Source organism: Eupeodes corollae, chromosome 3 (assembly GCF_945859685.1).
Source record: "Eupeodes corollae chromosome 3, idEupCoro1.1, whole genome shotgun sequence".
NCBI lineage: Eukaryota > Metazoa > Arthropoda > Insecta > Diptera > Syrphidae > Eupeodes > Eupeodes corollae.
In genome coordinates, this window is record NC_079149.1 from 9,641,230 (window position 1) to 9,713,318 (window position 72,089).

Genomic DNA, 72,089 nt, shown 5'->3' on the forward strand with positions numbered 1-72,089 from the left:
ATTCAAGTTTTGGACGAATGAAGGCTGTGTAAATTACAGCCAGATCAGAAGGGGGGTAAAAAGCAGCATTTTTGGCAACATCGAATATGTGATCATTCCATAAGAAATGATCTGTGATACACTGAAAGTACTGAAAGTTGATTTATTTCCTGAATGCAAGTGCCGTTTATGGATAGCGGCATCGGAAGTAGGTTTTGCTTTAACGACAGCATTGAGCTTTTGAAGCCTTAAATTCTACACGGTTCTTAATTCCCCATTGTACAATGCTGTCGAGATCAAAATGTACCACACGCTGCCGTTTGACAAGGATGTGAATCTAGAAACGAATATGAAAAGCAGAGGGTACTATCGTCAGCGAAACAGTTTAATGGATTAGAAGTGGCAGACGGGAGATCGTTTATGAATATGAGGAAACGAGTCGGAGACAAAACGGAGCCCTGGGGAACACCAGCATTTTTTTATGAATTTTAGACTTGAAACCATCGAATACCACTTGTATGGAACGGTAAGGAAGGTAATTTCTAATCCAACGAAGAAGGGATCCATCAATACCAAAAGCACACATTTTCGATAAAAGAGCTTGTCCAAACTCTATCAAATGCCTTTGTAAATATCAAGTGCACGATTTGTTCCACTGTTCGGTGAAATAAACTATGAGATCACCAGTGGACCTATTGCTACGAAAGCCATATTGCCGGTCACTAAGAAGCTTTCGTTCTTCGAGATATTTCTTAAGCTGATAATTGATGAGCGTTTCCATAAACTTGGCAAGAAGGGACGTGAGTGCTATTGGACGATAGTTAGAGGGGGAGGAGGATTCCTTTTTTAGAGACGAACTGTACAAATGCTGTTTTCCATCCGCTCGGAAAGAAACCTGTAGAATAAGAAAAGCTTACGCAGTGGTTTTGTCAGCGTTGAAGAACACCTCTTCAGAAAAATAGAGGGAATACTATCAGACCCAGCGGATTTGTGTATATCAAGGTCTTTCAGTACTCATTTGCAACTGTACGAGTACGAATTACGGAAGAAGATATTTCCAATAAAATCGTTTACGCTCTCAAGAACAGGAGGACTTAGGACACTCTCTGGTAGCGTCAAATTACAAGCAAAACTGTGCTGCAAGTGAATTGGCTTTATCAATCGAGCTTACATTAAGAATGTCATTGTGGACGAGCGTTGAAACCGAGGATGACGTGGTGTTTCGTACATTTGTTTACAGTACCAGAAATTTGTACTACCTTTAGGACATTGTAGTATTTTTGCCTTAATTTCTGGTCATGCAACAATTTGGTTCGTCGAATATGGCCGTTACAGGTTCTTCCAGCTTGTTTGAACTTATTCCGGTTTTCCTCAGCGCGGTTGACTTTATACATCTGGATATATACATCTCTGATCCTAATTACGTCTTTACAGCTCGAATCAAACTCTGAGTTTTCTTTAGGTTATATAAAGTTAACTTTATTCGGGATAGAATTTCTCATTCCACAAAGAATTTAATTTGTAACCATTTCTGCACTGGAATCCACGACACTATCAAGGAAGCATAGTAACCAGTTAAATTTCCTGAAGAATTTATTGAGATCGTCCCAGTTGGCTTTCTCATATTGCCAAACGGTTCTCATATGCGTTTTTTCTTTAACTACGTTTTTAACACATGAGAAATTTGCAGATGGTTTTGATGTGCCTAGAAGCGGTAATACACTGATTGTGTAGGGTCAGATAATAAAAAAGTTCTAGAAATATTCTTATATGTAAAACTCGCGTTCCTGCAACCTATTGATTTTATTGTCAATACGGCCTATCAGGAGAAGGTATTACCTCAGATTGCTGAATAAATAAATAGTAACTTGTTGCATAACTTTATAACTTTTCTAATTATTGCACTTATTCCTGGTGGTATCGAAGAAACAAGTTTTTGGGTAACATCTGGGCGTATTTTAGCTGCCCATTCTTCTATTCTTACAGAAATAGAATCAACAGGAATTTCATCGGTCCTATTCAATCCTGTTAGATAACTAAGAGTCTAAGAGCTTTCAAGGCATAGATGAGGTAGCTTACTATCTTCCCAGGAAAATTGTTCATACGATTATATACCTACCTAAGTTTCCATGTCTTACATACCTACTTCATGTTATCACATATGCAAAAATATTTTTTTTTTTCTAACTGTTACCCAAACATAACATTTATTTCATATGGCAGTTTCTGCGAAAAACACAGCGTTTATTGGTGGACAACTAATTAGAAACAAAGAGAAAAATCATATCTTATTATAAAATTTATAACTTTATAATATCGTTTACCTTATATTTATCTTTAAAACCTTCTTGCGAAACCTTTTTGCTTCAAAACTTCCCGACATATTCGTGCCATTAATGAAATAAGCCGCCTGCACTGTTCTACGAGTACAGCCTTCCAAGCAGCTTATTATTATCTTTAATACCTTCGAAAGAACATCATTGTTGGAGTTATTTTTGAAAGCAACAGCTCTTTTAACATCTGCCCTAAGATGCTCTATCGGATTTAGGTCTGCACTTTAAGATGCCCATTCCAGAACTGTTATCGATTGGTCCCTAAAGAACCAGCGGCTTTATTGGGGACGTTGTCTTGCTGAAACTTCCATATCACTGTCAAGTTTTTATCGGCCCAATCCACTAATCGTTCCTTAAGAATGTCAATGTATTTAACGGCTGTCAGCTTTCCATCGATTCGATGGATTGGGTCAACTCTACATGCTTAATTATTGGCAAAACGTATTTAGGGTGCAACGCTGTTCCTTTTGGCCTTCGGACACAACGTGCACCATCTTGGAAGATCCTATTTATTTTAGTTTCGTCACTCTACACCATGTACTTGGATTCGTTTGTTGTCCAGTTGTCGTGTGATCTTGCGAACTCCATTCTAAGATAACGTTGCCTTGAGGTTACTAATGGTTTCTGCCCAGAAACACGACCATGCAACCCAACTTCTACCAATCTTCTTCTGATTGTGTGTGGCCCTATCGGGACATCGAATGCCACCGACAGTTGGCGTTATATCTCTGTGGAGCTTATTTTTAGGTCTTTTTTGGACAGCCTACTAATTGCACGATCTATTTGGGAGCTTGTCTTACGGGCCCGTTTTTTACGAGGAAAAGCTCAAGAATCGCTACTCTTGTAGAAGGATCACAGCTCTTTAATTTTCCCATTGCAATTACCTTCAAAATTTAAAAATTATTGTTTAAAAACGTTTGCTGTAATTCAGAATTTTCTACTTACCAATGCAAAATAAAAAGATTATTTTTATTTCACCCAAATCAAATGTAATTTAACTGTTTCTAATTAGTTGACCAGTTGAAACGAACATTTTTTACACTCTACCTTGATTTTACTGTGTACTTTGCAAAGACTTATGCACAAATGATGCTTTTTCAAACAATTATCTAATAACGCTTGCATTACACCGTTTTGGACACCGCTATTCTAGTCACACTTGATAAAGTGAATGTGGAAATGAGAAGCAAGTAATGTTTCTAATTAGTCGTCCCCAGTTGTATGTTTGTATATACCTACTTCAATATATAGGAAGGTTGTACCTACATATATATGCGTTATTATAATTTGTTGAATTTTTAAAAATACGAAAAATATGATACCTACGTTCCTATGTCATATTTTTTACCTTCCAGCCTATATACCTACCTAAACATGTATGTATTTATAGCTACAGCATCGTATCCATTCAAATGGAAGTACATAAGTAGAATGGGTAGGAAGTTATGTATTAGAAAAACAAGAATTGAAAAATAAAAATTTCCCAACGGAACCAGATTAAAAATTGGTAGGTAAGGTAGTTACATTCATACCTTGTTACATACATACATAAATGTATCTATCTCATTTCTTACACACCCAATACCATAAAAATTCTATTTACTTTTCTGGTTCTTGCATTTTCTATATCTTCATCTCTAGGCCTGTTTGTTTCTCACCATATTCTCCCAGATCAAACTTAGATAATTAATATACAAAGAAAAATCTAATTTCCAAATTTTTGTGGTAGCAAATGAGTAAACAGATAAAATGAAGAAAAATAAAACAAACATACGGTTACGATAGAGCAAGAGGATAGAAATGAAGAGAACGAAGAAGAAAAATACATAAGTGGCATTAATTCATTGGCAGCGGCAGGCAAATAAAGAAGAATACAAAATAAAAAAAAACACACACGCACACAAAAAATTAAAACATGCTTGACACACCACCAATCCACCCTCCCCTTCCATTCCACCACACTCCTCTTAGTCAATCACAAAACCGTCACTTCACTTCGCAAGCAAAAGCAAAGTAGAAAAACGAGAACAACACGATGATGAAAATGATGATGATGAAAAAAAAAGAAGAGTGTTGAATTGCAGCTTGTTGAGATTTTCAGATGTGAGAAACTGAGAAGTGAGATGTGATGTGAATACGAAGATGAAGAGCACTTCAATGAATTCTCTCACCATGTTCCATTATTTCTATTTGTTCCTTATATAAAAACACATGCGTAGTATATACAAATTTCTTATATATAGTTTTTGGTCCCTATTTATCTCTATGTACTTCATTCTTTTGGTCTCTCTTTTCCTACTTTTGATTTTCTTCTTTAGCTCTGTGTCTGTAGCCAGTTTCCCTTTTGATTTCATTCGCAGATTCAGTTAGTTTTTGACGTTCGCAGAGATAAGTCGATACATAAGCTTTAACCAGTTATCTGACAGTTTCTGTTTCGTTTTTGACATTCTTCTTTATTTTGACATTTAACCGGACTTATTTACAAATTAAAGAAAAAACAACTGAACAATTCTGTTAAAAAAAGAAAATAAATACAAAATTATTTTTAATCTCTTTTTCAAAACCTCACTTCTGAACATCCGTATCCGTATTCGTGTGTAAAAGAACAAAAACGCGGTGATATCTCTCAAAAAAATAGAGTGAGAGCGAAATAGTGTTTCTCTTCTTTTATTTATTTTGTTGTTGTTGCATCGTATGAATCGTGTTAAGTTGATGAGTGTGAAAGAGAACAAAACCCTCCCCTTCACTTCTCATTTAAACGAAGTATATAAAAGATCAATGAACGATTATGAATGGAAACGGTAGAGTGAGAGGGAAAAACGCAACATAAAACCGACAGCTGGTAAATAAGTTGTTCTGTGCTGCCGCACCGTGTCGCTCTTATATACTCTTTGTTATATACTTTTCAAGTGAAGTTTTTTGTTTTTGATTGATTTGAAGCTAAACCAAACGACCTTTACCGCCGGGCCAGACATTATTCGACCAACAGTCGTGCTGTAAGGTAGTTTTACGGTATTTTTACTACTGCTGTCTTGTCGATAAGGCCCGTTACAACGTCGGATTTTTAAATATACACAATAAAGAGAGTGAGAGAGAGATATATAAAACAAAAGAGAACCATAGAAGAAGCCATCTAATCTAAAGCACCGGTTTTTTCTTCTATTGTGAATTCGAAGAGAATAATTAATTTTTGTTTTATACATTTTACCTTCGCGTTGTTATTCGCTGGATAAATTACCGTCGCGTCGCGTCGTCTTTTAAGGCCAACGCGCAGTTAAAAAGATAAAAGAATAAGAAAAATAATTTAAGTAAATTTTGAAAAAAAATAATTCAAATTTATTTTGTGATTAGAAAGAGAATTTAAATTTTACACCACCACCACAGTGAAAGTGAAATTTTTAAGTGAAATAAAATTGTTTTTAAGGAAACTTAAATGGATTATGGAGTTTTCTTTAAATTTAAATAAAATTCAAATTCCAAAAATCGCTTTAGCATAAGCGTCGTCGTCTGCCCCCTTCTGACAAATGTGGATTATTAGGTACCCCCCATCGAGAATTCAACTCCGAATGGACCAAATGCTTCGATAAATTCAGAGTGGATTAAATGATTTATCAAGCAGACCAAAGGTATTTTCCTGAATATTCTTTTCAGCGTTTTTCTTCTTTTTTTTGTTGGTTATCTTCTCTTGTAGATTCCTTTTTGGTCTTGGTTTTCTCCCTTCCTTTTTCAAAATAAAATAATATAATTGCCTTGGTTTTTTTTTTTTGAAAATCCCTTTTCTATACCTCCTATTTCCCTTTCACTGATTCGGGTTTGGTTTTTGGATTTTTATTTTTTTCTTCTGTATGTTTAATGTTGCCCTCCTGTCACGGGTCGTACTGTGTCGGTCGTACAGATGTTTATTGTCACACAGAGAAGTTTTTGTTGTTGTTTTTTTTTTTGATAGTTGGTTTGGTATGGTTTATTTTTCCAACGTTTCTTGTTTTCTTTTTTGCTTTTTTCATATTTTTCTACTCTGGCGCACATGCACATTATGCGTTTTTCTTTTATTCTTCGTCATTCGTATGTGTACAATAAAATAGCGCCCGAATCGAATTGAGTTTCAAAATTTGTTGTTGTAGAAACGACCTAAAGTGATTAAGTTAGCATGCGTGCCACACTGTTTTTTTTTGGGACAGTCTACACTCTGCCTTTGAGCTGTCTGACAATGCTAATGTCATTTTTACAGAAATTCCCATATGCACTTACCATAAAAGAGACACAGCCATGTTGGATTTGTTGTCAATTGTGACAGGTGTGATAAATTGAAAGTAAAGTAGAACTGATTGATGTGATTATTACAATTATTGTGAATGGATAAATATTGAAAGCAACGCACATAACTTTCTTATGTGCATATTTAACTAGGAACTCTTAAGTGTAAAGAGGTACAATCCTGGAATGGGACCCTTCATTTATTTTAAATGTTTTCTTATAGAAAAATTTGGTGGTGGATTTATTGCAATTTTTGTTTTGTACATATCTGGATCGGAATTACTTATGTATAAATAATTATGTGCACAAAAGTGCGTAGTATATGGTATATAAGTACTTATTTAGTTCATTGGGTACGCACTTATTTACTTTCATACAACATGGGAAAATCGCAAATACCTATTACATATATAAAGAACACAATGATGACAGCTGTAACTTATGTGGTACATTTAAAGCTATGTACCTACTTGGATAGATTACTTGTCTAGGCTATCAATTGCTTTAAAACATAGATAATTGGGATCTAATTGTTGGAGGTTAACAATAGGGGTTACCTACCTACATTTAGTGCGAAACCGAGAAATGCAATTCTCCCTACGGATTATGGATTGATAATTATTTATCAATTTTCTTTTATTTTCACTTTCGTTGGGTATTAGGAATGTGCAGTTATTAATAGAAGAAATATGGCAATAATGGAAAATACAGTAAAAATAATTATCATAGGCAATAATAAATCAATTAATTTTGGAGTATTATATTCTGCCTTCCCTCTTTGTCATCCATTTGCAGGCTTGGCATTTTATTTGCGATTTTTGTCGTTTGACAGATTTCCGTCGGCAAAACAGTTCTTCATTGATATCAAATTATGTATGTTTACAAAAACTGCAATATTCCGTTGAACCTGGAGAATTAAAATAATAATGTAAATTTATTCTAACGAACAAAGAATTGAAACAAAATTTGCAGTTAAGCGTTGAATTTACTTCAAAGAAAGATCCAACGTTCCCATTAAAAAAAATTGACATTACCAATTTAATTAATTTTTTATTGGCAAAATGAAAATTTAATGTCTCATATTTTGTTGTCATAAGATTGCCAACACACAAGATTTTATTGTTGTCCATGTGGCGGTACAGAATAAAATATTGATAATTTTCCGCGATGACAGGATGTGTCAAAGAAGTGTCATTGTCTTGTAGAATTAAGCCTGGCAGCAGATGTTGATTACTGATTCGAGTCGAATTGATTGTAATAAAACGTGGACAAAAATGTTTTCTGTTTCTTTTGCTTTGTCATTTTTTAAAAATTGAGTTGAGTTTGAAAAAGTTCGTCATTTAATCAAAAGAAAATCAATCAAAAAAATATGACATATGACTGTCAACTTTCAAAAAATAACAGACTTAAGAGCCTTGCACATGAGAGCGAACAACGAATGGACGAATGGGCGAACAAACGTGATTTTACACATTTTAAAAAGTCAATTTCAAACAAACACAATTAAATTATAAGAAACCAATTGACACTGATGTTAGGATAATAAAATTTGCATTTTGTTCTCTAAAACAAGACAATTTTGTAAAAAAAATTTGTTAGTAACGAATTGCAATGTGGTTGCTTCGAACTGTCAAACTCTATTCGTGTTCCACATACAATCCACACTGGAACGAATAAATTGTTCATGCTCAACTTAACCTCAAAATTATATCTCTCTTATTTTGTTTGTTGAAAAGGGTAATTATAAATTGACAGTTCGTCGCTGTCTGCGAATAGAAACAAAGCTCATGTGAAAGAAAAGTCAAAATATGCGAATATCCACGGTTCGCAGTTCGTAGCTCATGTGCAAGATACTTGAAGTAGTATTCACATGAACGCGACCAACGAATGAATTACAAAATGTTAGTTTATATACGTTTGAAGACATATTTCCACACAAATTCCTAACAAAACGAAAGCAATATAATAGTTTTTATTGTATTTATGATACTTTTACTTTTCAATATAAAATATTAATAAATTTAAGAAAACAAATTTATTCGTCGAGAAAAAAATTGTAGTTGATACGAACTGTCAAACTTTATTCACGAATAAAATAATCGCACGTACTTAACCTAAAAAATCATTCTTTTTTTGGTTTCGGTGGTGAATGGTGTTCGGCTGTGGCTCCTTGAAAAAATATTCGCGACGAATTAAAAGCTCTCATGTGAAAGAAACGTCAAAATCGACGAATATTCGTTCATTCGTTGGTCGTTGGTCGTGATCATGTGAATAGTGCTTTAGAGAGAGTTCACATTAACAGTTTTGAGACTTTTTTTCGTTGACATGTATTCAATCTTTTTTCTCGCTCCCACTCTCGCTGCACTTTCCTCTCATTTTTTAATTCATTAGGGAAGGAAATACATTTATTAAACGTCAAAATATGTCTTTAATCTCCTCAAGTGTTAAAACCGTCTTAAGAAACAAAGACCAAGTAAAAACTTTGTCTGTCTTTATGTTTGTAATTTCTTTTAAAGAACTGGACATTTTCGACGAAATGTCATCAGGGCTTAATAAATAAGTTCATAACAATAGAAAAATTCAAACAGAACTTATCAATTCTGAAGTTTATGTACGTTTGTATAAACTGTGATTATAAACTGTGTTCACACTTGACTAGTTTGAGGCTACTACTCCCACTGTCATTCTGTCAAAAAAGTGAGATAGAATTTTGTCTAAAGATTATTAGCATCAAAAGACACCAATGTAAACACTGCTTTTGGGTCGGTTCGTTTATGTACTTTCAATTTCCTTAGTTTTATGTGTTCATTAAAGTTCTGTCAAAATCATATACAAAAATGAAATTGACAAACTTGACACTTGCACAGTAAATCGCTGTGATATAGGAATAGATACAAAAAGAGCTTTCATTTTATGCGGGTTTTAAATCTTCCTATCAATAGAAAATGTCATGACTGATATTGTTATTATTGATTAAACTTACTTCACGCACCTAATTTTGACGTCTCAACAGATAATTCGCTTTGGCTTGAAAGTGGAATTAGTGTAAGAATTTTTAAAGCAAAAGTATTGAGACGTCAAAATGGGGGACCTGGATTAAGGTCAATGACAGTGTTCTATTGGTCTCCATTTTGACGTTTCATATTTTTCTCTCTCACTCCGGTGTTTTTTTTTTCCATGAATTGATAAAATGTCAAAATAAGTTCCCTCTAAAGCTCTAAAGTCCACTGAGAATATCTTTAACGTTAAAGTTATGTGTGTTTGTTTAGGGATTTGCAGGTGAGGTCAAATTGTTTCCTTTAGAGTTTGATTTCTAAAAAAGTCGGGACTTAAGAGTGTTATGTCTACGTCAATGTAGCTTTATGTTGTTGTTGACACAAACAAAAAATCGACCCATTCGAATGTTTCATGATTTTTTTACCCCTTTAAATCACATACCTTCCTAAAAAAAATACGCATTCTCATCGTAAACTATTGTTGATTGACGCCAATTTACCCTCATCAAATTGTTAATTAACAAAATGGATACCTACCTAATTTGTCCCAAAAAACCAATCAGTTAAGTGGTTGGTCATTAACTAGCCTTCCATATATACACTTCTACGTCTACATGTTATGTTTACTACATACCTCAAAGTATTGAAATGTAATTTATTCGGATAGAAATCGGTGGTGGAAAATGTATCTAGATAGTTTTAATAGTGGCAAAAGCATGGTAAATAAATAGTTAATTGTTTTTCTATAGCAGGTTCATGGTTCGTTGTTGTAAGTTAAATTGATAGTTGTTACTATTCTTGTTTTTCTTATAGGGAAATACCTCCTAACTTCTACGTATCTTCATGCAACATGTTTAGGAGGAACTTTTATTGACTTGTTTGAAAGTTTTATCCATCCATCTAACCTTAATTAAATTTTGCAAATAGTTTTACAAAGAGGTCTTTAGTCTTTTTAATAGAAAAACAACAAAAGAAAAGGCTAAAGAACCATTAACTATTTTGGGGGTTGTTAATTGTATGTTTTCTTAAAAGAATTTAAAGGGAATGAGGAACATATGCCATCTTTTCCATAGACAGTCAAAATGTTAAGACACCAAATTTAAATGACTGCCGATAGCAATTTTATAACAAGATTTACTTACGTTATTTTGATAAAAGACAGTGTTTTTAGTAAACTCCTTTAAGGCGATTCATTTTGACGTTTCATCATATTATTTTGCTGTCAATTTTCTTAGTTCAATACTTTTCTCTCGATCTTCTCTCTCTTTTTTACCATCAATATTAGGGAGCGAAACATATTATTCACCTCAAAGTTAACAGTATTCACTTTGAAGTAATTTTGACGTCTTATCATTTTACCTCACTCACACTTGATCATAAGAAAGAGTAAGAACGAGATGAAATTTTAAATATGCCAAAATGAGGCGAAATGTGAACACCGTCAAAAGGGTAGTTTAATAATCTGTCAAAGTAAAAAATTACAACTATTATTTGAATTGAAATAGGCACAAAAGTTGCAAATTTTATAAAAATAATCTTGCTTATAAAATACAAGACATGTTCATTTGTTCTTCTCAACTTCATTTAAATGTGGTCTACTTGTCAATGTCAAATATTGGAGAGAACATTTTTGACGGAACCAAAAATAAGATATATGTACCTACAGTATTTTCCTGAACATTCGTATGTTGAATATCAAGCATAGAGTTGTATTAACTTTCTAAAATACACCCAAATGTCACTTCCACAGAGTGAATATTTTGACGTTTCTTTATAAAATATAAGAGAGCGAGAGAGAAATAATTTTTTTTTGTAAATAACTAGTATATTCTTTTGACAGTGGAAAGAGTTTTTCTCATTAGGAATAGCACTCAAGTGGTACTTAAGTGACAATTACAAATGTAGCCATTAGTGTGCTACTTTCTTGAATCCAAAATGTTGCCTTAAAATCAAAGTCATGTAAAGCATTGCAATTAAGTTAAACGTCATTTTCCCCTTGTTTTTAGACGTTTTATGCAGACGAGTGAAGAACATTATTGGTATTAATCCAGGGGAATCGATTGCTGCATAATGTAATTGCAACTTTAATCGCACGTGCATCTAATGTGTTGACAATATGACATTCCCCCAATCTGTCATTTCCATATACCTAATTTATTATTGAGAGAAAAGGACAGAAAATTTCTTGAAGTTGTTACCTATTTGGTTGTCACTTTTCAGTACATTATTTATTTTAATGTTCGGGTGAAAAGCTGCATTTTTGTATCGAAAATTGGGAAAACTGATATCATAAATGTAACATAAATCACATGGGCAATAACTGCTTACTACGTCACGTGTAAATGTCATTCTTTAAATTGGCGACTTTGACATTTTGATTCTATACCAATGACTTTGGGCTTGTTATGAGAATCACGGGCGTTAAAGTTCTTATATGAAAAAAAGGAATGTTTAGTTAGCTGCCCAAGTCCTACAAGATTTGTCCCTACTTATTACCCTTCTCCGTTCCTCAATTTATAAATCAATAAATTTCACCTCTAATTGCTAATTCAAAATCCAAAAAAAGCAAACCAGCTTTCGGTGCATCCTGAAAAAATATTTTCTTTTTTTTTTTGAAAAAATCCTTGAGCATATAAACTCTAAAGGTATCAAACCCTCTTAAAGCCTATTTATTAGGCGGTAAAAATAACAAACTCATCCTTCGTCGTCGGTATGATATATTTTCTCTAAATTGCTTGATCTTATTTAGGATGGGATGGCCTACCTTTTACACGATACCCTAACCTCCTTATTTTTTCCCAGGTACCTAAAGGTAGAAGAATAACAAAAAATTAATTGTTCGAAATTGCACAGCTTATTGAACATACCTATTTTGTTAGAAGAACGACGACCGACAACGAACGTTGCACCCTAAACTAATTAAATGGCGACATGCCATACAACATATTTCCTTAAATTTTCACCATGAAATGTGCGTGCATAGAATTCTATCATTGCATTGGGACAAAAAAGAATTAAAATTGACAACAAATAACTGTGAATGGGTCTTCTGTCAGATGCCATATACCTACTTTCTATGTACATTGGAAAGTGTGGTTCAAGGACTATCAAGCCAACCAAAACCATCCATCCAAACCAACCCCAGTTGATGTGTCAACCGATTGTGTTCAATGATAGAAAGAGAAAAAAAGTTAAGAGTGAGAGTGAAAACATAAAGACATTAAGAAGGGTCGCCGCTAAGACAACTGACACTGACGCACACAAGACTTCTACGTTAAATTTGCTATTTTCCCAATTTCCTTTTCGTTCTTCTTATGGTTGGTTGTGTTCTTTTGTTCGTTGCATTGCATTCATCACTTAAAGATGATGCCTAGGATTTGACACGGTTGAGTGCATCTCATCTTGCGCCCTTCTTACTTTTTGTTTTGTCTTGTCCTATTGTCAATGGCATTAAATTCTGTTTGTCGTCCTTTACCAAGAAACATTATTAATTTCCTTATTGTTACGTCGTTGTCGTTTGAATCATCATTTTTTTTTGTTTGTTTTTTTTTTCCAGGTTGCATGAAGCGAAGATGTCGCCAATGCCACTGCCAGGAGCTACAAACATAATGGCGCCAACTGAAACTCCATCACATTCCATGCCAACAACAACAGTTGCGGCATCTGTCACATATAATAAACAAATAAATACAAATAAAATGACAGATAACAAGACACAAGAAAAAGACAAAAAACAAAAACAACAACAAAATCCAAAACAACCGGTTGACATCAGTAATGACATCACCAAAAGTAATAAAATAAAACAAGATGACTTTCCAGCAATCAAAGACAATAAAGAACCATCTTCTACTGATTGGCCTCCACAATTATGTTCATCCTCATCATCATCATCTTCCTCGTCATCATCATCTTCATCGTCCTCATCATCATCATCATCATCGTCTTCCTCGTCATCATCCTCCTCCTCGTCATCTTCATCGTCGTCGTCGTCATCTTCTGCATCGTCAGTATCTTCATCGGCAACAACAGCTAAATGTGATAGTAGCAATTTACAAATCAAAACCGAGTGTAGTGAAGAAGAAGCTGTTCAAGTTGGCAGTTCAAGTTCTTCTTCAGAAAAAAACCCACAAACGACGTCAACGACATCTACTACATCACCAACGACGATAACGGTGACGGTTGACAGCAGCACTAATGGAATCTCTTCTTCTACTTCATCTTGTGGACCTGATGTCCCTTCTGATTCTGCTGCTTCTGATGACGTCGCTGCCGAATCGAACAACCAAGACGATGAGACTGAAAAGGATGATGACGAAGAATTCTCAGAGAATTTTGGCAAACCCCGACGGCTATTACTAACAGATCTCAATTCACATATCGTATGCAATTTATGTCATGGATATCTGATAGATGCCACAACTATTGTCGAATGTTTACACTCATGTAAGTATACCAAATTTAAACTTATCTCTTTTAGCTTTAAACTAAAAAATAGTCGAATATAGAATAAATCCGACGTTTATCGATCCAAGCATCAGAGAGAAAAAAAAAGGAAAATTCCTAAACAAACAAACCTTCACCCAAAAACCAAATGTCATAAAATTAATGGCGGATTTATTCTCGTCTCCCTCTCTCTAGCTATCTGGCTGGTTGCTTGTGTACCACATACCAACCATCTATATAGATGAGATCGAAATGTTCTTGCATGTGACACATTTAATGCGAAAAGGGACCACCCTGCTTTTCTCATATATGTATCGTTAAGTTTTATACGAGCCTCAACCCAAATGAATACATAGTAGGTACGGTCGATAATTTAGGCAAGAAGCGAGGGGATAAAAGATTAAAATGTAATAAAACTTTTAGCGACTTCTTGGGTGTTATTGATTTGAATTACATCAGTTTGAAGAAGAAAAACAATAAAATGAATATAAAAACAAACGAAGAAAAGAAAACAAAAACAGTTACCTAAAATGAAAGACATAATTATTATAATGACGAAAATGTCAGTTGGTAGAAAGATAGGGTACAATATGTGTGTACATATTTTGCACATTTATACACGCTCTTTTGGAATATTTGCATATTTTATAATTCAAGACTCTTTTTATTTTGTATGGGAAGTTTTTGTATGACTTTTCATTTTAATTCAATTATATGACTTTTTGAAACTTTGTTGGTTCATACTTCTTGAAGGTACGAGAATAATGTATTTGTCTTTGATGATGATATTTTTACCCTTTAACAAATCAGTTTCTGGATTTCGTAGACTGAATTGAACATTTTTGTATGTCAATAGAGTTGTACATTAGAAATAACGAACCTTCGTTGAGTTAGTTGAATTATTTAATTAACTTAACGAACTTTTAACGACTTCAAAAATATGAACAATACATCTTTTTAAGATTATGTATTCGATTAAATTCTTTTTTTAAGAACTGGATATATTTATTGTTTATAGATTGAAAACATTGGTTTTCGATGACAGTTGACTTGACAGTCCTTGGGTGTTTTTTTATTAACAGGCAAATTAAAGAATTTGTTAATTCACCGAACTATTAAATAACATTAAATATATGAAAACTACACATGTTTGAAAGAACTAGCGAAATTTAGACCGACAGCTCTGGTTTTCGATGACAGGTAATTTGACAGTTCCAGCTGTTTTATTCATTAACTTATTTCTGAGGCCAAACAAAAAACTCGTTAATGTAACGAACTATTTAGTAACTTCCAAAATATGAAAATTACATCTGTTTAAGAGAACTAGAGAAGTTTACATTGACAACTTCGATTTTCGATGACTGTTGATTTGACAGTTCTCGGTTCTTTTAGTTGTTAACTTATTCGTAATTTCATACAACGAATTCGTTGATATAACAAACTATTAAAAAACTTCCAAAATATAAAAACTACATCTGTGAGAACTAGACGAATTTACATTGACAACTTCGGTTTTCGATGACTGGTAATTTGACAGTTCTCGGTTCTTTTATTTATTGACTTATTAAGGTCAAACAACGAATTCGTTGATAAAACAAACTATTTAATAACTTCCAAAATATGAAAATTACATCTGTTTAAAGAGAACTAGATAATTTTAAATTAATAACTTCGGTTTTCGATGACTGGTGATTTGACAGTTCTCGGTTCTTTTATTAATTAACTTATTCGTAAGGTAAAACAGTGAATTGGTTGATATAACGAACTAATTAGTAACTTTCAAACTATGAAAATTACACCTGTTTAAGAGAATTAGAGAAATTTACATTGACAAATTCGATTTTCGATGACTGCTGATTTGACAGTTCTCGGTTCTTTTATTTATTAACTTATTAAGGTCAAACAACGAATTCGTTGATATAACAAACTATTTAATAACTTCGAAAATATGAATATTACATCTGTTTAAGAGAACTAGAGAAATTTATATTGTAAACTTCGATTTTCGATGACCTGTGATTTGACAGCTCTCGATTTTTTATTTATTAACTTATACGTAATGTTAAACATCGAATTGGTTGATATACCGAACTAATTAGTAACTTTCAAACTATGAAAATTACTTCTGTTTAAGAGAACTAGAGAAATTTACATTGACAACTTCGGTTTTTGATGACAGGTGGTTTGACAGCATTCGGAGTAATGACATTTAAGAAGCCATTTTTCGTATGGCAAAGGAAAGTAAGACCTGCTTAGCAGAAAAAGCAAAATGTCATTATCTGTCAGAAATCTTGATTTTGGACATGATTGACTTTTGTTATTAGGATTGTTTTAAAGAATTGGCGAATACACGAAGATTAAAAAAAAATGTAATGTAGTTGATAAAGTAGTTGATAAGGTAGTTAGTAAAGAAGCTAGCCAATAGAAACACGTCAATAGTAAAGCAGGCTATTGCAACATACGGAATTAAGATGTTGTTAACAATATTTATACTTTAAAGAGATAATTATGGTATGAATTTTATCCTAAGAAACTACTTTGTTGTCCTTTCCTTCATTGAAACAATGTCATCCCTCTTTATGATGGAATCCTACATTAAGTTACTGACAAAAACGAACCAACTAATAGCTTTTTAAAACCAACTTTTTCTATTCTATCATCTATTTTCATCTAACCTTCTTTTTTTGTTTGACAAGTTCCTTGATTTTCTTTTTTGTTATTTGAAAAAAGTTTTTTGAACATTAATCTAACCTGACCAATTCTCTGCATTGAACTCCTTTGGCCACACAAAACTCATTTTGATATAGGTACTTCGTCTAGGTTTCATGGGTGTTTGGAAAACAAGTAGAAAAACCGGAAGAAACTTAAACTTTCCGGAGTTACATTAAAACACACAAAAAAACACCCACCCAAAAACCCTTGACTTTTTGAAAAGGCACCAACTAAAAAGCCCCCCACATCACATTTATACAAATTTTATAACACAATACTCTCGTTCATATATTTGCATATCTCTTCAGAAAAAAAACTCTACTTTGAATATTTCACATTATAAATGTTTCGTTTGCTCTTAAAAAACTTACATACTACTCTACCTACACTTTCGGTTGAAATTTTGAAATTCAAATATGAACGCAAAAAAAGAGAGACAAAAAGAGTGAAAGAGTATGAGAAAGAAAGAGTAATAGTGAGGGATACTTGAATATCTTTTCAAACTTGGATGCTGTTTTTTTTTTTCTTTTCTATTGAAAGTTCCTGTTTTGTCAGAGAGAAGAAGGATAGTCCCCGGATCTGTGCTCATATATGAAGGTACCTCCTGATTTATTATTCCAGTAGAATCCCCCAAAACATGTTCCAATATCTATACCTCTTATATAAGTTATAGATTCTATACTACCTGATACAGGTTCATATATCAAATTAAGCCCCCCCAAACACACAGAATAGGAAATTCATTGCCAATTCCATTTGGTTCGCTGCACTTGAATTGAAAATTTCCAAATTGTGCAGTTCTGTACGAACATACATATATATGAGCTACTATGGTTCACAAAATAATGATTACTATACTATCCAACACAAAGAAGCATATACATACACAGTCACAGCAGGTAGTAGGTCCTTAGAGTTGCCAACGTGTCCTGAACTAGTTCCATAGTTCAATTTAAAAAATTATTGTAGCTCAAAAAGTTGCTCAATTTCAATATCAAAATCTGACAGCACCAGAAACTTCAGAAGCTTAAACATGCATTTTTTGTTTATTAAAATAGATGAGGCTTAAAATTCACACAGTTTAGTTTATAAGGAAATAAATGATTCGAAAAAAAGTTAAGATTTGGGCTATTTTTTAGCCCAATCAGGATTAAACTGTCAAACCAAATCTCTTGCCTGCAATTTGTTTGGAAATATATGAAAATAGCTCAATTTAGCCCAATCTGGCAAGCCTGTAGATACTCTGTATAGGATATACGTATGATGCAAAAAAGAGCTCAATTGCTCTCCGACTGATGCGGGTATATGTTGTGTCCATTGTTCAAACCCGGACGTTTATCAGACAGCTAAAATTTCTTAAGGTAAGACTACACTCTCAGTGTTTTTTTTTTGTTTGATTTAAGGGTAAACTTTTGGGTTTCTTATACCAAATTATTTCTTTTCGTCAATCTTTTTGTCCTCTTAAAAGGATGATTATAAAAAAATAAAAGTTCCTAATGGATACAACATCCCAACAAAAAATATATACATACATACGGATGATGGAACAAGCACTGTCCTTGAAAATCATCCCGTCGTCATCATCAACATCATAGGAAAATAGAGGAAAAAGTCTACCCATCTTAGCTACACGAAAAAAAAGAAAGTTAAACTTCAGCCTTAATTTTGCTCCCTCTGGTATATGAGAAGCCTGTCGTAAATGACACAGCGGGCAAAAGCAACGAACAAAAAAGGAAGCACCAGCAGCGCTGAACAAAAAAAGAAAAATAACAGCCCCAATATCATCCAGGCACAGCGACAGTAGTAGCAACGAAGCGGCAGAGGCGCAGCGGCTGCGGCGGTGGGCATCAGCAACGGCATGGTACCATCACAAAATACAACATCCCTTTTCAAACTATACACAATCCAGTACCCAGGGGTGTTGGATAGCATTATGGTTGGCATGGGGTTGTTGTTCTCTTTTCATCACCCCAACTCCCCTTTTACGTCCTTTCATACAAGCCTGCCCTCCCCCTCTTCCGTGATATCGCCATTCCATTATTCACTAACACTACCTCCAACACTGCCACCGCCAACGCCAGTGCCACCTACACCGCCAACGAACAACAAGCGACAACGCCCGACCCCAACAACAACGTTCTCCTGTCATTCTGTTGCTGGCATTGACATTAAAGCAGAACTGCTACGACAAGGCCTATACTACTGGTTTTCCAATTTTAGGGGATGAACCTGACTGAAGCCCCATTAAAGTTATATTCATGCGATATGGGCTGTGTAGCCGATGTTATTTGCGGGGCTTGCTCCTCTCATAGAGCTTATCATCCAGACAGCCAGCACAGTGCAGTCGAGAGGGAGAGGGAGTAAGAGGTGGAGGTAAAAACGGTTGGCAGATGGATAATGGTGAATTTCGGTTAACATTGGTGAATTTGAACTTCATTGGGCCACTAGACTTTTTTGATGTTTTATTTTTTTAAACTTATTTGTTTCATATGTAATGGCGGCTTTATTACAGGAATATCTCTGTTATTGTCTTCTTGTTGTTTCTTTTAGCGCAAATTTCCTTTGTAGAGAATTTACTTACAGTTACAATACACAAAAAAAAAGAAAGAAGAAACAAAAAGTCTCTTTTTAAAAACGGCAGCGAAAAAAAGGGGCTAACAAAGGATTGCGGAAGTTAAAGGAAAACGACGGTTTAGCTTTATCGCGGTTTTTCCTTTTAATCCCTTTGTGGTTTTTGACGGTTAAAATGTTCCCCCAACGCACATCATCAACATATAAAATACAGATTGTTTTTAATATTTCTCCTTGGGGCAACCCTGCCATGCCTAAAGCGCCAAAGTCTTCTTGATTTTCTGTTCTGTTGCGCGTTTTGGAACGAAATTTTTCGTTTGGTACCTAACTTAAGGATTTGTATTATTTCTATACATAGTAAACTTTATGCCATGCCCGTTTCTACCCGTTATATTGTATATAAATCAAGTGACGTGTTTTTTGTCTTTTGGCCTTACTTACAAATATGCTTATATAGGACTAATTTTTCAAGCTATTTGGGTTTTCTTCTCTTCTTTTTAAACCACCCCTTCTGTGGCTCTTCTATACGTCGCTCTGTATACCCTTTCACGATTGCCGTCGTTTTAAATTTTGGAAAGTTATTTTTATGTGCGAATTTGGGCATTATTTATTTACCTCTATTCCATGAAGAGGAGGTGAAACGATGCGATGGGGGAGGCGAGACAAGTACGAATTTTCAATGCGTGTCTAGCTTTTGAGAGGGGGGTTAACTCAAACTGTTCGCCTGGAGGAGTTCTCTTTTTTTGTTTCAAAAAGGATAAATAAAGTGAACAACTTTACCGACAATGAGTGTACTTAGGTACTATAAAACAGCGACACAACGAATGCCAAGGATGGCGACGTTGTTGACGCCAGATCGGAGAACAGAGCAAGAGTTATAAAATCTGAAAAACGAGTACGCTAAAAAAGAAGTTTTTGTACCAGGTCGGTCGAGTGGGACGTGGGGAGGTGCGTTTAAGGTTCTTTATATTTATATAGAAAAGTGAAGCTATAAAGTGCCAAAGCGTCTAAAACTTTTCTACTACCACTTGTCTTCTTTTACAAATTTCTCTTTTTGCTCTTTTGTCCACACCATCTTACCATACCATAGGTACCTGTCTTTTATAGTTTTTTTTGTATTTGTTTTTCACTTTGTTTTTTAGAAAACTCTATTCGGTGTCAGGAATAGTCCTTAACAAGACGTAACCTTCTTTGAGCTTGTGTTCGACATTACGAAAGCAGAAGTTTAAAAAACTTTGGATGCTGGGGGAAAGTATAGATGTCAGTGTGACCATTTTTGAAAGTAGCAAGATTGCTTAACTAGAATATTTAAGAAACTTGTGTCAAAATTAAACGTCAACAAATTAAGATTTCACCACGTTGTGGTGAATAAATATAGTTTTACTTTTTCATCAGTTAGCAAAGGCCAAAATGGTACGAAGAAGAAGATAATCAATAATGAATTTGAAATTAGTTCTGTTTGTATTGTTTATTGATTCTAGTAACGAATGGGACAGAAGTCAATTAGAGTGTGTACAGAATTTTGGTAGAAGCATTTTTCCAGCATTTAAAGTAAACGTCAAACTTAATCTTTAATCGAAAATGCTATGTTAATTATAGTTATTCCAACACTATACAATAAAGTGACAATACTATACAATAAAGTGACAACACTCTACAGTAAAGTGACAACTTAAATTTGTTCATTTGATTTCCATTTTTCCACCACGCATTTCACAATATGACAGTTCTGTTATTTTGACATCTCACTATTAATTTACTCATGAAAAACAAAAAGTGTTGAAAGCTTATGTAAATAATCTTTTAAATCTGTTTTATGTTAATATTTACATTGAAAATTCTGATTGGTTGGGGTTATTCACCTCAGCCGAAAAAAAGTTATAAGGAAACAATTTAATATCAATGTTTTGATATTTCAAATTAACGTCACCATAAACTAACGTCTCATAAGTTGTGGTATATTTTTACCACGAATGTAAATGAGTGATTTTTGACGTTTTCGACAGTGTTTATTTCTCAATGACAATGATTGTTTGCAGTTCTTTTAGTAAGAAATTTCTGTCATTTTCACATTTTGCTGTTAATTCAACACTTTAAGAGCTCCTGATCATTGTCCTTTTATATTTCTTTGTTGAAAATTCAATCTGCCATAAATGTCAAATCAATTCGAAATGCATTGATGTTTTAAGTTAATTTTACCTTAAATGAACATAACCCGTGTCCCGTGGTGACTATTACTATTTTCACCACTAATCGAAAGAAGTGACGGGTGCAAACTAGTTCTTGAATCGAAATTTACATAATTTATTCATTTGACAGTTAAATAGCACCTTAAATGAACATAAGCTGTGGTAACTATAACTATATTCACCACGAATCTGATGAAGTGACGGGTGCAAACTGGTTTTTGACGTATAAAACAAAATTGACATATTTTATTAATTTGACAGTTGAAATCTCTTTATTTTTGCAGTTTATGACTGTGATCTTAAGCAATTCATTCAGCTTGACAGTTCTGTCAAAATGACAATAAGTTATTTTTAAGTTGAATTTAAACTTGTAGAAGGGTAACACTTCTGTCACATCAAGTGCAAAAGCGATGAAAATGTCTTTCATGTCTATCGCCTAGAATCGAGCCTCTTCCCTTTCCAATGCACCTTTCCACATCCCCCCCCCACCTCTCCCCTGTTACTACTCTTGTTATCTTCTGGGCTCTTACACAGCTTTTTTTTTTGTTGTTGAAAAGTTTTCGTTTGCATATTTGCTCAAAGAGAATCCATGACTGCAGCAAAGACCGATGAGTACGACAACGATGACGATGATGACGACGACACTGATGACGGCTACTTCAAAAGAATATGTATATAGGCAGGTAGATATAAAGCAAGAAGAAACTAAGCAAAGATAAAAACAACAACAAAAAAAACACAAAATCAAATTGAAACTTTGTTGAAGCCAATCACTAGACCAATAAACTCTGCCTAGCCAGCCTAGCCTATTCCTATCCTATGGTATCTCCAGATCCAGACATTGCATTTTCTATGTGAGTGCCTTTGCTGTTGCCTAAGTTTTGATGGTGTTAACCACAAACGTCCAATGTTTTGGCCACCCTAAAATTATACCATATACCGTACATACATTAGACATGCAATTATACATTATATAATTTACATTTATATGAAATTGAATTGGCAATTTACATATACTTCTATGGTTGACAGTTGGCTTGGGATTGAGATTGGAATGGTGGTGGTGAGTTGGTGTACTCGTATGGTGGGAGAAGAGTTAATGAAATTCATGCAATGCAATGAAATGGGAAGGTTTATTTTGTTATAGCCATTCATTAACTGAGTGTTCTGGATGCATCATCGTAGGGTTCCATGCCACGCACAACACAAAACACAATCTCAATGTCCCAACGCAACATAACGCAACGATTGACCATAGTCGATAATGTCATCCAATTTTCAACTTCACCACAGGGTGTGTATGAAGTGTGTGTGGTGTGCGATGCTATTGTCCTAGCGTGAGTAAACAACAGCTATTCGTGTGATGAATTAACTTGGGATATACCTATTCTCCCTGAGGCGATCAGGGATAGGGACAAAAACCACGTATAGATATAGAGGCGAAAGTTCAAAACTCCACTGTTTCTGCCGCCATTCACCATTTGCCACCCACCACATCAGATACCGAGCACGGATGGAGAATGTGTATGTATGGAGAATGATATTTACCATGGACCACCGGTACAATTAATCACTCGACAAGTAATCGGCTTAAATGGAAATTAGCTCCACAGGCAGTCCGCTGCTTGCTGCTAGCATATAGTTATGTAGTCGTAAGCTTGCTTGGGCTCTTGTTCTATAGAATAAAACAGCAATAGCCACAAAATCCCAAACCCATACAAAGCGTTCCAGACCAAACCAGACTAGGGAACAGAACGTACGAGTTTAACATATACAACACATAGGTTCGTTCTCCTTAATGAGACGACTGATGATGCAGGTGGTGTGGTGCGGTGCGAGCGACGTGTCGGCGGCGGCGCGATGTGGTGTGAGCTGGGCTTTATAGTGACTCCGATTCCGTCACAAGTTCAAGTTTGAGTGGTGTTTTTGTAATCAGAACCTGTTTAGGCAGCCCCACGAGTCGTCGTGTCAGTCTTGTGTGTTTACAAAACCGTTGCGTTGACGACATACAACAGCAGCACCAGCGGCAACAACGCGGCTGGCGGGCGGCTCTGTGGTGAAAATGTTAAAGCCTTGGCTTGGTAGCAAGGCAATGACACCGGGTTGATCGGGGTGTGAGTTTGGTGTGATATTTAAAATTTACACAAACCTAGGAGCGGCATCTCATTTAGACTTGTATACCTGATATGATTCCTACTGTGCTACTATGCGTACATATGTATATCTGTATTGGCCGTTTGTTCGTCGTCCTCCATATTGTTTGGAATTATAAAACTCAGCTTGAATCTGGAATTTTAATTTGTGCTGGTGTCATATATAAGTAAAAATATTCTATGTAAGGTATGTAAGTATGCCCTATAATTACAAGGAATGCAAATGTCAAATGGTTTTTCAAAACCCCAGGAACATCCCATGTCAAAGGGATGAGTTAATGTGATTTAAATAGCTTTTGAATATGACATAACCCAGCTGTTTTGTTGTATTTAATTAATTGTCCTTTGTATTATACAAAATCGTTAGCATACGCATCGATCAATTTAAATGAGGTAGAAGAATTTGACTATCCAAATGTGGTTTATGGCAATGTGTTATTAAACTGTGCTTTGTGTCAAAATAAAAAAAAAAACTGTGGTTAAAATGTCAAGCGACACTGATTTTATTTCAAACTGTCAAAGAAGTGTGGGAGATTATCCGTCGGGAATTATTTATTGCTTTTAGTTTGTTGCAAGATTTATTGGATTTTTATTTGACATTTCACTTGAGGTATGTTTGATTTTAAATTAAAATTGTAAGCTGTCAAATTTTGAAAAGTACCAACTTATTTTTCTTAAAAAAAATAAAGATCAAGAAAAAGTGTGACATTTCCTTAAACTTACGATTTCTGACAAAAATGACAAATATTATGTCTACATTTCTGAAAGATTTCTTCTAAATAACTGTTTTAATCTTAAGTTGCGACGTGTAAACCAGGTGTGCTAATTTATTTTTAACTAAAATAATAATTGCTTAGAACAAATTTATAAAGATCAACTGATATCAACTACTTAACTCAACTTGTCCACATATTTTGACAGCTGATTGGACTATACGGCAAAAACAATAAACAATATTTGAAGAATAATAATAATAAGTAATGTCCTTTAAATATCCCTCTTCAAAGTTGTTGCAGGAAACAAACAAATGCATAGAAATAGTTATTTTAGGTTGACAGCTGTCACTCATCCAATGTCAAATTACTCTGACAGGTATTCAAATGAATGTAGGGGTGGTGTTATTTCAACAAATAGCCGTCGCCGCATGATTACATCTTTTACTCTTACGAAAAGAATATGAGTTTTTTATTATTAAAATAAATAGTTAAGGGGGTGTTTTAAAGTGTTGTTTTATCTCACACCCATTAAGAGAATTTTGTTTGTTAAGAAGGTAAAATACTTTGGCATAAAAATTGGTGCAGTCTCATTCTAATGACATATAATTCCTATATTTTCATGTGTAAACAAAATGTAATTAACTAAAATTTTGTTCTTTTTCTTTCAGTCTGTCATAGTTGCATTATAGAGCATCTACGAACGGAACACTATTGCCCTCAGTGTGAAATGATGATTAACACTGCCAAACCAAATATAAAGTGAGTATTTAATTTGTTCAAAAATTACAATATTACAAAACAATCAAGTGTTTTTGTTAAAACATAAAATTTGACAGCTAGAAATGGCAACACTTCTAAAAGAGATGAGATACTTATTTTGACAGTTGTTCAAATTTGTATGGCAAACATTGCTTTGCTTAAAGTGAGAATAAATTTAACAGCTGTCAGTTTGTCAGTTTTTTATTTCTTCTACAAAAAACCTTCTTTAATTCTATGATTACTTTTTTGTAAAAACTTCAAATAAATTTTGAAAGCTTTAAACCCACCTACCTACCTAAAAAAAAGATCCTTATGTTGATAAAAAAATTGGTTTCGTTATCCCTTAGGAAAAATAATAAATTTTCAAAGTTAATCCAACTGTCAACATCAGTACTAGAGATTTACCTCAAACCATCGATTTAACACTTATACCTATTACCATCTTTTTTCTTCTTTTTTCTCCTCATCTGGCAATGCTGTCAAGTGACATTTGTCCTCTTCTGAGGTTAATACCGTCATTTAAATAAAAATCGATTGACTGTAGGGATACATATATACATATATATATATATGCATGTAGATAGGTAGGTAGGTTAGGTTAGGTACTCAGAGCCTCTATATAATTTCAACACGTTCTTCCAGACTTCATAGGCACTTACATGCATTAAAAAAAGAAAACCTCTGAATGGATAATGACAAAATAAAAAATATAGAAGGGTTATAATAGGAATATAAACAAATATATAATCCTTCCAAGGTTAGTTATAGCTATATCCATAGAGATACCATCATACGTCGTCGTCGGGAATCTGTCCCCGTGGTTTTTTTCTCATTATACCTAGCTTACATATTTTTTAAGGATTTTTGTCTGTTTTGGTCTACCCTTGTTTTTTTTTTGTATGTCTAAGGGAAAGGAGCACTGATAGAATCTCATGGTAACATGAGCATACCGAAAAAAAATCATTGAAAATGTAATCCATGAGATACCCAACCATTCGTTGATTCAAAAATGGTCACTGAGATGAATTTAATGACTCCCTTGGGCGATATACAACCAAATAACAATGAGTCAAGACGATTTCCCAGAGCATTTGTGAGGGTCTTTATCATGATGTTCCTTTCTCCAAAACTACACGAAACACCAACTGACTTTAAATGAGAAGATGGAAAAAAAGAATCTATATTTTCCACCCCATTTTGTATCCTATTCAAGTCTTTGAAATCCAAAAAAAAAGCTACAAAAAACCGTTTATCAGCCGAATGGTCAAAACGGAAGTCCAATCCCCAAGAAGAAGAACAAGAAGCAACTATAACTACCTAAGTACCTTTATAGACCTACATATATTGGTCTTCTTGTTGTTTTTCGTCTTGTTTTGATATCAGATTGGTAAAATCGAATGTCTTATGTGATGTGCGGTCAGGACGCAAGTAAATCTAATTTTGGTCCTTTATATTTACCCACATTCTTACCTTTAGCTTTAGCTATAACCTCACTCAAGAAAAGGAAGCACGACAAAATAGACTTCAAATAAGGGCCAAAGGACAAGTGGTAAAAAACAAGTCGTTAAAAGATCCAAAAAAGCCTAACAAGAAAAAAAGAAGAGGAATTTGGAAGACAATTTCGTCTGGGTCAGGCTTTAACTGCCATTATTTTTGGTCGTCTCGCGTATCCTTTGCCTCCTCGCTCGTGATGAGATAACAATTCTAGGTTATAGAGAGGAGAATTGTTTTTGTGATAAATAAAGGAACTTAAGACATGACAAGGATGCCAATTCATTCAAGAGGAACTAAAATAGAACAAGCCAAAAAAAAAGGATAAGATACAAAGCAAAAGAAAATAAATAAGAAAAGACAAGAGGAGGGTGCTGCTGTGCGTTTTATAGGAAAGTATTTGTTGCTTGATTGAGAACCCCCCAAGGCTTTAGGCATGCATTTCGTTTCGCATATCCCTAAAGAGAATCAAAGGACGACGAACAGGAACAAGAACAAAAAATAATACAGAAATAAAACGATTTAGGGAAGAGGAAAAATTCATTGGATTTGATTTGTTCGTGTGCACATTATTATTATCACTCCAGGAACAGGATCCAGGATTCACAGGAACACAACAACACGATACCAACATCAGGCAAATCTGCGGTACGTGGTTCAGCGAGATAATAATAAGGAAAGGGGGCACTATACTCGTAACGTCGTCGTCGCTCGTGAACACCATCACAATCATTCCACCAAAAAGATATACCTACGGTGATGTTTAATGGATGTGCGACAATTTCCGGGGTTTATATATATTCGTTTTTTTTGTGTGTCTCATGTTCAGGATCAAGCAATTCCAGAAAAATAGATTGCATGCACATTCACCTAAACGAACACGTCCCCAACTCCATGTCATAAAGATTTTCTGCTTCGATAAGCGCGTTGCTTTTTCAAAAATTTACTCCCATGTAAGGGGAGCCTAATGTTTTGGTAGGTTTGGAAGAGGTGAAGTCGGTATGTATGTGCCATATATATAGGTATGTACATATTCGAACTCTGGAATGAAGATGTGGAAAAAAATAGTATAGAACCAAAAAGGGCACCGACAACAATTAGAATGGAGTGCGAACAATAAACACATATCCTAAAGTTATTCACACTTCCCTGGACGCAGACTTTTTCTTGTAGACTTTTGTTTTTTTTCCGTTCTGTTGATTATTCTGACCTGACTTCATCATTGAGACTGTTGGGATGTGTTGTGTACCTTCTAAGAGCTACGTTAGGTATATTATTATGTATATAGTTCAGCTGCTTTAAGAGCAAACCGCTAAGTGCTAATTAAACCGTTTTCAAATGGAATGGCAAACAAATTAGAAGGCGACTGTGTGTATAAGCGGAACCCAGAACAGACCGAAATGTGGCTGCTCCAGCGCAGCCAGCCAGCGTTCAGTTCTGGGAATTCTCTTCTCTGTTCTGTTAGGTTCTTTTTGAAGCATCAGACTTTCAGTTTGTACACAAACAAGTAGTAATAAAATGCTCACGAAGCAAAAAGGTAAAGAAGATTTTTCGTAAAAAAAGAAGAACACACGGAAAAGTGTTGCCAACAGAGAATGTTATTTTAGAAGATCAACTGAAAATATCTTGGCATCGAATGTAGATTTTTGACAGTGAAGTTGTAAGGTCTGTTTACTTCTTTTTTTTATCAACACTATAAAGGAAATTTGACAAATTTAACGACTTCACGAAACTCAACGAAAGTGTGAAAAACTAGTATTAGGTTAATATTTGCCTAACATTTCATACATGTTCGGTTGGTTGAACTGGTAAAGTTTAGTTAAGTGGAATCTGATCTGTTCCATTGAACTGACAGTTCGCAGTTCTCTAGTTAATACTTTAAAGTTAAACAAAAATCTTTTAACGAAGAATCATGAATCATGAATCATGAAGTGACATTTTTCTGGATGAATTTGTCCCGAAACATTTTACAGCAGATAATGTTGCTATTCTTTTTACATCAATGTGTTGATTCTTTTAGAACTTTAAAATGTCTTAAAAAAATTTTAATATTTAAAAGTTACAAGTTACAAAACAACTGTCAATAAATGTCACATGTTGGGTCTGTTCAAAAATAAGAGATTATATGAAATCTGAAATCACAAACTTAAGTGGGTTTTTGACATAAGCTTATGTTTGCTTATGCCTATTATAGTTGGGCCTTTATTCTTAAGGAAAAGAAATGAGAAGTATAAGTTATTAGTTTTAGATACGTTTGAATTTTTTTCTGTCACTTGAAAAAGAATTTGTGAAGTTTTATTATAAATCATTCAATTTTCTCAAAAGAGTTGACGGATAAGCAAAACTTAACGAAAATGCCGTTTGTATTGTTAATCTTTTTGTATAATATTTCCAATTGATTGGGTTTTAGCAAAATGAGTAAAAAATATCAAAAATTGATTCTCTTTCTTATGTCAGACATGATGAATGACTTCCCAGGTTTTGTCAAAAAATGTCGAATATCTATTTGGTCAACTTGGGAATAAAGTTTTGTTTTGTATCCCAATTTTGACACAATCAGAATTTTAGGTTTTGTTCCTAGACATTTTTTGATACCTGTAAAGATTTTAACGAAAGTCATTTTTATTGAAGTTGTATCATTTCTGGGGATCGAATTTCATCAAAAACCTGTTCTTATGTTAGTTTAAGATTAGTGACATTTCGGTTGCCTTAAAAATATTGCGAACGTGTTCTTTCGTTAAGTTTAGTGAAGGTTTTCCAAAACTGATTGGAAACTATATGTTAACTTAAAGAACGGCAACTCTGCTATAGATGTTAAGATGATGACGCGTTGAAGAGAACAACAGCAAGCAAACTTGTGAAGTTTACAATCCAAAATAAAAAAAAAACGCTTCTCCAAAGGAAGTCGTGGGGAGGGAGGAAGATGGAGCAAACAGTCAAAGAACGAAAAAAAGGTCGAAAAGTGCGAGAAATGGAGAAACGAAGGTTGATGATGGAATAAACTGAACAGCACACAAACGAACCTACAGAGCAGCAGTAGAACCGCACCAGTCAAATAGACTAACCTGAAATGGAACGGTGTGGTGTTGGTGTTGCTGCTGCTGCTGCCAGTGTCATGTTAGTCGCTGTGCCGATGTTTTGTGTATGCTATTGGGAATTTTTAATGCGCGTCTGGTTCTCGTTTGTCTTGTTTGCTTGTCAGTCAAAGCCAGGGCTTAACCTATGGCCGCTGCCATCGCCGGAACCGTATACCAAGTTGAGAACCGCCTGATGGTAAAGGCAATCGACTACAACGAATACGACGACATAAGAGCAGCAGTGACGATGATGATGATGATGACGACGACGACGACTACGACGACGATGAACAGTGCCGGTGGCAAATGGTCTTGGTTGGTTGGAGAATACATTATTTTGTGTCTTTCGCTTCATTGGGGAGCAGCCACCAGAGCAACAGAGCTCTAGAACCAGAACCAGCGCCATCGCACCATTACCACACCTGAGCGAGAAAATCCACGCTTTTGATAGGTATGGCGGTGGGTCGGCCGCTGTTCAGCTCCACCATCATCAATATTGGTTGAGGAGATGTTTTTCTTTTTTAATTCTTTATTCTACTCCATCTGTCTCTGTTTTTCGTTCTCTGTGTTCATTTCGAAGTTTTCGATCTACCATCACCACATCAGACTTCAGAAGAAGGAGTCGAGTTGAGAAAAGACCAATGATGTAAACATTAATGCCCGCGTTAGCGATGCTCTTTTATGTGCTGCTAGAGCTAAAGCAGAGCTTTAATGATTCCAAGGGCGACAGGTCTGTCATTAAATTGAAATGAATCGAAAGATTTTTTGTTATTGTCTTAGTGAAGTTTTATAGGTGTGTAGGTATATGATGACGCGACAGTGGCTGGCGGCGGCGGCGGTAGTGTCATAATTCCCCAGTCTTATTAAGATGTCATTATGCCGACGGCACAACAGCGACAACGCAACGACACACCACAACCGCATCGCATTTTTTCTTCTGAAAGAAAGATGAGAAAATCATTTGTCATCTCCGTTCGTTCAATGATGAGCTTAACCCACCTTTTTTATGTTATCTGTACTCTCTCATCTCATTTTAGGTCGTCCTCCTTATAGACACGTCATCTTCGTGTTGCATTGCTTCGGTTTCGCCTTCGCATCCTTAGAATTTATATCATCATCAGAATGAAAATTCTTCAAGGATTTGATTTATGAATAAGATTTTCTTCTTTTCTTTGTTTGTTTTGTTCCTTTTGTTTTGTTGTTGTCTTCATTTTTCTATTTATCTTCGTGCTATCCATTCAGGTAAAGTCCTTGAATTTCCCGCTTGTTTTCTTACGTCACAATAAGATCCATATGATTTCTATTATTCATGCAAAAATGCTACCAAAAGTGTCCTTCTTTTGAAAACGAGGAAGGCAAAGAAGACGATTTCTCTTCTTTTAAGGATTTAAATTTCCTTCGAGTTTGTATAGGTAGAGGTTTTGGTTTAGTAGGTAGGTAGGTATAGGAGCAAAAAGGATCCCCCAACGAACCATAAAAGGAAGACAAGACACTGAGTGTTTAATGGAAATACAAACGAGATATGATAATAATCCAAAGTAAATGATAAATCCTTATTCATTTCCTTTTTTCTCTTTTGTTTTTGTTTTGCTTTGAATTCGTTTTGTTGTTGTAGTTATTGCGTTGGGAGTTCCATATGGCACACAGGGACTTATCATTGTTGAATCAATGAATTGTAAAAATCATGCGATAACGAGTATTGATTTTTGGAATTCCTTTCCTGAATATATTTTCTTTTTTTCTTGGTTGGTTAGAGATAAAATGATAAAATATTCCAAAAAAGGACGAAATCCTGCAAGATTTATTTTTTCTTTTTTGCTAAATATCGTTTTCTTCCCTATGTACTATGTTGAATATATTTAAGGGGGATGATGAAGTCGGTTCGTTTGTAATACATTATGGGGCATAAAGTAGAAGATACCTAAGGCCTATCTGCTCTTTGGGTTTCTCTAGGAGTGGATTGATTGGCAGGAAGTACTTGGCATGTACATAAAGGTACATCTAATGGAAGACGGTGAAACGCCGCCGCTGCCTAGCCGCCAATGTACTTTTTGCAATATTAATGACGTCTCTTTGTGTGTGTTTTTTTTGTGTCATTAAGTTGCTTGTCAATTCCAAGTGACAGATATAAGCTTAGAGGTAGGTTTAGGTAGGTTTATATAAGAAAATTCCAGCTCAATAATTTTATTGATTCGAACACATTATATACAGATCCAGACCATGAGTTTTAATGGTATTTGTAAAAAAAACTTTTTTAATTAACTTAATGTTGAGAATGTTATGGGGGGCGACGATTATCCTTATAAGTTGAATGAACTTGAAGGGGATTAAATTGTTAACAACCAACAAAAAATGAAAGAAAAAGCTACTCAAATCGATTTGCTCTTGATTTTCTTTTTTTTTGTGTTGGTGTTTTTATTTTATTAAGAGAGAAGGAAGGACAACAAAAAGTTGATTTCATCTTCATTTAACTTTCTGAAAAAAGAAAAATATAACTGACCCTTAGATGAGTGGGAAGGTATTAGGTGGTTTATATATTTGTGTAGGGTGGAATCTAGAGGGTGGTTGACATTTCTAATTTAATTTCTTTTTTTTTGTCAATCAAATGTACAAAATGTGACTTTAATAATGTTTAGACAGAAAGTAAAATGTTGGTGTAAATAAAGGAATTCCTTTATCACAACGTAATCTGCTACAAAGGAATTTTAAATCTGGCAGGATTTTGATGGAACTTTGAAGGAATGATTTCCAGAAGCTTTAATACACAAAAATGTATTTAACGATTGTAAAAAATGTGGAAGAGGGGTGTTTCTAAAGGTTCTAAAAATGCCAAGATTTGAACAACTTTGTGTGGGCCAAGAGATCCAGTAGGGAGCTTATGACTAGATTAGGAAATGTACTACATATGCATCGAAATGAATGAAATTACAGTACAGATTCTTCTTATAACAAAATTATGACTTCTCAAAATTCCGCTTTACTTAATTCAGTTTTTTTGGAATTCTGTTAATTGCATTTATGGAGCCGTTTCAAAAATATTGACTTTGGGGGGACAATCCCTTGAAATTCAGTTGAAAAGGAAATGTTTTGAAAAGATCAACATTCTTACTGGTTCAAAAATCTGCCTTACCCAGTTTACATTTTAAACATTAACTTAACTTTGTAAAAGCTTCGAAAAGACTTTGCAAAAGCTTCAAACACAAAATCTGCACAATTCTACTTTTCAAACTCTATTTTACAAATTTCATGTCCACACAATTGCTTTTTTCAGCAAATCCAAAAATTTGCTTATGGTCAAAACTTTTAATGGGTCAAAAATTTGTTTTTCAAAAAATTACAAGTGTTTATGTTCAAAATTCTTACAGAGCCTCAAATCTCGAATAAAAATCTACTTCCCAAAGTACGTTATTTTTTAAACAAAATTTAGTTAAAAAAAAAATATAAAAACAATTATGAAAAGATCAATTCGGGTCAAAATTCTGACGAAATTCTACTAAAAATATAGTTTGCTTTATTCTTTTAGTAAGAGAGGAATGTTTTTAATAGATCGAAAGTTCGAATTGTGTCAAAATTATTTCTTTTCTTTTTGCAAAACTCAGTAAAAAAAAAAACTAGGAAAGGTTTCGAAAGGACTGAATTGCAAGACGTTAAGGTAACATTTTTAGCTTTGTATAAACTCTGTTTTTTGAATCTCATTTTTCTGAATTATACTTCTAATAATTGTTTATAAAGACTCAAAATTTAGTATAAACTTCATGCCTTATGGTCGAAATTCTTGCTTGGTCGAAAATTAGCTTTTCAAAATTTTGATTTCAAACTCTTCGTCTCAAAATTCTGCTTTTTAATTAAAGGAAAAAAATAATTACGGGCTTACCTCAAAATGTTGTAATTTTTTTGAACAAATTATATTGTTCTTCAAAATTTAGGCTCAAAATTTTGTATTTTAAATCAAAAGTGAAAAAGTAAGAACAGTTTCCAAAAAATTGATATGTAAGGATTTAGGCGAAATCCAGACCAAAATTCCTATTCCCAAATCCTGCTCTTCAAAATGTGATGCTCCTAAATTGTGTAAAAAAAAATGTTAGAATAGTTCCAAAAATATCACATTCCACAAAGAAAGGGGGAACATTTAAAATGAATCAAAGATCTTACTTCTGGAAATTCAGGTTACCGCTTTCCAATCTTGTTTTTTTTTACATTAAGTAAATAATAGACAAATTTTAAATTTCAATACAAAATAGGGAAAGTTTGAATTATAAGACTGATCTGTGATAACGTTTGTATTGGTCCAAAAGTCTGCCTAAATGCTCGAAATTCGAACTGGTCCAATATTTGAGCTTCAATATTTTGATTCTCAAGGTCATGTTTTACTTAATTTGACTATAATAGTGGTAGTTTTAAAAAAGGTATATTGCAAAGTTTTAGTCCAAAATTAAGCTTTTCTATATTCTGACTGTCAAAATTCTACCTTATTTTGTTTTCTTCAAAATTCAGTTAACAAACAAACGTAAGATCGAATTACAACTAAAAAATATCAACTAGAAAATGTCAAAATATTAACTTCTTCAAAATTCTTCTTTAAAAATTTCGACTCTCGAAATTATATTTCTTCAAATTCGGCTTTTATAAAAAGGTAAAATTATAAACTTTAAGTTTAAGATTTCTTACTTTGTCAAAAAATTAAGCTTTTCAAAATCAGATCTTACAAACTTTGATTCAAAATTATTAAGTTTCTCAATTACATATGTTTTGCTTAATTTGACTATAATTGTGGAAGTTTCAAAAAAGGTATATTGCAAAATTTTTAGTCCAATATTAAGCTTTTCAATATTTTGACTGTCAAAATTCTACCTAACTTTTTTTTTCAAAATTCAGATAAAAATTTAGAAACGTAGCGTAAGATCGAATAACAACTAGAAAATATCAACTGAAAAATGTCAAAATATTAATTTATTCAAAATTCTCCTCCAAAATTCCGACTCTCGAAATTGTGTTCTTTAAAATTCGGATTTTATAAAAAAAAAGGTAAAATTACAAAGTTTAAGTGTAAGAATTCTTACTTGGTCAAAAAATTAAGTTTTTCAATGCTCCAAAATGTTCAATGCTGTTAAAATTCTGCTAATTTGTTTCCAAAGAGGATAAAGGTCAACATTAAACTGCTTTAAAAATTAAGCTTTTCAATGCTCCAAAATGCTAAATGCTGTAAAAATTCTGCTTAATTTTTTCCCAAAATTGAATGGTTCAAAATTTAGCTACTTAAAAACTTTTCTTTTGAAATTCCAATTTTCGAACTTATATTTTCCAAAATTCGGAGTATATACAAATGTCAAATTAAGTGAAAACATATTAAACGGTCCAAAATTCTTATTGGAATAATATTTCGCTTTTCAAAACTTGCAAATTTCTGTAGAGGAAAAAAAGTAAGATTTCAAAAATGTAAAAATAATTTGCGGTCAGTAAACTATATCAAAAAGTATTGATACAATTATCAACACTCAAATTTCCGTTTCTTTACGGCTATTTACGGTATAACTCAATTAGGTTGTTCCTAAACTAAATACACAAATCGGAAATAGTGTCTTACAAAATATATCGTCAATAATAACACAAAACTGACCGGAAAAGGATTTTATCAAATTGCAATAAATTCAAAATAATATCCTGGGTAAACCTACCAATCATAACCTATTTCCTGAAGAATTTCAATGTCCAAAAGTTTTCTTTGAAATTGTTGAATATGTATAAACATTTTACCTATCAACATGTTTCTTGGCTAAAGTTATTCTTCTACTTGAAGATATCTTATTTGCCAAACATCCTTTAGGTACCTATCTAAAAAGGAAAAACTTCTCTAAATCCTGCCTTCGTTATTTATTTCCAAAGATAGATTGAATATAAATCTCCTCCTTTCTTTCATCTTCTTTTTCTTCTGATGTGTTTTATACAAAAATAGATACATACATATATCTTAATACTAATACTTTTCTTGATTGGCGTTCGTTTGGTCATCATATAGGAATAAGACGTTAAAACAGGAAAAGTGGTCAATTTCCTTCTCTAGAAAAGACGAAAGACCAAGAAAAGTTTAACCGTAACTCAGTTTGAGTAACAGTTTGACCAAGGTGTAGGTATTTTGTCGAAGAAACTTTTTCATCTTCAAGTTGGTATAAGAAGAAGAAGAAGATCTTCTATAAAAGCGGGCCTATGCAGAGAAAGAGTCTTATGTCTACAAGTTTACTTCCACTTGATATTAATTTTGTTTTTACCCTTAAAATAGGTATAAGAAACGCCACGCTGGCCGCCGTTCGTCGTCGCTCGTGTGGCTTGTATACACATAGTTAAAAGATTGTTATCCTTGTACAAAATCGTTTGTATAATATAATTTTATTTGAGATACAATATTATGGAAGTAGAAGATTGTGATGGAGGTTGGTATATTTATACCCTTAAGGGAAAATTTAATTTCCAAGCAAGCAAGCATCAAGCCAAGAAAGGATGGCATGTCAAATTGGATGTCCAATTACCTATAAGCAAAAGGCATACTTAACTATAAACTTTTTGAAAACAAAGTTATAAGGGTTAAGAGATTATCGTATGCTCTATAGCAACCTGTTTAATATCTAGAATAAGAATAAGACGAAAACTATTTGTGGGCCGGTAGTAAGGTAGATAGGTCCCTTTCCAAATCTTCACTCTGTGTGCCGTGTGCGATAGTTATAGATAAATGTTTACAATACATATAGTTTTTGTTTATATTTTTGTTAAGAAGAATTTAAAAGATTATGTGTTTATGTGGACATGCATCATTATCGAATTTATAACTGACCGGAAGGTATAAACTTAATTTCGTGTTTTATAAAGTTTCAATAGGGTGCGATATGTAAAAGAAGACTGTAAGAAAGTGTAAAGATTCCTGTCAACAACAAGATATGCTTTTTTTTGTTGAAAGTTATTTAAAGAAGCTGTACAGTGTAAACGACATAAGGGTGTGATATTGAAAAAAGACGAAGAAGAAAACAACAACAACAAGAACGAGAAGAAAGCAAATACAAGGGGTTCGTATTTCTTAAAGAAAATTGTAAGGGGGTCGTTTTAAAGCTTATGTATCTACATTGTATATATATACATAGGTAGAAGAAAGAGGCTTTAAATTTACATATGTATCTACATATCTTCTTACTCTATATGTGTATACATATATAAGGGCGATTTTATATATATTTATGTAGTTATGGTAAATAAGAATAAAATTTGAGATGGACATTAGTCTTTGGTCATGTTCCTTTTATCTTATTTAACATTTCTTAGCAATTTAACAGACCCTTAAGGATATGTGGACATTTAATAAATGGACTTCTTCTTATTTATGTTCTTGTATTTGTACTTTTAATCACGTTCCTTTTTTATTTTGAGGGGGGGGAGAGGTTGGTGCCTTTTGAAATGGAAATGTTCATATGTGGTTTTTGCCGCATGCCAATTATATCCGTTTATGAAGTTTGAAGCTTTATATATAAAATTTCAACACTAAAGTACAGTCATTTGAAAATTTGGGGTATGTAAATATCTTTGGATTCAAAAGGATATCTTATTCTTCCTTCATTAAGTATATTTATGGTAATATGTAATTTTGAGTTAGGGGGAATGGAGCCCCTGTGGTCATTTTTAAAATAAGCTACTGCACATGAAAAATTAGACCCTTGATTGTATATGCGTATTAGTTTAGACTTTAAAGAAAACGACAATCGATAAAAATGGAATAGTTTCCCAATTTCGATGTTTTATCTTTTGACAACTTGATATCAACATTTGGAAACACCCCCCTGAAAATTGTTTAAAAAAAAAATTGTTGAACTTTCTTTCTCTATCTTTGTCTTGTAATGTTTTCTATGTTTTTTCTTCCTTGAAGGGGTTTTCGATTAAGAGTTAGATTCTGAGCGAAACTTAATTTTTTCGGTTTATCGTCGATAATCATTTGAAAAATTGTGCGATGTTTTCTATATTGGAGTTTCGATTTGTTTTTTATTTGTTGTTTTGAAAACTTAATTTTATCATAATTGTGTGTTTAAATTTCATTTATTTTTAATTGTTCATTGATTTATAAATTCCGATTTATAAGTTTTAGTGTATTTTCTATGTTTTTTCGACATAACGACGCACCTAAAGAGCATGACTGGCAGCTTCTTTTATTAAATTTAAATAAATTAGTTTTAAATTAATTATCATCATTTTAAATTTAACGCGCAATGTTTTCTATAATTTCTCTTGAAGTGTTTTCTATGTTTTTTTACGAATGTTTTTTTTTTTTTCATTTAGATTCGGATTTTGGGCAAAATATAGTTTTTTTTTTAATTTATCGTCTTTTAGTTAAGAATTTGTTGATATGATTTTTGAAATATATGATGCGATGTTTTCTATAATTGAATTTCGATTTCTCCGTGCTGTATCTTTTTATTCGTCGCTGAGCCAACTTCATTTCACAAGTGTTTTAATTTCTCTTATTTTTAATTGTTTTATATTTTAGAATTTATTAGTTTAACTGTTTTAGTGTGTTTTCTATGTTTTTAATGGATTGGTTTTTCGACTTAACGACACACCCGAAGAGCATAATTGGAAGCTTCTTTTATTGAATACATTTAAAGTCGTTAATAAGCTTTAAATTATGATAATATCAAATTTAACGCGCAATGTTTTTTTATAATTTCTCTTGCTGTGTTTTCTATGTTTTTTTTAATGTTTGTATTTTTTTGTTCATTTAGATTCTGATTTTGGGCGAAACATAATTTTTTAATTTACCGTCAAGTTGGGAATTTGTTGATAGATTTTGAATATATGATGCGATGTTTTCTATTTTTGAATTTCGATTTCTCCGTGCTATTTTTTTTATTTGTTGCTTAGCAAATTCTATTTCAACAAGTGTTTTAATTTCTTTTATTTTTAAATTGTTTTATAATTTAGAATTAATTAGTTTAACTGTTTTCGATGTTTTTCTTTGAATGATATTTTAATACAACGACGCACTCTATGACATTGGATGGAAGTTTCTTTTATTGGACTTGTAGAACAAATTAAGTTTAGTTTAGGGTTATTTAGGTTTGAATTAATTGTGATTATTTCAAGTTTTGTTTTCTATGTTTTTTTTTCAATTGCCTTTTTTGCCTTTAGATTAGATACTGTTTGACCCTCTGAATACGATTCAAGTTTTGTTACTGGGTGGTTTTTATTAATAATATAAATAAATTTTATTTTTATAGTTTAGTCACTTTTATATTCAATTTTTTTAAATAAAACGTGAATTAGTTTGTAATGATTTTAAATTTGTCTTTTTTCCATATTCTTTTCTTTTGACTTGCTACTGACTGACGTCAATCAAAAACTCCCGGAAAATGGTTTAAATTTCTTTCGTACTTAAACTTCCTTCCTTAAAAAACAGGATATTTTTGTGACAGCATACATTTTCTCGTTCTTTATTTTCTATGTTTTTTATTCACTTAAATGCATTAAGTTAAAAAGTTCAAAGTGGTACAAAAACCGTATAAATCATGTTACGATATATTTGAAAGTGTTTAGTAACTAATTAACTACTAAAAATGGGCAATTATTCATATAAAGTCTGTTTTCCATTTTTCACAAGCTATTTCATTTTAAAAATCCCATTTTTCTCCAACATATGGAAGTAACTTTTTATTTGTTCTGATAATACGGATATTTTCCTTGAAGATATTATTGCCTTTCGATATTGTTCGGATAAAGTCGAATTTTAACTTATCGCATTCAATGCAACTATAGCTAATATTATCCTGATGGTTGGTTTGTCATTTGGTTTATTCTTCATTAAAGACTCGAATGCTTCTCCGATATTTTAGAATATGAATGGTTTCAGTTTATTATCTTTATATCTAAAATTAGTCGGATAGTACGGATTTCAATTTTCCCATTTATGAAATTCAAATTTAGGTACTCAAATATGCTATTTTCCAAAAGCTAAGATGCGGATAGGAACCATTTGAATAGTGTCAGACTCAAACTACAGTTTTCAATTATCCGGATAATACGGTTTTCAACTGTTTCATATAGCAAAATTCAAATGTTTTGAATTGCTCTTTAAAGCTTAACTGAATATACAAAATGTATATCTTACCTACCTACACGATCCCTAAAAATCGAAAACAATTAAAGATAAGGAAGTGCAGCCAATCAAAAGGAGCCAATTAATTTAGTACATACGTTTAACTTCAACAAAGTCTTTTTAAAAAAAATTCACGTTTATTTTTTTTTCTTCAAAGCTCCCCTAGTTTACTTTCTATGATTTACTTAATTTCTTAATTAAATTCATCTTATAATGCGGGTATATTTATAGGTACTTATTCACTCTTCTGTTCAAAAGCCAGAAAAACACTTTTTTTACCGGTAACTTTGGTATTTTTATATATACCACCTTTTATGGTGATGTCAAAGAAAATGGTGTTCACTTAGTAGCTTAAATATAGCTCCGCCTGACTAAAAGTCTATACCTACCACCTTACATTATTTACTTATACAAAACACCTTAGACATTAAGAAAAAACACAACATTGAAATGTCTTATTACCCACACCCTTCCAATCCCACAGCCACACAATCTTGGATAAACACATTTTTCAACATAAGATGTAGCTACATATCCGAGATTTATACCTACAACCTCAAGGCAATCATAAGACGGAGTATCTACAAAGTACTATATTCCTTTTCGTCACTCTAGAGAAAGTGAAGAAATAAAAAATACTCCTGTCACCACATAATCGCTCTGTCTGTAACCTTTTGACATCACATTCAATTAAAAATTACATAACGCCATCAAGAGTTCATCCTTAATTATCAAGTGGTTTACTCTGAATCTTAAAACACAAGGCAGTGTAAAAAATTTGTTTCTTTTTTTTTTAAATGAAAGAACTCCCCTTTTTGTGCTAATTCATTTCTTCACGACAACGCCAACAATATGATGACGCGTAGGTATGTAAGGAGTGTACCTACATACGTCGACTTCCTTTCTGAATATTCAACTAGGTTGGTATAGAAGATGCCATATCGTCATCCTTACAAACAAAAAAGAAGAAAACATCCTTTTTTTATGTCTTAATATAATGCAACACATAAAGTCCTTGCTGCTGCTGCTGTTTTGTCCTCATCGTCGTCGTCGTCGTGATTTTCTTCTTCTTCTTGTTTTTGTGTGTGCTTTTGTAAGGATATGCAGACATACGTTGTCTTATTAGCATCAGGAACGAAATAAAAAAAAAGACTGAAATGTTTTAAATAAAACCTTCAGATTATCTCACATTTATTCTCCTTTTAAGGAATTTAAACGAACATTTCCATGAATATTACTCACTTCTATTCTCGTATTTATAACATGATAAAGTTTAGTTCATATCCTCCAATACCTACACATAAGGCAAAACATTCCTTTTTCCAACCCTTTTTGTCATCATCATAACGAACATCGTCGTTGGTCCTTTAGAAAAAAAAAACAGAAAAAAAGTCCTGTTTAAAAAATGTCAACAATTTCATTCAACGTACCGAGATTTAATTTCACCAACAACGACGACAAGAGAAATATAAAAATGCAGAAAACCATTTCATCTTCACACACAGGAAATGTAGGTAGGATGAATATCAACCTAAATGGAGGAGTGAAGTGGTGGAGTGGCCCGGCCAGAATCAGGAACACTCTCTAGGTAGTACATACATGGAATGGCAAAGTGCTGCTTGCTTACATCGATGACTACGACTACGACCACGACGACGATGCGACTGGAATGGGGAATCAAAGTGGGTTTAATGTTGATATATTATACCTACATAAGTTCGAATCACTGTACATTAGGTACATGCTTCTATGTGCTTCGGGTGATGTAGGCGGGTAGATAGTCTTCCTCGTCATCAACTTCAGCTCCAGGTTTAACGTCAGCGTCACATGCTGCTTCAGATTTTCCTTCTTTTTATGTGCATTTTCCATTCATCGGCTTTGGCATCATCAACATCATCATGGTTTCGTTCCTTCGCTGTTGCTGCTGTTTCTGATGCCTTATATACTTTATCTTCAATACAAAACTGTACAAAAAAAAAACGCGCACCCCAGGGAATCGTTAAAGAACTTTTACTCCAGAAGTCAGCAAAAACCCAAGCCTCTATATCACTACCTACCTATCTAAAACCCAAATCGAAAAAATAAACGAGAAACCAACAACGCACCACTCTTATTAATCTTTCCCCTGCTGCTTCCCTCTATCTTCAACCAACCTAACTTGGTTACCCTTTATTCCTTATGTAGTATACCTTCCAATACCTTTTTCGACAAAAACAACAACAGCAAACGCTGACTCTGACTCTGACGACGCGACGGACGGGTTGTTTTTTGTATATGTCCCAATCCGGAATATACACAAAAATTATGGGAAAACTTCTTACTACTTCTTCTTCTCTATCCTATTCTCCGTATTCTTTTGTATACTCCTTACTCTGTTCCTGCTGCTTCACTTCTATAGTTTCTTGCTGTGCTGATATTGCCATCTCTCTATTTAATTTAATTCCCGTATCTATTTTCGGGGATCAGAAGTTTGTTTTCCATCCATCTTCTATCTTTGTTTATTTCTTTTTGATTCTCAAAATTCTAATACTAAAGTTTGTTTTGTATCTTCAAAGAATAAACAAACAATCTAAATCCTCCCGTCGGCAAAATTAAAGAACCACCAAAAGAAGACCGAGAAGAAGAAGAAGAAGAAAACTTAAAGAAATAAACAACAAGAATTTTTTCTTCTTGGTCGATTCTTCTTTCTCCTTTTTTACATTTTTCTTCTAATAGTTTGTATATAAAGGAAGATAAGTAAATAAGAATTTTTATTTACAAGACACAGCTGTTCTCGTTCTTCTTCTTTAACTTCTTCTTGTTCTTCTTCTTTAACTTCTTTTTCTATTACGTCTTCTTCTTTATCTTCTACTACGTCTTCTTTTACGTGAGGTACATACTTTGCTGAATTTTGTTTTCTTCATGATTTTCTTCTGATAATATAGTAAGTTTTTTTTCTTCTTCGAATTTGTCTTCATTTCTTTCTTCATCTCAATCTTCTTCTGCTTCTTCTATATTTAAAGATATGTATAAAGGTTTATGAGCGGTCTTTTAAACTTATTAGAGAGGTTTTTTATTTCTTTTGCTTTGTTCTTCAATTCGTCACGATACACATAATTTATTATAGAAAAGAAGATAAGAAATTTTTAGGGAAATGTTAGTAAAGTAAAGTTGAAGATTATGTATATTTTTGATGACGAATATAAGAAGAGCATGAGAAGAAAAAGAAGAAGTAGATGTGAAGAAATGAAGAAATTTTGAATACAGTGAAATTGTGATAAATGTGTTCTTCTCTAATATTACGCCCGAGTTTTCTACTTCTTCGTCTTCTGCTGTTTCTTCTTCTTCAAATTTTTGTTCAAATAAAAGCAAGAAGAAGGAAGGGAAGATTAAATAAGAATAGCTAGGTGGGTAGGTAAAACAACTACAAAAAAAAAAAGAAAAAAAAGCGTTTCTTTGACTCTGTTCGTCGCGTCGTTGGTAGGAACCACACGCATGCTTCGCTATTATGTACTTTACCTCCAGTACAGTTCCTCAAACTTTTTCTTTTTTTTTCTTTCTTCTTTATTATTATTATTTTTTCATTTAACTTGGCGTTGGAGTGTACATAATTCATGTGGAGCCAGGGTGTACTCTATACTCTATACATACCAAGAGAGAAGACGTAGAGTGAGTTGAGTATGTGAAGAAGGGGTGGGTGTGTTCAAAAAGTATGAAAACACATAATTATAATTCTCAAAGAGAATGAAGAAAAAAATAAAATACCTACGAAACGAATTATTTTCCGTGTTTCGTGTAGGTATCTTCACCTCTATGTAACGTGACGTGCCTACTGCTTCAATTCTACCTACAGTGAGTCGAGTGGAATATTATTCACTGTTTTTTAGTGAAAAGAGATTCCGTTTCGCCCTCGTTTTTCTTTTTTTTTTCTTCCCTACAATGAACAACCTATAGCGATAATAGGTATGTTGCTGCAACACAATGTTTTTCTGATTGCTGGCATGCTCTTTGTGTTGCTTGCTGCTGCCCCATCATGACGATGACGAGAGTGAAGAAATATTATGCTATAATTATAGAGTAGGTTGGGTATTGGCGGTGGTGGAGGATTTTGTTTAAGGGTTAATGCATCTATTATTAATTTTTTCGTTCTTTCTTCTTTTTGTTGTTGTTGGTCGTGTTAAAGTATACCTATTTTTTTTTATAATTTCGAGAATTTAATTCCATCCTGGCGTGTAATGTATTGCGCCTACAAAAGAAACATGTGTGTGATACAGAGTGGAATGGGCGCCATTTTTGTATTCCTTCCAATTTCCATGACATTTTACTCCCGCATCAGTTAGGTACCTACCTATACTTTTTGCGTTCCTATCTAGCTACCTACGTAACGTACTTTGAATGAAACCTAATAGGTTGGTAAGTCTATAGATTCCTGCCTTCCTTCCGTTTTAAACACACAAAAAATATGTACCCACAACGTTAAAATGTGGAATGTCATTTAAGGCGCATACACATTATGTACCTATGACATTTGGTAGAAACAGAACGTGCCTTATCAATGTCATGCATGTGTCAAAATAAAAAAATACAACAAACAAAAAAAAACGACTTCAAGAGTATCCAATTAGTTGTCGACTTGTCAAATTGAAAAATTTATACCTACACTAATATGGAAATGAGGGTGCATTATGGAAAGGTATTATTTTACCAATTTGTAAAGCTAAAACATTTCCATTTAGGTATGTTAAAAAAAAGAATAAACTCTAATTCTGAAGCGAAATTGAATTTTAAAGCCGGAAGCGGATTTTTTGTAGGAGTTTTTTTTATAAAACATCATTTAACGACACTCTCAAATCGGATAAGTCCTAAAGATGAAGTTAAAAATAAGGAAAAACTGAGTTAAATGATTGTATAATAGAAAAAGTATGTATTTGTACGGTTTTAGGTCGAATTTCTGTGTTGAGAAGCGTTTACCTGATAGAAAGAAACCAATAATCCAAAACTGAACGAAAGATGATTATTTCTTCTTCTTTACATGTTCAAAACGGAGTGATTTCAAATCATATATAACCTATTCAAATTCAAAAAAAACGTGTTAAAATGAATTATACGAAGTGAAATTAAACCTTAAGTCAAGTTGAACGAATAAACAAAATTCATAGAAATAAACATTCCGAAACTCAACGAAATTTGATTTTTTATTGTTTTTGTGACTATGTTCGAAACGGAATGTTTTAGGTTGTTTCAATTGGAAATTCACAGAAGTGTTTTGAAATAAATTATATGAAGGTAGGTTATACTTAAGTTTAGTTGCTTTGTCAAAAACTGAACGAACAAACAAAGTTGATAAAAATAAACATTCTAAAACTCAACGAAAGAAGATTTCTTCTTTTTGTGTGTGTTCAAAACGGAGTGCTTAAGCTTATTTCTATTTTAAATTGGAAGAAATGTTTTGAAATAAATTATATGAAGTAAAATTTTAACTTAAAATCAAGTTTATATGTCAAAAATTCAACGAACAAAAAATTCCCAAAGTTTTCAAGTTTGTTCTCTGTTTGAATTTAAAGTGTGGACTTTTCCATTGGTAAATTCGGATTTTTTTTTCGTTGCACATGGAACACGATTGGAATTGTTTTCTGTTTGTCATTGTATAAGTTTTACTTCTTTAGCAGGATTGTCAAATTTCGAGCTAAATATTTTATCAAAATTGTATTAGTATTGCTGCAAAAAGGGTTTTTTAATCATCCGAAAAATCCATATCTGCATTTTTTATCTTGATACAAAAATAAATCAATTTATTTTGCCCCTTGGAATGCAAAAACAAGGGAAATTTGTATTTTGACAGGTCTAGATCAAGGAAAAATTGATTTATTTTATTTTTTTATTTTAATTGAAAAACGCCATAAATAATTCTAGAAATTTTATCCAATTTATTTCGATACAAAAATAAGTTTATGTAACGGAAAAAAAGCAAAATAAAATTTAAACTGAACGAAAGAACGGGACGTGAAAGACGTGTTCTAAGTAATCGAAAATAAATGTTACAAAAGTTAGTTTTAAGTCAAATAATTGAAATGTCAAACATAATAAATAACAATTTGGGAATTGAACGAAATTTAGTTTCGTTAAAAGCAGAGTTTTGTTTGATTTCCTTAAGGCCCAACTATAATAGGCATAAGCAAACATAAGCTTATGTCAAAAACTCAACGAAAATTCACTAAAGTTTGTGAAATTACTGCGGATAGCCATAATGTAATTTTTGTCACGTATCTATATGTCAGAATTTACTTATGCGGCGAGCGACTGGGATCGCCCTTGCTTAAGCTGACGAAACAGAAAAATTGAACGAAACGGAACTAGACTCCATTATGTTCACTCGTATTGAGATTCTTTGTATTCGCACGTTTACTTATGCACGCATATGCTAGCTTATGCCTGCATTTAGTCAAGTTACAGATCTGCTTTTTTAAAACAAGTTTTCAACTCAATATTTAAAGAAGAAACTGAAAGACTGAACCATTATAAAAAAGCTTCGTATTTAAACTAAAAAAAAAAAACAACTATGACTAAAAAGCATATTCGGACTTTGTCGAAATGATGCCACAAAAGTGGTCAAAAACATTTTTCAGCAAATGGTTTTGCTAAATTCTTGCTTCTTTTATTAAAAGCACAATTCCCAAAGACTACTTTTTTTAAGAGATACGTGAAACAAAATTTCAGACGTTTGCCTTTTTCAAACTTTAGACGAAGAGAATTATATTTTTAGTGTCAATTTTCAAAGTTTTCCCATTTTTTTCAAAAAAAAAATGTCTTTTCAAAATTTGGTGTAAAAACATATTTCAGTTCGAAGCATCAATTTCTAACCATTCTTCCAACTTTAACTTCTTGCGCTTAAAATATCATTGATTTCAATTCTTTAATCAAATATCTTATTTATACTCAGGACATTTTGAAATAAAAGGATTTAAGATAGGAAGAGTGTTGATTGCAACATACAAATCCAAAAAAGGATCCCTTCGTCAAATTGCGATGACAATTTATCGTCACTTAATTTCTACAATTCTATCTTAAAAAAAAAAACTCAGAAGAAGAATTGAAGAAATTGAGCTGTATTCATCTTCTGTCAAAAATGTAAAAATACACTTATTCATAAAAATGTAAACAAAAATATTATAGTTGGCCATTTATAAAAGAAACAAAACAAAAAAAATTCAAAAAATCTGATGATGGGTAAAAGAATAACCCTCTCAACCGAAATATGTATACTCATATACAAACACTTCAAAATATTGAAGCACCCATTCTGGATTCTGGATTCTGTATTGTGGATGGCATGGTGATGCCTGGCCGATGGTCATGATGGGTTCTCGATGATGGTGCTCCTCTTGTGTGTCTGATTTTTCTTACTTCGGCTTCTCTTTTATCATGCCCACCACCACTCAATTAAGGCAATCATCCATCATTTAAAAACGAACGAACCCAAAAAAGAATGACGAAAAAAAAGGAAACAAACACCAAAGATCCAATATGCAAGCAAACGTCATACCACGGTCCGGACCAATCTGAATTTGTAAGGTCCGCTCAGTTGAGCGTAGGTAAAGTGTAAACATTATTTTTGTATATTATCGAACTTCCAACTCTCGAAAAAACAACAACGACCCACACTTGAGTTGATTTTCAAGCGTGATGCTATATTCCGTGTGTTAAACAAAAAACCCTTCCTCTTCTACTTCATCTTCGTTTTGTATATGTACAAAGTGTGGTAGAACTGATGGAAATATCTTGTCGATTTGACAACCATGACACACAATGCGAAGATTAAATCACTTGGGGTCCACCGAACTCCATCAAATCATCTTAAATACTATTTCAAATAATGATAACTATAGTATAGTCGCAGGCTTGCCAGATTGGGCTATTTATAGGAAATTGAGCTATTTATCGAAAATGGGGATATCCTCTTCAAAAATTGTCTTTAACATCAAAAATTATGATTAACAAAAGGATATTTTACTTAATTTTAAATACAAATAAAATCTAAGTGATCATTTTTTGTGTTTATTGAAATTGGGCTAATTTGGGCTACTCCAAATATTTTTTATTTGAGCTATTGAACTAGTTCAAAACTTGGCAACCCTGATAGTAGTTAATGTTTGCCTTATAAACACATACCTAGATTAAAATCTATACACTCATAAAACTTGATTTACACAACCAAAACTAATGTGTATACTTATTATTTGTTTCCATTTCAGACCTGATACGACGTTACAAGCGATTGTCTACAAATTGGTACCGGAATTATATGAAAAGGAACTCAAACGAAAACGTGCCTTCTATAAGAATCGGCCTGATGAAGCTGCATTAGCAACCCCCGAACAGAGAGGTGAAGATACAGAACATTTGATATTTAGTCCGAAGGAGTATATGTCGCTGTCATTGGAATATGCTGACATAGAGTAAGTTACATTATTATAAGATTGCTATTACATCAAGATTTTCTTTCTTCTATATTGATTCTTCACTCTTATGTGTTTCTTTCTGTTTCTGTTGTACACAATATTTTGACAGACAGATCTTTGAACTGTCAGTACTATTATATCTTTTATACCTACTATCGTGGGTGGTTGGGTAAACTCTGTGGGATAATCCCGCCACCGCCGCTGTTGTCGTCCCATAGAAATCAGAAAGATTAAATTGAAAAGGCAATGACTATGTACCGAATTCGAAAGGGGACAGGGAATTGGTGATGTTGTTTGACGAAAAGCCTCTTTATACCTTGCGTCGTCGTCGTTATTCAGTGTTGAACAAACAAAGCTTTAAGTAAATACATTCTGTACATAGTTTCCATCAAATCCCGTTGTCCCGAACGAGAATTCTCGAGAATGAAAAGAGTTATTTATGTACTGCAAAGCACATAGTTGGTATCTCCTTTTATGTACCTTCCTATTCATAGAAATTTCTTTGAACGGCGGGAATCGTCTATACTAAAGAGAACTTTGTTTCTGTCAACACAGTGACATTTCGATATGTTTTAAAATGTCACAGTCACATTGCTGGACATTTGTTTGTACCTACAAATGTCAAGTGTCAAACGAGTTGACAAGAAAATTAGATGGGCATTTTATATTTCCAAAGCTGACAGTTTCAATCCTTTTTTTACTTTCTTCTTTTCGCGTTTTTGTTGTTCTCTATCGTCCCAAATTCTAATGTTTATTAATTTTTAATTATTTTCTTTGCAGTGAACACGTCAACATCAACGACGAAATGATGGCACAGCTTTTAAAGCCCAAATATTTGCAGTGTCCGGCAATATTTACCGTTAGCCATTTAAAGAAATTCGTCTATGGTAAATTTGACATTGATTCGAGTAGTTTTAGCGTCGATATTATGTACAAAGTTAAGACAATAGTCCTCTTGGATCATTATACTCTAATGGATGTAGCGTATATTTATACCTGGAAGCGTGATGCTCCGATGCGGTTCTACTTTCGAGTGAAACAAAGGCTAAGAAAGATCAAACCGAAAGTGAAAACTAACTCCAATATCAAAGCAGTTCCCAATTCAGCAGCAGCAATAGTACCAAAAGAAGAAATGCCAGTAGTTGAAAAATTGGATCTTAATTTGCCAGCTGTGGGTATGACAGTTATTCACAATAACCCAGATCCGTCACCAAACTCGGATCTTTTGAAAATTGCTACCGAAATCAAGGAAGAAATCAATAAAAGTCCAATCAAGGAATCGATAGTATATTTGAAAAAAGAAAATTTTTCTCAGGCTCCCTTAAAAGAAATTCAGATTCCAGTCAAAGACACAGGAACGATGACCGAGAATGAATCGCTGAAGACCAATAAGCTGAGAATAACTCTGGTGGGTAAGCAGACAAAACAATTAAAGGCAATACTATTGTCTCCAAGCGGTGAGAGTCCGGCAAAGAATTTAAATAAGTCCCACCACAAACAGAAGGATAACTCTCCACCGGAGAAAGACGAACGAAAAGTCGAGAATATCAAGCTTAAAATAGACCTGTCCAAGCAGAATAGTGTAACCATCATTAATATGTCCGATCCGGATCGAAAGGAAATTGTCAAACCGGTCAAACCGGAAAAAGAATGGAAGGTCAAAAATAAGAAAGACAAGAAAGATAGTCAAAGCAATGCTGCTAAAATATTGAGGGATTTCCGTAAGGGTCGTTCTTCTTCTCCCTTGACAGTTCCCCCATTGACAATCAAAGCGGGAAGAATTAGTCCTGCCAGTTCGAAAGTACCAAAATCTCCCAAATCTCCAAAGTCTCCTAAATCTCCTAAGTCTCCCAAATCTCCTAAATCTCCACCTACACCCGATCCAATTGAGGACCCACAATCACAATTTCTGAAATCGTTTGCTCTCACCCCTAAGAAAGATCTCCCACCATCGCCACCTAAGAAGGAGGTTAAGAAACTTGAACCTTTGACTTTGACATTTTCACCTGTTTCAAAGCCTACTGTGCCTTTTCCATCACCAGTTACTTCCCTGATGGGACCACCTTTGAATCTTCCTTCGAAACGCAAGAACAAGGATGTGATCAAGAGTAATCCAAAGAAGCCCAAGTGCGTCTTCGAGCCAACTATCACTCCGGATAATTATAAAATCAAGCTGCCTTTGTTGCCGGCCGAAGTGAAGAAGGAAGAGAAACTCGCCAAATTGAAGGAGAAAGAAAGCCGGAAGAAGGAGAGCGAAAAAGCCGACGAGAAGCTAATGCCCCCACCTGTGACAGTTGGACCAATGTCCATAACCCTTTCACCTCCAAAGTTAATTCCCAATCTGCCTCTGCCGTCACCTCCGACAAGTATCATGAAACCACCAAGCGAACCAGTCAAAAAACCAAACAAGCTCCCTGTCAAATTTGCTCCGCCTGGATCACTTACGCCTCATCCAATGAATGCCCCACACAAGGCTTCTCCGGGAAGTCGGACACCAGTGGCGAAGCGATTCCAGCCGATTTTACCCAAAGGAGGCAGACCCAATCCATTTGCGAACATTCCCAACGACATGAACAAGATTTTGAAAGACGCAGGCACTGAAATCAAGTCTATTCCATCCAATGACAATACGAAGAAAAAGATTTATGGCCCGAAAACTCCCACAAGTAGCTCAGCTTCTCCACCGCAGCCGGCCCACAAGACACCAACACAAGTGCCAGCTAACCAGACTCCAAGTGGTAAGAATGGAAACATCTCTAACTACCTTAACTTTGCTCTCTTCAATGCGAGTAAATCGAGGGGCAATGAGGTTCCTCCAGGCTGCCGCACTCCGATGTACACCCCCAATTCACCTATCTACTCACCCAATTCACCACAATATGTGCCCAACTACAACATTCCTACCCAACCCACCTACAAATACACCCCCAAACCGAACACGAACTCGAGCTACTTGCAGAATGTCTTAGGCGGTAACACCAACCAGATGTCTAGTTTGTTCCCAGCCCCACCTACAAAGAAGCCTGAAGTAGCCGCCGCCGGCAACAACAACCGATCTTCCCCACCAGCCCAGAACACATCTCCACAAAAAGTGGATGATAGTATATTGGAGAAGCACCTCAAACGAAGCTTTCCATTTTCAAAAAGTCCAAGTCCCATCGAGGATCCCCCAGAGAAGCAGCTGAAAGTCAAGTCTCTGCTAAACTCCTGCAACATCAGTATTCCATCTTCGCTGTCGATTACAATAACCCGTGATGACGGTGAACTGCCCGCCAACAGTTCATTCAATCCAAAGCATAAAAGTCCAGTGAATAATTACATCGAAATACTGAAACTTCCCGAAACTCCAGCGGCATCAGACAATGATAAACAGCGACAGCTTCAGGGCCTAAAACCTCCTCAGCAGCAAAATAACATTAACCAATCGGTTACCATCCATAGTATTTCCACTCCCAAGTCGCCACAGGCACAATCACAGGCTGTACGAAGTAGTATGTCCTCAATGACAAACACCACTCCAAGTATGACCATGACAATAACACCTTCTGCCAAGCAAGTTCCATCTTTGAATCCAATCGAAAAGAAAAATAACAATCACAACAACAAAACAGTTTCGAGTACGACGATGTCGCCTAGTGACGGCAAAAAGACTCCAAGCCCTGACAAACGCTCCAACGGATCAGCTCCCAACTCGGCGGAAAAGAGATCCGGCTCGGAATCGGGCTCGCCAAAAAGTTCTTCGTCGGATGTTCCATCTTCAAAGAAATTCCGTCATATCTTGCCACGAACGACAACGCCAGATCAGAAAGCCACCGAGATGCTTAGTTCATTTCTTCAAAGTAACCTCTCCCCATCGACTAATCAAAAATCTGTCCAGAAAAAGACTTCCACCTTCAAGAAGTCTCCCACACCGCCTAACTTTAATAATATGTCCCCTATGAACGGCAACGTGTCAAAAAAATCTCCTCCATTGAATCTTGCTGCCAAGCTTTCAACACCCCACACCTCCCCAGTTAACGTGTTGAACAACAACAGCACAAACAACAACAACAATATTCACAAGAACAAGAGCTCTCCAAAAGTGCAGCAACAACAACAAACACAAGCGCCCGATTTTCCTCTTTTGTCTGTTAAAAAGCTACCACAACAAATGCCAAATGTTGTTATGTCGCCTTTAGGAGCAACACAGCCCTCGCTAGCTGATCTAAATAAGATTATCAAAGAAGCCATGATCCGAGCGAAAGCCCAAACAGCAGCAGCAGCCCAACAGAATAGCTCTAACATCGCCCACAGTGTCAATGCTCCGAACATATTCTTCCCCTATCCACAATCCCAATGCGCTTCAATCTACAGCTACCCCCAAGCGTACATCATGGAACACTTTTCCCGAATGCGTCGCGCTGGAAACGAAGCCCTCGAACAGTACATGCTCAAGTTAAAGAATTTGGATTCCAAGAACTCAGAACAATCCCTTCCGATTGACGGCCAGAGAAGTCCGACATCCACAAAGTCAACATCTGTTGTCTCAAGTCCCACCAACGAAGCCAGAGCCTCATCCAAATAAGAAGTATACCAATGGAATATAATTCCATTGAACCTACAGCCCCCCGCCCCACATACGATTCCAAACCAAAACGTTCCTTTAATCCTAATCTTTTGTTGTTTTTGTAAAGTAAGTTATAAGATTCCAGGGCCGGCCTGGGTCCGCCTTTGTAAATAAAACTAAAAAAGAATGATAATTTTTTAAATTAAAAAACGAAACATAAAAAACAATGAACCATTAAAATGCCATTTTAAATAATTAGTTAATTTTTAATTTTAATTGTTAAATTAGTTTTTAAACAAATTTAATTTTTTTACAACAATTATTGTTTTGCTATAAAATGATAAATAAAGAAATAGAAAGCAGAAATAAAATAAATTATGTTAAACAATTAATTAATTAAGTTACAGCTCTTTAAAAGAATAATCTAGAATTAGTGTAGGTGGTATTCATTAAAAAACATTAAAGCATGCTCAGTAGTTATTGTGTTCAAACACGGTTTTTCTTATGCTATAAATATTTCAATGTCACAATATTATTGTTTTTTTATTGTTTTGTTATAAATATAATTATTTGCTAAGGAAATATATAAAAATAATATATATTTAATTGAAATGTAAATAAATTATTATTAAATATTGTAGTAGCACTTTTTTCTAAATTATATTATTTATATTATTAAATAAACAATAAACAAAAATACAAACAAAATAAATTAAAAGAAATGTAAAAATTAATTTAACATAAGATGTGTATGCGCTAAGTATTTCTATATATATTTAAATGTTTACAAGGAAATAAACAAAAATATTTTTTATCGAAAAAATTTATGAAATCAAAAATTTAGTTTTTCTTTATTTTGTTCTTTCACTACTGGGAAGTTGATTCATGGATTTTTAGTTCTTAAGGTTGTTAAGCTTTGTTCGAAGAGAAGATCAAAACAAGTACATAGGTCTAAAAAGTGATTTGTGAAATTCTCGGGAAATATTTTGTTATTGATGGAAAGTTTCATTCAGAAATTTTAAGAGACATTAATATTCAGCGGAATTTGGCTGACATTTCTTCGAAGACTTGAGATCCAGGAATGAAAAATTTATTATAATGTATTTCATGAAAAAAATATATTGAAATGAAAATTAGAGACTTTTAGGCGTAACATTTATTTTCTGAATGCTTACCTTTTCAAACTGATTACGTCAATGATGCTCACTCGGACTTCTCGGATATTTAACGGAAACAAAATTGAAGTTTAGATTAGGTTGTCATTAATACACGATACTTAAAAAAAGTTCTAGAGAAAATCATCAGAGATTTAATGAATTGCATCTTAATCGAGAACTTTTACGAACCGCAAAAAAAATCTACTACATAAAAGATTAGTAGCGGAAAATCTTATACAATTTTGCATTATTAGCGAATTTGTAAAAGTTTCTGGGGGTCTACTCTGTAAGGCGTTTGGAAAGCAAATATTTTCGAAAACGAATATTTTGTACTCTCTATTTCTAATGCGGATAAATAATCTAGTACTTACGGAATGACAAATGCTCATTCGGATTTTCCGTACCTGGCAATGCGTTTCCAAATGTCATTAGCGTTCGAAAACGTAAATTTTTGTTTCTACACCAAGAGAAGTAACGAATTGCAATTCGAAGGTCGTTTTTTAAGCTCACAAAAGGAAAATTGTGTTAAATTGATAAAATATAAGTAAGAAAATAATAATTTTATTCAAAATTTAAGCAAATAAATTCCATTACAGGAATCATCAGCGAAAAATGTGCATACCAAACAAAAAAAATTTGAAATTATGGTGGAATTCGTATGACTTGAAGGAAAAAAAGTATACCTTTCAAAAGACAAATTTCAAGACAAAAAACGAAATGACTATGAAAAAAATCAGCTTTAAAAAAATTAGCTCCAAGCTTGAATTAAAAAGAGAGATGTGGCAATTGCAAAGCAGTGAAGTGTAAAAAAAGTCATTACGATAATTCTCAAGTGATAATAATGACTGAATTTTAATTTTTTCCTCGTCTTCTTTGTGATTTGTTTTGATTTTTGTTTGGTTTTTTGCTCTGACAAATCTCATAAGAAATACTTCGAAACTGTCAAATCTATTCGATAAATAGAAAAAGTACTAGACGATTGTTTTATTCGATTGAAACATTTAACAGAGTACGAATTCATTAACGAATCGAATATCAAATTCGAATCGGATTGGCTTTCGAAACGCGTTACAGAGTAGGGCCTCTGCATTACCATGGAATTCGTAACAGAGCTGAATATTCTATAGGAACAGACATTTTCCTGGGTCGGTATGACGGATTATGAAACGCAATTTACCCCAACGATACCCGAATGTACGATAGCTGCACGGCATATACGGATTAAGAATTGTGAGAAGACAAAATAAAGAGATCTTGCTTTCAAGGCGAACACTATCATATTCCGCATTTTCAGGCGAAAACTAAAGTATTTCGCATATATTTGTCAATATTTTTATTTTCGTTACATTTACAAAGAATAGATTTCTAATCATTACAAAATAGTTGGCATAGAAATACTAAATACTTTAGTTTTCGCCTAGAACACTGAATCGTGTTGGTCTTCTCCTAGAATCATGAAAATGTTAGTTTCGGCTTGAAATCGAGATCTGTTATTCCTTGTCTTCAATTTAAATTTTGTTGGCCTTCGTCTCCAACGTGCGTCATCGCGTCTGTCAATTTGTTAAGCTGTCAAACCACGGCCTAGACCAATTAACGAATTCGAAGGCGAATTTGAAATATCATAATGTTTGTTGGCAGCTTTTTTTTGGCAGATTCACAGGCAAAAGAGAGTTCGCTGTCCGATTTCGTGGATTCTTTCTTAATTGTAGTTATATACAAATGTGAGTTAGCTTTATTTTAATTTTCTTATAATTTATCCACAGTAAAATATAAAATTTTAAATAAATCGCCGCAAATTTCACAAATTCCATCAAAACAAAACACAATTTGCGGAAATCTGTCAAGTCACTGGAATATATTAAGAAAAAGTCAAACCAAAAGTTGCAAATGTCTGGAATACAGGAGGAACTATTTTCGCTTAGCCGCGAATTCCTTAATAAGAAAATACGACGCGAGTCGAATGTGATAGGTCGAATTGAAAACGATCAGGCTCTAGTGCACGCTTGTTAACCTCAAATCGTCGTCGTGCCAACAATTGCCCCTTTCACGCTCGTCGTTATTGAACATTATACATTAAGATTTACATTTACACGCTAACAAGGTCCTAATGACTCAATAACTTAAGCCTCTCGATCATTTTAAGCGTCGTCAATGGTCAGAATGTTTGACAAGAAATGGTAACAGTGGATGACCAATTTCCGAAAAAAATCACCTCCAGTGATGAGTCACATTTTAGTTTATAAGCTGAATTGCCCAATGAGCGAATGAGAATCCAAAAACAATAAAGACTGATTGTTTGGTGCGGTTTATGGGCTTGCGGCATCATCGGGCCGTATTTTTTCCAAAATGAGGACGGTCAGGCAGTTAGTATAAATAATGTTCGATATCGTGAGATGATGACTCGATTCGGAAGATATGAATGTGGATGTTAATTGGTTTCAACTAAGACTTGCCACAGCTTTGTGTTTTATTCAAAATCAACATTTTATAAGAATAGATTTTTTACAAATATCTTTATTCGTAATACTGGCCCGGAGATTAACGAAAGAGACAAATATGTATGTCAATATTGTTCTGGGGTGAAATAATGTTGAAAGAGATTTGTAATAAATGTCAGTCAAAATAAACTTACATCGATCTGTGTGAAAGTGAAGTACAGTTTCAAAATTAATTATTTATATTAAACTATTTTATATTATCACAAAAATCACAGAATAAATGTAACTATTTTTGAACTTCTGCTACTTTTAGTTTTGACAGCCTCTTAAAATGATCTGTTCTTTTACTTTACAAAACTCAGATTTACTGAAAGTTATTTTAGATGCAATTTGACAGAACTTTTTTAGCAAATATCAACTAAGGAATAAAATGTAAAATCTAACTTCGATTAATTCAGTGCCACACCAAGAATTTCACGAAGTTTATTCGATTTTGTATTTATTTACATATTTATTACTGTTGTTTGTAAAAACAAGAGCAGCATAGGCTATAGGCTCTGGAAACTTAAAGTTTATGAAAACTTGTGAAAAAAAAACGTTCAAAATATACATATATAAATTTCTGTCTTATTTCTACTTTGCGTTCTAGCTTCTTTTAAAATTTTTCTGTCTGGCACAATTTCCAACATTAAGGACTTCTTTTCCAAAAAAATGTTGGCTCTTTTTCCAATATGAACCATACAAACATATTTGGCGATTTTTCCAAACATTATTTCTGGGCTGATTGCAGATATCCGCTAAGTTTCATACTGAATTAATTTTTCGAGGCAAGCCCGATAACTAAACCTCAAAAACGTGTTTTTTGGTTGAAATAAGTGGTTCAAGACTTAAAATTTCGACTACTCATTGTTACATGGAAAAGAGTAGAGACGAAAAGAACGACATTTCAAAAGGCTTTCAAATTATATGTTTCGATAAACTGTGGAAATTTTGTCTCCATAAATAAGCTTGAACATTTGCTGAAGGCAATTAAATAATTTCTTTTTTGGAATCTCTTTACAAAATGTAAAATTTTTGGAAGACATTGGTCCATACATTATAGCTTGGATCATATTAAGCAAAATAGACGAATATATTATAATAAATAATTAATAATTTTTGACTATCTCGCCCTAGTTTTATTTCTTTTAACCCTTGTCTTTATGTATTAATGATTTGTCAAAACAGAAAAATGTCTTAATTTTTCTAACTGATGTCTTCATAAAAGGTTCGTAATTGTTTTAGTTTTTAAAATCTAAAACAAAGATTAAGTATCAACAGCTCAAAAGTCTTCAATCTTTTAACTTGCTTACTTAAGGTGGTGTTACCGTCCTGTGTGAACTAGGGCCTCACCCAACAATCTTCTCCATCTAGCTCGGTCTCTAAGCTAGATGTCTCCAGTTTCTAGCTCCAAGTTAGATGAAGTCACTTTCCACTTGTGCGCGCCACCTGATTCGCGGTCTTCCTTTTCTGCACTGTCCTGTGGATCAAGGAGTCCATAATTCAAGGGGTCCAAAATTATACCTTTAATAATAATGAACAGAAACTAAAATTTTGGAAAACTATTTTACAATCATCATTCAATCAAATTTTGTCTAAATTAGTTATTTAAAAATTGCGTGTATGTCACAGTTTACCATTTTTTAGGGCAGTTAAACTACATATTTTTTTTTGAACAATTTCTTTTGTTAATATTTCGTTGAACATTTTTTGATAAATAAAGGGTTGTTCAAAATAAGGCAATAAATTTTGAACAATATTTACGTATATGAATTTTGCATTTCACTTCAATTAAAATCAAAACTCAAAAAAGGGAACATATTGATTTTGCAAGATTGAATTATCGTCTTTTAAGATTGCCTTAAAAAACCTAATATTGATTCGACTTAAATGATATGAGGAAGATTGTAAAGTCAGTCTAAATATTAATAAATCTTCCAATTGATTTCGACATAGTTGGTTTAAAGAACTAATCGAAAACCAAATTACCATTATCATCATCATTTCTTTCGATCTGATGCCTTCAAATACTCATGTTTTTGTTTGGAAAATTGTTCAAAAACTTAAAATCGTTGTTATTAGGATATAAAACTACATTTTAACTTCTCAAGTTTCTTTTTTATCGAGTTGTCAAATTGCGTGCGTTTTCGGTTTCATTTGTGTACAAAATTCTAATACCAATATGTTCAAAAATCGGGCACGTGCTTATTTTTGACTCGCTTCAAAGTTAAAAACCAGAAAAATTCCTAACTTCATTCCAGTTGAGGTCATGAACGAACTCTTAAATGAGATGCTGCATGATGCTGAGCACATGCCTTGACATCTTAAGATGTAAGAAAATTGTATCCTAATTTAAACATTTCATAAACGGGATTCTATTTATGTTGTTGTTTAGAAATTGTGCTGGTCATCAGCCCGGCTGGTGGTGGACTATTTGTTCATAAATCTTACAACATTTTTACTATATTTTACTTCAAAAAATTTAACCTAAAAGGGTCTCTGATCTCTGCTGAACAGAAAACTAGACTTTGGCACAACTCTCAAATCAAGCAAGGAGTTTTACAAATGACCACCAAGACCAGTTTCATTCTTTCTGGTGGTAATCTTCATCTTTTTATACGAAGCCCTTAAAAAATAATAATAAACTCTTCTCAACCGTTAAAATATTTAAATTGAATAACAAATTCTTCTAAGAATTAGACACCCTTCAATTGAGGGTAAATTAACATGACAATAAAGACATTCCTTTAGTGAAAAATAAAAACCTGTATTAACTGTAATTTTTGCATCAATTCTCACCAAAGAGGGATCACTTATCTTCTTCTCAAAGTACGTATGGACATGGAATGGGTAAAAGTAGATATATCAGACCGATACTTTTTTCTACGTAAAGTTGCTCAACGCTTTGAACTTTCAAAAGTATTTGAAGAGGTCCTATATTTACTCCAAAAATGAAACAAAAACAAAGAAGCAAAATCATTAATTATCAAGCGTGGTTAATTGGTTTAAATATTTCACCAACAACTTTTACTTTTCAAACACGAGTAGATAACCCTCTTCTTTTAATATATGGAATATCGTAGTAACCCAAAAACCATTGTAGAACAATAAAACAAAAAACAAAAACATTTCAAGTGTTTTCTTAAGCTTTCTATTTTTGTGTTACAAATTGTTGGATGTTCCCTTTGTCGGATGTAAACCATTTCAAAAAAAATAAAACTGGACAAACAATTAAAAAAATTCCGGTCTCGTATTTTATATTCTTTTCTTTCGTCCTTTTTTATTTGTTTTATTTCGTTTTTCTATTTCAAAAACAATAAGAAAAAATTAAACATAAAAATTCATGAGAGGATTTCGTAGTGAAATCCGCTAACAACCCTTTGGAGAGCAATTTCATTAAAAAATATCGAAAAACAACAACAAAAATTGCCCCTTTTGCCTCGAGGAGGTTCTCCTACGTTTTCGCCAGACCTACGTTAAATAAGTTGGCAAAGAGAGGTGTAACGAAAATTCAAGAAAATAAAATAATAAAACACGTAAAATAAAACCAAAAGCGAAAAAACCCGTTGAAAGGTGTAGAATATAGAGTAAAATATAGGTAAGCACCAAAACGTGGGGTTGAAAAACCGCACCGTTCACAAAAGTTTCCCGCAACAACCCCAATAGTAGAAGCAGCAGCACGGGACAACCGGAGGCGTCGGCGGCAGCGGCCGGCATGGATAGGGATGAACGATATGAATTTGTATAGAATGTCGATTGCTCAACAAACGATATGGTCGAACGTATAGACGGGAACAAGGACTAAGGATATTAAGGACTATGAGGACGAGAGCGACAAGCGAACACACATACAACACTCACCTTTTCCAAAGACCACTTTACATATATCCATCACTTATATAGAACAATAATCCACGCCATGGACAATTGCCCATAGCACACCGTTTCTGAGTCCTGTTGGTCTTGGTTTCGCTCCCAGAACCGTAGCGTCGTGTCGTTGTCGTTTCCAATGCGATGTGTTATTTGCTTTGGACATATTGCTCGATATCCTCGAAATCCCCCATTACCGACGAACGACAACACACTACCTTTACAATATCGACAATCGTCGTCGGTAACGAGTTATGGGGGTGTAAATGGAAAACCCTTTGAAAAAATAACATCACAATAAGGACGAAGAAAGGACCAACAAAAAAAACGTAGGAATATAATTTAACATAAATATGACAGGTAATCATTCAATTAAATTGCTGAGCTATCATGGGAGCAGTTGGTTTGGTTGGGTGTCAATGCTCACACAGAAGTCTTGACACGATTCGAACTCGAAGTCGAAGTTGATGCTTGGGTGAGAAATTGAAGCAGGTCAATTTGCTTTTTCTTCTACTTCTGCTTCTCCTGGATTTTCCTCTTTTTCTTCTTATTTTTTCTATGGTTCTTTGCTGGATGGTGAATAAATCCATCATGAAACCGGCCTACTCCAAAAGCTTTGACGTTAAGCGCCCACGTTTCGACTTCGGTTTACCACTTAAGGATTTCTGTTTTTTTTTCTCAATCTCCAACTTTTATTCTTCGTCTTCATCTTCTTCTTATAAATGTTGGATATTTATGTGGGGGTTTATATGTAGATAGATCAAACTCTAAGTCCCCAAACGCATATTTGAGTAGGATTTATGCCACCACACTCACACTTCAAGCTCCTTACGATCAAACCGACCGATGACGATGATGGAGACTACAGCGACGAGTACTATAGTTTCAACATCTGAATCTGAAGCTGAACCGGCTTAAAGACAACCGACCGACGCAACTTTTGGTCGGTTTGCTTGGTATTATGTATATATAAGGAAGATATCCTATTCCCATTCCAGATTCCAACAGTTTTGTGGCCAGAAGAGAATGAGATTTTCATTTATTCGTCGTAGTCGTTGGTCTTCAGTTTTCGGTCTTCGGTCTTCTAGTTTCATCGTTGTCGTCTTCGTCTTCGTCGTAATCATCATCGTTGTCGTCCAGATTACGCCATCCACCATCCAAGAAGAAGAAAACGGAGCAACAAAGACATACCAACAACAACAGCAAAAAATCCCCCTTTAAGACAAGAAGGCAAAACCGGAACAGAAGTTATTATGCATGCAGAAGGAAAAGACGACAAAATAGAATGGCATAAGGTGACAAGTCCAATAGACAGGGACGTATTTGTTTTATTAAAAATTTAATTTGAGACCTAAAGAGAAGTTTGAAGGGATTCACAAATTGTTATAATATTAGCTTCTAACAGTTCTTGCTCTAAATTTTTGTGTGAGTATTATTAAATGGGCAAAATAAAATCAATATCAAAAAAAACGGAAGGGGTCACTGCTGTGTTAAAAAACAAGAAGAAGAATTTTCTATAAAACTTGCGGGTCACGGAAATTCGTTGATCTTTTATGCAGCAGAGGAGCGATACATTAAAATTGGATGTTAAATCAAAAATAAGTTTGGTAATAATATAGTTAAACAAATCAATACAAAAAAAAATGTACGGATACGTCACAGTGAACTATTTGTTGTTTTAAGAGAGATTAGAATACTTTACATAATTTATATTAAAATCTCTTTTTTTATCAAGATCGTTCAGACAGTACTTAAAACATTAGGATTTATTTTGAAAATTGTCTGTACCAATCTTAGGTATAAAAACAAATAGAGCTCTGTAAATCAAATACCATTTTTGATGCACATGACCTTTAATATGCTGTCCTTAAATGAACTAAGAAAAACGTTGTTATTGTTGTTACGAACATTAATTTTTACCAATTTTCATTAGTAGTTTTCTATTTTAAAATTTTAGTAAATTAATCGGAAAATAACGAAAATATTTTGTATACGATTATAAATGCTTAAAGCTAATATCTTCATTTGTTTCCAAGATATTCGACCACTAATTTGTAGGATGTCTTAGTTACAAAAAAAACTGGATTAAATTTTCCTAAGAAGAGGCTGGAATGTGACCCCACACAGAAAACTTCACATCTGTGCCGTTTATTTTTTTCAGACTTTAACAAAATATCAATAACAATGTTTTGTGAGCATTAAAAATTGAAGTCGACATCTTTCTGTGTTCTCGTTTTTTCAGGTTTCGGTGTTTTGAAGAAAAGTTGTATATTAAATTTTTCGACAACATTGAATTTGAATTGAAAAGAATTGACATTTTGCATATGATAAAATATCTGTTTTTTTGTCGAAAACAAGCTTTTTGTTATGTTAAAAACAATATTTTGAATAGAATTAAATAATTTTTCAGTCAATTCAATCCATTCTCGAAATATTCAAATTGAACATCATTTTTAACAATGTTATTTAAGAAAAAAGAGGCTGGGATGCGACCCGAACTGATAACTTCCCATCCTGTCTGCCGTTTTTTCTTGCTTAAAAGGTTTGTAGGTTTTCGTGTTTCGTTAAAAAAGTTGTCAATTGAATTATTCTTAAAAATTTCAAAATTAATAACAATATTTTCCATATGATGAAATATTTTGATTTCAAAACATATTCTCGTTAACGAGATTTCTTAGTCGTTAACCAATTTTATATCAATTAAAGTAACATTGAATGAAATTAATTTGAGATATATCAAGAACCGAACATCAATTTTAACCAAATGTTCGTACTGTTCTTGTAGATCTTATTTTCTTATGAAAAAACAAACTTTTGGATTCTTATCGAAAATTCACTGAACGTCGAAAACAATATTTTGTGTGAGATAAAATAAGTTTGAAACCAATATTCTTAATTTTATAAAAACATTTGAGTCGAAAATCAATTTTTTACCAATTTTTAGAAATGATTTTTTATGATTTTATTTTTTATTAAGAAACTTTCAATTCGATTTTTCAAAAAAATGTTTCGAATGTTTAAAATAATATATCTCATAAGATAAAATTAGATTCAACCAAAAATCTCAAAGTTTTGACAAGATATTTATGTCGAAAACTAATATTTACTTAATTTTGTTAGGTTTTTATTTTTTTTTTTAAACTGTCAATTAGATTTTTCTCAAAATTTTACCAGATGTTAAAAACATTATTTTTTGTTGCACAAAATTGTTTTTGGAGATAAAATCATTTTGTAATCGTAAAATTTTCGAGGTCACAACTGTTTTTTTTTTAAATGAATTAAAAAAAACCGTTAATTGGACTTTTTTTTTCAAAAAATATAGTTTTTTGGTATCACGTTACAATATATCAAAAAAAATTCATTCAATTCTCTAGCGTTTTTGCTTCGTGAGATATTTAGGGTTAACCAACATTGTCACCTTCTAGGATTCTAGGGACCTTGAAACGTCGAGAAATGTCAAACTTTTCAATTTAATAACTAAAATAATAATAACTAAAATAATTATTTTATAAGGCTTTTACGAATTGTTTTTAGAAATGTTTTCCAGAAAGTTTCAAATATTCTAATTATTGACTGTAGTATATTAACTTCCAACTTGGGATATTGTAAGACAAAAACGAAGAGGAGCTACAATCGTGTGCCAAATCAGAATGCATTATTGGAGGTGCACTTTACAACATTCAAGGTTTTTACATCAGACCCATGTTTCAAATTTTAATTACAATTTTAAACCAAAAAATAATAAAATAAGTTAGTTCCTACCTTTTGGCTAAGACAATTTTGACCGTTGCATAATGGCTATTTTTCCGGATTATTAAAAAAAACACTAGTAGAGCCACAAAATCGGGTTTTTGCAGGTTCTAAAAATATTCTACAATATTCCTACAATATTTTTTAAAATCCTCATTTGTATTCTAGTAGTTCACATTTGAGGATACTTGAATATAGCGAAAAATGTTTGAGCTATACATTTTATTATCCAAAACTACAATTTCTAACAGAAAATATATTCAAAGAAGTTATATTTTTATAAAAATACCTTCACTGGAATTGCATTTTTGAAATTCTAAATCGGAATAAAAATTACCCAATTGATCTAATAAGTTAATTTTTTGCGCAATATATTCGCATTTTAAAAGCATGAAATGTTGGGTATTTTTTTTATTATATTATTTTTGATTCTTCGTTCCTTAATTTCATTTTAATATGAGCGGAATTTCGAAAAGAAATTCAATTCTTGTAGCTAAAAAACAAAGATCTTGAAATAAAAGAGCAATTTAAAAAAAAAAAAAAATTTATTTTATTTCAATATTTTAGATTTTGTCAGCTAACTTCAGACTGATTTATGTGATTGAAATTTTGTTTTTATTTGGCAACTACAAAAATTATGACGAAAAAAGCTATAAATGCCAAAACTTAAATATTACCTACAAATATAAATACATTATTTGTCAATTGAGGTTCTCCACACAATATTATTTATTTTTATTGGTCATGTCATGACAAATAACTTACAATCATTTCTTCTAATGAGTACTTAAGGTTAGATTCTACTGTAAATGTCTATATATAATATATGTCATATGTTTATGCGGGCCAAAATGTATGACCTATCCCACATTATATTCCTTTTTTTATTGAAATCTTGATAATTTTAACATATTAAATCGCAAACGGTCAAAGTGACTAATGAGGGTTTATCACTTAATTAAGGGTTGCTCGTTGCCTATCCTTCCAAATTTTGTGTGAGACTAAAAAAAAAAAACAGCACAAGACAGGGCTGTGATTTCTACGACATTTTTAATAATGAAACATAAAACAACTTATAAGCGTCCGTTTAGAAAAACAACATTCTCTCATCAAAAATTTTGCCATTTCAGTATTTTGAAGTTAGTAAAGCGAAAGTTGAGTTCTAGTTGCAAAAATTTCTTATTAACTTCCCATAAGAAGTTTTTAAAAATGTTGACATTTCTCGACACGACGTTTTTTTTGCGTCCATAGGTCAAGAACGAGAAGAGATATCGACTTCAAATACATATTTTTATATCGATAATAATGCAGAAAGACGCGGAAAAATTTAATTTCAACTTAAATATCTTTTTCAGAACTTAAGTTTATGGCTTTAAACTTATTTTATCTTATAAGAAATATTGTTTTCAACATGGGTAAAATTTTAAGAAAAATCAAATTCAATGTTTTTTTACAAAAAATAAAAACCCATAAAAAAAACAATACTAAAATTTACTTAAAATTTACTTTCGACTCAAATAGCTTTCCAAAAATTAAAAATATTGTTTTCGATATTCAATAGTTTTTTTTTTAAATCGAACAGTCCGTTTTTTCATAACAAAAAAAAAATCTTAAAAAAAAGCAAATTTGGTAAAAATTGATGTTCGGTTTTTGATATCTCTCAAATAAATTCCATTCATCCAATTTGTAAAACTTAAGAAATGCTACTAAAATTGTTAAAAATTCGTTTTCGACTAAAAATCTATTTAACAAAACTAGATTTTCAAACTAAAGTATTTCTTAATATAAAAATATTGTTGGTAATTTTGAAATTTTTAAAAATAATTTAATTGACAACTTTTGTAACCAAACACGAAAACCTACAAATTTTAAGCAAGACAAATCAACAGACGGAATGGAAAGTTATCAGTGTGGGTCGCAACCCAGCCTCTTTTTTTTAAGTGTTAAATTTTTGTATCTCAAATTAATCAAACAACTAATAGGAACTTTCAAAAAAACTTCATATGAAGTAGGATTTTTATATGAGTAAGGGTTTTAAAATTTACCTTTCTTAATCTGCCAATGCAATGGTGACCTACTGGTGAGACTTTAATAATGAATTTCGCCTAGATTTCTTAGCTGGTTGTAAGAAAAATTAAATCAGCCCTCCAGAGTCTAGGTGGGGCCCCCATTTTCTCTCTACTTAAAAAATCTAAAAACATACTTAAAAAAAACGGTCCTGTTTTGAAGCTTCAAGTTTCTTTGCGACTTCCTCCACTTTGGACAATTTAAATAAAAAAGAAGATAAAGTTTTCCACTTTGCCTATAGTTTGGATTTGGATTTCTTCGGATGGAATGAGTATTCACCCGCTCTTTAGAGTGATGATGATGATGATTATTATGCTTCTGGTCGACTATCCATTCATTCGACTAAAATTTCTTTTGCAGACAGAAAACTTTTACGTTTATCTACTGACTGGTCCACACCGCATTAACGTAACGCACTAAACCGCGTCACTATAGCAACATTTCTCTATATACCGCATCTCGCTGTCGCCGTGCGTCGTGCCTTTGCGTTGCGCTGCTTTGCCACCAACGAATACGACATCACAGGCATATCACGGCCTTTTTTTAGGCATCCGGATCTCCAACACAGAGTGCAGAGGCGTTGTCTCTCTTGGACGACTGATGTGATGTGTTCTCGACTACTGAATCCGATTCCGAATCTGATGATGGAATCTCGATGCTCTATGCCACAATTTATACTTTCTGTTCAATGTTGCACCATCGCATCGTCGGTCATAGTCTTCTTCATCAGCTTCAGCTCTGTAGCTCAAGAGTATTTTCACCATGGATGGTTCCCTGTACTCTGTGAATATAAAGGAACGAGTAGATTCTTGAACCGAAACTTGAAACCCAAATGCAGAGGCAATCGAGAACTGACACGACGCGACGCTACGACCGAGGAGAGATCAAAGCTATTTCCCATTTATCATTTATCTTCTTGGCTTGGCTCCCGGTTTTGTATCCATATTCTCCTCGTAGATTCTTCAACTGAGATATGCGTAAGGGTGGAAGCACAAGCAAACAGGCCACTCCAAACCAAGCCAGAGAGGAGTAATTAAAAGGATATTCCAAATGCAAAGATACATGTAGGTATATAGATTGCGTGCCAATGAAGGTTCCTGTTCCTAAGGAATGGACAAACTCATCCAGATTCCAGAACCAACAAAACAAATAATGTCGTAACATAAAATAGAGATAGAGATATATATTCTTAATAAATAAGAGAGAGCGATCAAGTGTGCAAATACAGTGTGAAGTGAATTATAAGAGGGCGTGATGAATCTTCTAGATATTTATGAAAAGATACCAATCCCAAGGTAAGGTTTATATTGATATAAAGTACGAGTGAGGATACCTACGAAAAGTCGTTACAAATGGATATAACTGTTTATTGGCACGCCATAGGCTTAATTAAATTTTTGGGAAATAATAAAGATAGATAATAATAATAAATTGTTTTCCAAAGAAATGTTTTTCTTCAATTCAGCCTTCAGTCAGTTTTGGCTTTGGATGGTCGTCGCATTGCTGTGTAGTGCCGTGCCGTGTGCCGTACCTCGCCGCACTGTACCGTACCGGACGGGGGGTATTTGTTGTTATATTAAGGGTTGGTAAGTTGGGTATCTAATGTCCTGGGGGAATGACCGAAATGAAGTTTCTTCATTTGTTCATATCCATCCAAGAACGACGAGGACGCTTCGCGTCGCAGGCAGAGAAGACCCATCACCGTGTTGTGCCGTTGCGTCCGTCGGTCGTGTCTTCGTCGTTGTTGTCTTGAATATTTAATTCATATTATGAAAAGAACATTTTCTCCTTATGTTATGGATAAATGTACTTTTCTTTAGATATACGAAAGTATCTATGAGATACGAAAATATCTAAAAGCAAATTCAAATAGCGTATTTCGTATTTCTGTATGGTTTGGTACTTCATAAAACAAGTTCTTATGCGATGTTATGTCGCCGAAGTTGTTGCGGCTTTGGGTTTTATCTTCAAAGTGAAGCCGGGCATAAAGCTGACTGTGAAGGCTTTGTCCACATGGGGTAAGTTATAAGAGCTCTTTTGCGAAAAGATATAAATTCAACAAAATCTACATTTTGTCTCTTTCTCACAGTTGGTTTCAAATTATATTTCTCGCAGTGTATATAATTATGTATCTATGTGCTTTTATGTCAAAATGATTGTTTTGCATCTTTTGGTTCGTGGTTAGATACTTTATATGAGCTATTCGTTTTGTACATAAACTTCAAGGCACGTTATAAAATTTAAATTTTTGCGCAAAGCTATTTTATGAATGTGCGATGAAACTTTTGTATAATTAAGGTTCACTGCTTGATGCTGCGATGGGCCTGTGGCTTTGATTATAATGATTATTATGATGACGACGATGGCACATTTAAAGATACATAATATGAGATACATGAGATACCAAGATTACATTAGATACGTAGATAGGTATTAACAACTCTTCTCCTTCTTCTTTTCATTCTCCTTCTTTTTCTTCTTCTTTTTCTTTTTTTTTCAACTTTATGAAGATAAATTCAAGCTTTTAATTTAATGAATGCACACGAATGCGTATAATGTGAAGAATAGAATTATTATTTCTGTGTAGATACATATCCATACCCTATACGGTAGATGCTGAGGGAACATTTGATAGAAGGCTTTTAGCTTCAGTTTCGTATCTATGGAGCTTGTATTTAGGCATAGGTATCTATGTACGTAACTTTAGATACATAAAAGTACGAATGTGTAATTAAATAGCTCTTTCAAAGAAATAAACTTCTATCATATGGAAACGGAACGGAGACGGTAGATGGAGTTAAACACAGCAGATGTGTTATGTGGAGGGAAATATGCATATATATATGAATATACAAGCTTAAAAGGTATAAGAAGGTATAGATGAGGGAAGACGTGAGTGGGAGGAGGGATGGTGATCACTTCTGAAATGAAAATAACATAATGTACTTTTGCATCTGAGACATCGCACATTGAGTGTGAGAAGCGAGTGAGATATTTATTCTATTTTCAAAAGTTTTTCTTTTTTGAAGATGTGAAGTCATTGTTTTTGGCTTTAGTTCTGAGGTTGTTTATTCCAATCTATCATTCTACCAACAACTTTTGAATAGAAAACTTATTTATATAGTAGACCCTTTCTGCTCTAAGCGTACTTAGAAAATGGTAGATAGATTGGATTGGTTTAAACTTTAACATAAGAAAATATGTTTTAAAATATAAAAGGGTGCGATTCAAATAAAACATGGCTACCCTTCTCTAAAACGTTGTGTAGGTATTATAGTAAATGCTAGAAAATGTAATCACTTTTATGGGGGTGAAAAATGTGGAATGAACCAATATTAATTAAATGCAAAAACAAAAGTGGATGAATTTTTCGGTTTCTGTTTTAGTTTTTATTTGTTTGAAGATAATATTGAAAGACTTGAGGAAATTTCGAACTAAAAGACATTAGTATGAAAGTTTTCGCGTTTTTTAATTTATTGGGAAGAAATTGATCGTTTCTCTTTCTTTTATTATTCATTTGCTTCTCTCTGTCCTACATGCTTAAATTTTGGGAAAATTTAAAGTCCTTGAATTTTAAAGCAGTACTCAAAATAAAAGTACAAAATTGTATAGCAAAATGTTTCAATTCTGTAGTCTATTTTGAAAACAATCGTTCAATTTATTTAAAGTTATATACATAGATTAAATATTATGGCACTTGAAATGACAGCTGAGTTTGACAGATGTAAAATTTCAGCGCTTTTAGTTTGAAACCATGAACTTAATGACTTCTTACAATTGCTTATTTTGAACTAAGGGTAAGTTTTGAATATTGTTTTCAATTAGTCCTTAGAAATTGAGTAAATATTGTAAGCAGTCCGTACGTTTGCGACGTTTTTTTCGTCGTCCATACCTCAAGAACCTGAATAGATCTCGACTTCAAATAAGTTTTGTTATACAGATAATAAGGCAGAAAGATGCAGAAAGGGATCTCAAGATAATTGGGTGGGTGGTTTTTTTTACCATAGCGGTTTAAAAAAAGGTGAACATTTTGGTTAACCCTAAATATCTCACGAACCAAAAACGCTAGAGACTTGAATTAAATTTTATTTTATGTATTGTAACGTGATACCAAACACATACATTTTTGAAAAAACATCAAAATAACGGTTTTGTATAAATCAAAAAAAAAAACAGAAACAAAAAATTTTTCACCTCGAAAATTTTACGAATACAAAATAATTTTACCTCCAAAATAATTTTGAGCAATGAACAATAACATTTTTAACATTTCGTAATATATGACAAAATTCAATTCGATTGACATTTTTTTAATTAAAAATAAAAACCTGAAAAAAACATTACTCAAAGTTAGTAAAAATAGAATTTGGACTCAAATATCTTTTCAAAAGTTTTAGGTTATGGCTTCCAATTAATTTTCATTCATAAGACCTATTGTTTTCAACATTCTGAAAATTTTTGAGAAAAATCGAATTGACAGTTTTCTTTAAAAAAATAAAACCTGAACAAAAAATTAATTAAAGTTGGTAAAAATTGATTTCGGCTCAAATATCTTTTGAAAACATTGAGATATTGGCCTTACACTACTTTTATCTTTTGAAAAATAATGTTTTCAAAAAATAAAAACCTTATGAAAAAAAAAACAATACTAAAACTTGGTAAAAATTTGCTTTCGAATCAAATAGCTCTTCAAAATTAAAAATATTCTCTTCAAACTTTCTTATTTCACAGAAAATATTGTTTTCAGTTGTTTTTTTTTTATAAAAATCCAACAGTCCCTTTTTCATAAAAAATAACATCTTCAAGAAATAGTACGCAAATTTTGTAAAAATTGTTTCGTTCTTGATATCTCTCAAATTAATTTCATTCATCCAATTTGTAAAAAATTAAGAAATGCTACTAAAATTGGTAAAAATTTGTTTCCGACTAAAAATCTGTTTAACAAAACTAGATTTTCAAACTAAACTATTTATTTATATCATAAATATTCTTGGTAATTTTAAAATTTTTAAGAATAATTCACTTGACAACTTTTTTAACCCAACACAAAAAAATTCAAACTTTTAAGCAAGACAAACCGATAGACGGGATGGGAAGTTACCAGTGTGGGTCACATCCCAGCCACTTTTATTAGACTATGATCACAAGCAATCAATAAATTTGTGATAAAATTTGAAGAGAGTAGAAGCGTTACTGAGGTTGTAAAGCCTGTGATATTAGCACGCTCAGTCAATAATAATGTTACTGATTGAAACTGTTGCAGATGACTTGAATTTATTTATTTCTCGGCCATTAAAGATCATGACTTGGACAGTAAATGGTTCCTGTAAAACTTGAAAACAACCTATGCACTATGCAACAAACCGATTTATGACTCCACTGCATGAGAATTTTTCTAGTCACTTTCTTTTAAGTTTTAGCGAAGGCAGATTCAACAAGTTTTGATTTATTACTGAAATTTCAACGGCCAAAGGACAAAGATAAATACGATCTAAAAAAATATTAACAATCTACAACATGACATAATTACTCTTACAGAAACATGGCTAAATAATTCCTTCATAGATACCGAACTCTTTGACTCAACTTACCAAGTTTTTAGACGAGATAGGCACCAATCGAGTTACTCGGAGAGAGTTGGTGGTGGAATACTATTCGCGGTAAAAAACTACCTTATATGCACTTTGGTTGATACTTTTCATATTTCTGACGTCGAAATGCTATGTATTAAAATCAAATTGGAAACAGGTTATCTCTTTATCATCTCAGTATACATACCTCCAAGATCTACCAGTTTTGTCTATGAAAATTGCATACATTTAACTGAGAAGATCCACGACCAAATGGAACCTAATGATGAACTGCTGATCGTAGGTAATTTCAATCTTCCGAACCTCAACTGGACAAAATCATCAGATTTCAACTATTTTACACCTATCAGTCCAACGAGCACCAATGAATTCACAATTATTGATGGCTTAG

The 72,089-nt window shown here is 33.2% G+C and overlaps 1 protein-coding gene across 1 annotated transcript; it reads left to right on the top strand.

The window, feature by feature from the left end:
* Positions 1–4,720: 4,720 nt before the first annotated feature.
* On the top strand, positions 4,721–53,555 carry LOC129950346 (polycomb group protein Psc). Its single transcript, XM_056062255.1, has 5 exons — positions 4,721–5,938; positions 13,119–14,008; positions 25,018–25,108; positions 48,034–48,237; positions 49,021–53,555. Exons 1-5 carry the CDS (start codon positions 5,916–5,918, stop codon positions 52,802–52,804), a joined length of 4,992 nt encoding a protein of 1,663 aa, XP_055918230.1. The 5' UTR covers positions 4,721–5,915; the 3' UTR covers positions 52,805–53,555.
* The last annotated feature ends 18,534 nt before the right edge of the window (positions 53,556–72,089 follow it).

Bases quoted from the DNA above. Each gene is read 5' to 3' on its own strand.
- LOC129950346 (XM_056062255.1), top strand. From the start codon at position 5,916: ATGATTTATCAAGCAGACCAAAG. The intron at 5,939-13,118 runs GTATTTTCCTGA...TTTTTTTTCCAG, and splicing joins ATTTATCAAGCAGACCAAAG to GTTGCATGAAGCGAAGATGT. The intron at 25,109-48,033 runs GTGAGTATTTAA...TTTCCATTTCAG, and splicing joins ACTGCCAAACCAAATATAAA to ACCTGATACGACGTTACAAG.